Raw genomic sequence first — 72,089 nt, forward strand, 5'->3', positions numbered from 1 at the left:
GACTCAACCAATCATCTCGCGGAGGTTCATAAATCGGCCCCTATTTTCTGTCGTTCTTGCGGTCAAGGTCTCCGCTCAAGCAGCCCCGCTGATGTGCACGCTGCTGGCAGCAGCGCTGTTAGATGCGCGAGCTAATATTGCACCGCATTAATCATGTTTCAGGAGGTCATCTCCGTCAATTGCGCTGATGCCACCGCACATCGCCTTTGCTTCCTTCCTTCTGCCAGATCCAGCAGGCTGCTGCACACGTGGCACAATCTCCATCACTATCATCACCACCATCACCACCACCATCACCTCCTGTATACCAGGCGAGGTAGTTAACATCTCCTAGCCACGGCGACCCTTGCTTCACAGAGCGGTGCCTTTTCTCGCCATTCGTCAACGCAACGCAACGAGCAGGACAAAGCTGGGCACACGTGCGATGTAAATTGATTTGGGTTCGTGCATTCATTCATTAAAATCGAATCAAAGGCTCGCGCTGTTTACTTATGTATGTGCATTTTAATATATTGTTGGGGAGGAAGTGGTGGCGCGGTAGTTGGGAAAACTGCGCTCTGATATTCCTCTTTGTGTGGTTGATGTTGACGGAGAGCAACAGCTGCGCTGCTTACATCGAGGTGGCTGAGCCAGAATAATTGCGGCAGGAGTCGCGAAGTGGCGCAGCTGTGACGACGCCTCCTCCTCATCCTTCTCATTCTTCTTCTTCGTGTTCGTGAATCCGCGCCACTGAGTCGTCGGTGACGTTGGCCGCGCTGTGATGAGCGCCGGTGACTTGAACTCGATTCAGCAAGAGATCTCTGAACGGATTCTACGCCTCATCTCGGTCGACTCGGTCTTGAAAGACGCCTTATTATAAATGATAGCTAAACGATGTGGCTTATAACGTGGAAGTGTATAGCTGCCAAATTACTCTAAAGGCGTGATGTTGATTCTAAACGTGGAGGGAAATCCACGTGGCCACGGGGAGAGGAAGAGACCAGCAAACTCCAAATACGCAGCAGCAGGTGTCAGGGTCGGGATCGAGCCACCCACAAGATCCTGCCTGCCAGGCGAGGGAGTGGACATCTCGCCCATGTGGCGTCCGGAGTATGGGGAACAATTCCCATGATGGACACATGGTCATGAGCCATTTATCCAGTTGATGATTCACAAAGGGAATAATAATTATGATGTTTTCATTAATTAATTCAAGTCCTTTATTTGAAACCAGATAAGAGCTCATTGAAATGAGAACTCCGTTTTAAATGGACCCAAGTCCGTAGCAAGTACGGGATGAAAGTGAAACATCAAAGCCTAACACATTACGAAAACAATCGCTATTTAATTCTCAACACGAAATTTAATTTATGAATTAAATTTAAAGATCAACAGTAGGTTAGGTAAAGTCCAAACAGGTGCACATTTAAACAGCTTTCAAAAAGCTGCATTTCAATCGTTTGGCCTTTCCTCTTTAAGGTACAATTAGATTTATGAAATCGACTGAACTATGGTGAAACAACCCGAGCATGTTCACAAGAGAAGATGCACAACGTGCAGGCAACCTGCACACACACGGGTATTACACAGGGGGTTCTACACGCAGATTGGCCCTGCCATAGGAACGAGGAACTTTCATCATTAGCTCAGTCACCAATGGAAATGAGCGCCACTTTGTATAGACAAGATGACCATGAACGTTGTGAGTGTGTGAGTGGCTGGCTTGGTGAGTAGATGGGTGTGTGTGGCTGCGTGAGTGGCTGGGGGTGTGGGTGGCTGGGTGAGTGGGTGGCTGGGCGAGTGGCTGGATGTGTGGGTGGCTGGGGGTGTGAGTGGCTGGGTGTGTGGGTGCCTGGGTGAGTGGCTGGGGGTGTGGGTGGCTGGGTGATGGGGGGCTGGGTGAGTGGCTGGGTGTGTGGGTGCCTGGGTGAGTGGCTGGATGTGTGGGTGGCTGAGGGTGTGGGTGGCTTGGGGTGTGGGTGGCTGGCAGAGTGAGTGATCGGAGTAGCGCTGGATAGTTGACCCGGTTGGCTGGGTGAATGTATGGCTTGGTGTGCGAGTCAATGGTTGGCTTGGTGAACGGCTGAATGAGTGAGAGCAGAGAACAGCTGGGGCTTCTTCGCCTTGGAGCTCCTCCAAGGGATCTGAATCGAGGCGGCTGTTCTCGATTTAAATTGTCGTGGGTTCATCCGGGAGGGAGAGGCGGTGGATCTGGCCTCGCTCGCCACGGGACGCCCTCGCTCAGCGCTTTTCCACCGCACAGCCCCGCGTCCCGAGTCAATTAAGCGAGCGGTGGGGGGGGGGTTGGCATTCGTCCGCCTCTTATTTGTTAAGGACAGGATGGGGTAGTGTGGCCACAGCCACGCCGGGTCGCCTTTGTCTTCCTAGTCATTGCTGACGTGTAAAATATGTTGTTATTGTTGTTGTTGTACCAGGTACAGTGCTAGATAGAGAGGAGGGACCTGGGGGCACCCCACAAGAGGCCGGGACGCATCTCGCTGTTGTGCTCACCGTGGCTGGGGCTTAAACGCAGGTCGCGGGGTTCGGAGCGCAGTGCGAGAACCCGCGGCACCGCTCGCAAGCGCATGCACACCGAGTATTACATAACCCTCCTTACAAAGACAAAGATCCCCCGTATAGACATGACGGACTTTTGTGGGCATTATTAACGAGCACCTGTGAGGGTCGGCACGTTCACACGAGGGATTTGGTGGCCAGAGTCACGCCCGACTGCCTTTGTCTCCCCAGTGGCGATGTTTACACACCGCACCAGGTACTAATTTGAGGCTGAGTCGACCTAGGAGAGGCCCAGGACTGGTTCAGACAATCGTTATCACCGGTGTTGGCCGTCTTCGGGAATCCAATTCGGGCCGCCGGGTTCGCAACGCAGCGCGCGAACCGCTACAAAAGACAAAGATCCCCCGTGTAGCCTTAGCAGACTGTTGGTGATGTTTACACACCGCACCAGGTACTCATTTTATCATGGGTCGACCGAGGGGGACGCGCAGGAACAGGTCCGATATCACCCAGCACCGATGTAGACCGTGCCGGGGATCGAACTTCGGAGATCGGGTTCGCAGCGCAGCGCCTTCACCACCCCCCCACCGCTCCCCGCAATACGCCGGCAGACCCCGGCATCGAGAGCCACAGGCGCCCACTCTGCTGCTTGTCTGCACCTCCAAGCAACATCCCCCAACACATCCCTCTCACCCCCCACCCAACACCCATACGGCCATACCTACCGCCTTCCAACTCCCTCCCTCTCTAATCTCCCACCCTCCTCCCCTAGCCTCCCCACCCCTTCCCCTCCAATATCCCACCCTCTTTCCCCAACCTTCCTCTCCTCTCCACAAATCTTCCACCCTCCTCCAACCTCCCTCCGCTCTTCCCCTTCAATTCTCCAACCCTCCTTCGCCCCCCACCCCTAATTTCCCACCTTTATTCCCCAGCCTCCCCGCTGCCCCAATTCGCCCACCCTCTTTGCCCGCCAGCACCTCGCTGCTGCATCGGACCATTCAAGTTTATGCGCTGCCGATGAAGCGAGAGGGCGAGAGAGATGGGAACGGCGCGGTCTATCTGCGATCAACAGTAGCGAGGGCTGCATGTGACAGGCGGCAGACTTACTCCGCTAACTATAACAACACACAGCGGCCTCTGCGCCGGGACAGAAGACCCACACAGCAGCAGAGACACACAGCAGCAGAGACACACAGCAGCAGAGACACACAGCAGCAGAGACACAGCAGCAGACCCACACAGCAGCAGAGACACACACAGCAGAAACACACAGCAGCAGAGACACACAGCAGCAGAGACACACAGCAGCAGAGACACACACAGCAGAAACACACAGCAGCAGAGACACACAGCAGAGACACACAGCAGCAGAGACACACAGCAGCAGAGACACACAGCAGCAGAGACACAGCAGCAGAGACACACAGCAGCAGAGACACACAGCAGCAGAGACACACAGCAGCAGAGACACACAGCAGCAGAGACACAGCAGCAGAGACACACACAGCAGAGACACACAGCAGCAGAGACACGCAGCAGCAGAGACACACAGCAGCAGAGACACACAGCAGCAGAGACACACAGCAGACGCACAGAGAGACGAGACGCAGAGAGAGAGAGGAGACGCCTGGATTCTTATCCGCAGCAGTATCTCGTGCAAACATTCGAGGCTCGCACTCCCGACTAGATTGTGCACGCGCCCTCGTCATCGTCATCATCATCACCTGCACACACGACTTGTTACGCATTCACTCGAGGCACGCCACGTGTGTCTGCTGTCGTGTCGGCTCTCTTGTTCGCTGCAGAGCAGTGGCGGTGAAAGTAGCGGGCTGATTTGCAGCGAGTGGCACTGGCCGAGCGAGCAGGAGAACAGCGGGAACACGCGCGCCCACGTATAATAGATGCACACGAGGCCACACGCGCGTCGTCTGATGCACACCTAGCGCAGGTGTCGAGTTGGCGGTCGCTGAGTGATGCGTCGAAGGAAGCCCGCCACTGCATCACCATGGTCTTCAGCTTTGTCGCCTTCTGCTACATGCTGGCCCTCGTGCTCTGCTCCGCTCTGCTGTTCTTCGCCGTGTGGAGGGTGAGTTGATGTCTGTGCCTCGTACACCTGTGTAATCCTCCATCAGCATCACCATCATCACGATCACTATTCCTCTCCCAGCTAAATCACAATTTGATGTTAAAATGTCCGTCCATTCTTTATGGTAACTTCACTTGCAATTGCTTTTGACTGCATAGCGCATTGTCCGTTCACACACGAGCGTGTACTATACTCGCAGCTGTGCCTGTTAAATGTCTCACCTTGTGTCACTTGTGCTATGTTCCAATCTGGAGATAAATGTGCCCGAGCCGATTTGTGCTGCAGGTAATTATGCGTTGCAATATTTTAAATGTCTCAGCAAGTGACACATGCTGTTGTTTTGTACTGACTGTGTGTTGTTGCTTTTGTGATGTTGGTGCTCCAGGTCACTCTTTCAAATGAGACTCATCCTGGTCTCTTGACTTCTAACCTGGCTAAACAAATAACCTTGACACTATTATTGTTATTGTTGTTGTATGTATGTAGCCAACCGTGCTAACCTTGAGATGCAGTTTTCTATAGCCGAGCATATGCTCGGTATTTGCATGATGTTGTGAGATTTGTGATCGTGGTGGTATTTTATTGTCACTGAGATGTAGATGATCAGTGGGTAGAACAGAGGGCCGCTCGGTTGTAATGTAATGAGTTGGAGACCCAGCCAGGGTCAACTTAGCCTATCAATCAACGTCATTGCCAGCAGCAGCAACATCGGCAGCGTTATTGTCAAAATCATCATCAGCAGCAAGAGTATGGTCAACGTCATCATCAACAGGAGCAGCAGGAGCATCAGTAGGCGTAGCACCAACAACATCATCACTATCTTCGATATCAGGGTCATAATAATCCTCACACCACCATCATCAAAACAAAGTTCACAGCGAATAAAACGAGTGTCAGGTAGTGGAGGTGCGTCGCTTATGGAAACCCATCAAGTGGTTGTATAATGAGTGAACCGATCCCTTCCATAGGAACGTGGAATTTCTGCCACCGTCTTGGGGGGGGGGGTTGGAGGGGAGGCGGGGGAGGGGGAGAGCTCCAACAGAGATGACAATCGAATACGAACGCTCCCATGGGTGCATGTTGGCACCGTGGTGCGCGTGGCTTGATTAGTTCAGACGCAACTAATGAGTTATACAGTAATCTGTGGTGGTGATTGACATTTATACTGGGGCAGAAATGTAAAACCAACGTGGCTGATTGTGCCACGCGTTCGTGATTGGCGGCTCCAATATAATAACAATTCTACACGGATGCTCCTAAAGCGACAAGAGATTGGCGGATCCAATATATAAATATGGAGCGCTCTTACGTGAGATGCGTGAGAGACAGCGGGGCGCTCTATCACCACTCATCGTTTTTGCCAAAAAGACGACGTCTCTCTTCTCACACCTAGCACTGGGCAGCGCTCACCGATCTAACCCCGAGTCAGGGGTGTGGAAAGTTCCACGTTCCTGTGGCCGGTGGCGGGTATGTTTTTTATTAGCACGATCACTATGGACTGTTAGTTCTCGACCTTGGAGTGATGATGAGCTGAGTCAAATCCCCCTCTGACCGGGATTTTGAACTCTCACGCATTTGGCTCCAGTCGAGATGTCTGCCAACTGACAGCAGATTATCTGGTGATGCCGCTACGGAATAGCAGTGGTACACAACCGCAAATTACAACAAAAAACTCTCGTCACGAACACTGTAGCCTTAAAAGAAACAAATATGTCATGGTAGACGTTTCGGGCAATGGCCCGTCTTCAGAACACATAAACAGAGAGAGCAGAAATATTGAGGTAATACGGGTTAGAAACGACACTTAACGCCACGAGGGCCTGATGAGAATTACATTTAAAATATTTTTTCGATTACCATTTTATGAATGGCCATAGGAATAGTTGCACTAACAGGAGCTAATGAGTAGCAGACAGGCTCTTGAAGAACGCGTCATTAAAAACGTGGAATTCTCATCAGGCGCCATTGTGTTCACTCCACTCTACAACCCTTTCTGTCTCTCTGGCCTCTGGGGACGTGCTCTGAATAAGGGCCATGGCCCGAAACGTCAAAGATTATTTATATTAGTTTAAGGCTGTGTGTTGACACATAGCAGGGAGATGAAGGGCCATTCGAAAGCGCTCAATGGCCAAAATGTCACCGATTGTTATATATCGGTGTTTGTTTCTTTAAAGGCAGGCAGTGTGTTTGCCAAATCTCTCTTTACTTATTTAATTTTACCAGGTAAAGCCCACTGAGCTATGTGGCTCTTTTTCAGTAGCGACTTGGTCTCAAATGAGAGCCCAACGAAGTGGCTTAATACGTGAAAACGCACAGCAGCCAAACACTCTAAACGCGTGTTTCTAAATGTGGAGGAAAAACCCGGAGGACCCGGAGACAAATCCACACGACCACGTGGAGAGAGACGAAAACTCCAAATACACAGCAGCAGGCGTCAGGCTCGGGATCGAACCCACGACCCCCTGTATACCAGGCGAGGTAGTTAACATCTCCTCGCCACCGTGTCGTGTGTGGAGTTGTGTAGTTGGCGCGCGCTCCCACGCCGCCTGTGGAGCGGCTGTTTCACGACGAGCTCTGCTTGACCACAGCAGCGTCCCCTCCGCTCGTCATGCTCTCTGTCGGATTAGGCGGTGTTAGTTTTGTAGAGTTAACCACTTCTCAGCAGCAAGAGACTTATTCTCAACTGTCAAACAATAGCAACACGCTGCAGACACACACACAGGAGTGAACGCGCAGCGAACGTAAATGCTGTGGTGTTTCTTCGCCCGCGTGCACAATGGCGCGAGCGGTGGCGGTGCGCTGAGCGCGAGATGGCTGTGAGCGAGTCGGGTTCTGTAAATCGTGAGATGGCTGTGAGCGAGTCGGGTTCTGTAAATGGCCCGCTCTGTTGGCCGTGTCAACGGCACGCGCCAGGATCACAATCGGACGGTCGTGAGTTGAAACCTCGGCCTCGTCCCTGCGAGCAGATGATCCCCTCGGGTCGATAAAAAAGCTTTAACTTTTGTGACAAGTCAAGTTGTTGTTATGATAGACTGGCCCCCGACATGGGAATGTCGAATTTCCAACCACCAATGGCTTAAGGGACGTCCGTCCACAGCTCGTTATGAGGAGAGAGAGAGAGAAACGCCGTGAGCTCACCTCACGGCGTGAATACAGAACCTTGCGCCAGGAGATGGGGGGCATCGCCACCCTCACCGAATCGGAAGTTCAAACAACGTTGGCGGTCCACACGGAGGCCACACGTCACGAGCACGACTTCTGAAACTCGTTGAAAATATCCCCCCACCTCATCTAGTACCCGATTCGTGCAGATAAGATGCCCGCAGCGACGGGGTAGATGTTGTAGATGTTAGTGATAGATGTTGTAGATGCTGTAGATGTGGTAGATGTTGTAGATGTTAGTTATAGATGTTGTAGATGTTGTAGATGTTGCGTGGAGGCTTCTGTGGAAGTGGTCGGTGTCGCGGGCCACGTGGCGTGAAGTCGCGTCGTTAACCCTTGTGAGGGGGGACAGCTCTTCACACACAGCCTCGGCGGGGCACCTCCAATCTGCATCACGTCACCACACCTCGCGCGATGCCTCACACCGCTGTCTCCGTGGTGGTTGTGCACTCGAGCGAGCGTCCCCGCGGTCTTCGGGCCGACATTCCGTCAGCGCGCTCGTCCATCGGTCAACGCCTCATCATCCCCCACACAACGAGGCGCACGTCCCTAAACACCGCCCGTAGCTCGCAAAGCCACGTGATGTCTGTGATTGGCGTTTGTTCACTGATCCATCTGTTACAACTTTTAGTGCATATCCGAGCACACCTATCTCTCTCTGTCTGTCTCTCTGTCTGTCTCTCTCTGTCTCTCTGTCTGTCTCTCTGTCTATCGTGTTCGCTCATGTCTCTGATTCAAGGACAAAGATCCCCCGTGTAGCCCTAACAGACTGTTGGGGCAAGTGCTGTTGGCGAGTAGCACCTATGAAGTCCAGCACGGTACATGAGGGGGCGGGTGGCCAGCACCACGCCCGACTGCCTTTGTCTCCCCAGTGGCGATGTTTTTACACAACGCACCAGGTACTCATTTGAGGTTGAGTTGACCTAGGGCAGGCCCTGGGCCGGTTCAGATAATTATCGTCACTGGCGTTGGCCGTGAGTGGAAATCGAACTCGGACCTCCGGGTTCGTAGCGCAGCGCGCGAACGGTTATACCACCGCTCCTGACATCTGATCCACATCATGACACTCACACACACGTAGACACGTGTTGGGGGTGACAGGCACGTGGTCACATTCATTTGTCATCATAATCCACGCTCTCTCCGCTGCTGGATTGGCGCTACATTCACATGCGAGCGAGGCTCAGCTCGTGGCATCACGTCCACGATGATGATAATCATCTGTTGTGACGACCCTGCACGCTCTTTCCACCGCTGCAGCGCGGCGCTCCGTACCCAGAGAGGCGCGCCAGGAGTGAGAGGGCTTCACGCGTGGCGAGCATCACGCTTGCGTGCAGCAGCAGCAGCAGCAGCATCATCACACACCGCTACACACAGGGCGCGCTCCAGTGCCTCCGCAAGCCGGGCAGCCGGGGCACGACGAGGAGGATGAACGGGGGGCGGGGGGCGTTTGACGAGGGTAGCAGGCGAGGGGGGGAGAGGGATCGGTGGTGGCTGGGCACACAGAGGGTGCAGGGGAGGCGCGGTTCGTGCATTCCCCGTCGTAGATTCGTGATGTAAATCCGGAGCAGATGTCTTGGGTGTTAATTAGCATCGGAGAGGCCGTCTCACACGAAGAGAAATCACCCAACAAATAGGGCGATTTATGGATCGTCACGCTTGCAAATTGACAATGCAACGATTTGTGTCACTCGAATCGGATTAAACACACACACACATACAAACTCACACGTGCACTCACAGATAACGCCCCCACCGCCTCCGTTATAGATGTTCAGACTGTTGGGGGAAGTGCTGTTTGCGAGCACCCATGAAGGAGGGACGGCATGGCGGACAAGGAGGGGGGTGGTTGGCTTGCACCACACCCGGCCGCCTTTGTCTCTCCAGTGCTGTTGAAGTTGTACCCACCGTGCCAGGTGCTCACAGCTCCCCTGGAAGCCCACGTGCGTCTCACTGATCCTAGTGGGTCAGTGAGACGCACTAGGATCAGTGAGACGCACGTGGGCTTCCAGTGGAGCTCACTGATCCTAGTGGGTGGAGCTGGGCACTGGAATTGAACCCCGTCGGCATCCTGGCAGCAGCAGCGGCTTTCGGCTGTCATCGAAGAACGTCGGTCACTGCATCATCGCGCGCTTTCAGATGCGCTTCTGCGGCCGTCTGGAACGCTCTTCCTTTCCGATATTAGGAAGCCACTGGAGCTATTCACTTTGAAATCATATAGATTTAAAACTACATTTTTTAGACCTGATTTGTATTTTAGTGTGTTGTCCTTCCCCCGCCCCTGCAATAAGCACGGCTGGCTACCTACGGTGCAAAATAAGTTCAACATCCACACACACAGGTCGCCGGGTTCGTGTGGCGGTGTGCTAACCACTGCGACACCGCTCTCCACACACGCACACACACGCACACACGTGGATGTGGAATCCCTCACAATGAGATATTAATGACTTGACCAAATGCCGACAACCGCAAAAAAAGAACAGCTTGGAGTAATTAATAAGCTAATGATAATGACGCAGGATACAACAGTGATGGATAATTTTACTCGCTCTAATTTAAATGGCTCTTTAATGAGTCTGCTACAAAGGCCTTCACAGTCTTGTCCTTAATTCACACTGCTCTATAAACACGTATGCTAATATAATTAGCCCGTTCTGATCAGCAGGGTGAAGTATGGTAAAAAAAACATCTCCATTATGGACAAGGTTTAAAGTATTGGGGAATTGGGAATGACTGGAGTATCTGTGCACTGTATATATATGGTATATGTTATCAATGGCCCTTCATAGCACATCGATGTGATAAATAGATGTGCTATGAAGAAGAGCCATTGCCCGAAACGTCGCTTATTCATTACGTATTTATTTTCAAGGAAGCGTTATTGACGAATGTGTTGAGTCTCAGGACAAGTAGACACACTCGCTTTCAAACAAATCATTAACCATAGGTCACTGTTTGGTTGATTTCTGGCGACTGCCTGATGACGGTGGCTGTAACAGTGTAACTACCAGCGAAACGTCGCAACAAATTGTGAAACGTGTGCGGGATTGCTCTCGCGGCGCTGCCGGCGGTGCTGCTGAAGCGGTGAGCAAATTGGCCACGTGGCAACCTGAGGCATCTCTTGGCGAACGCGCCACGAGTCTCCTTCGCTGACCTCCGAACCCTGGCTGACTGGATCGCGGGCACGTGTCCGTCATCAGAGTCGCCAAGAGCTGCTTCCCGTCTGGGGGACTCGCCTCTGTGAAGTGGCCTTGAGCCCCTCCTTGTTGTGGCCGTGGACTCGTCCTGCTTTACACACACAGGCCGCATTGCCATTTACGGATGACATGTGGCCACTTTACAAATTGTAGATCATTGTTATTATCTGACATGTGTCCACTTGATCCCTCACTGGTGACGCGAGGGTAAATTGGTGAACAATCTTACACCCGGTGATGTGCAGCACGGTTAGCTACTTACGGGGCGAAAGCAGTTCAACTTGCATACATACAAGTGCAAACCATTATTTGCAAACGATAACACCAATAACTTGCAGTGAAATTTCGATTTAAAGCTTTCGTGACTGCAGGGATTCATCTTCTGTGAGAATGTTTTATTTGTATTATTTTATTATTTCCATTCTACGTGACTTTACCGAAAGAACCAAGAAGATGAACTTGCAGTAAGTTGTATTGGTCTCTGGATTTCGCTCCCGTTCGTGCGACGCCCTGCTGCTGCGGTAGAGGGGCAGCCCCTGACATGTGTTCGTCCACGCCGCTGCTGGCGGAAGTCCCTCCACGAGTCGAGGCAGCCCCTAGGGAGTGCTCTAATTCGGCCTACTCTTCTGTGCTGGCACGACGCCTTCAAAGAGGTTTGGTTGCCGACACGGCTACACTTGCGCCGCTGTTTCGACTGCCGCGCCGCAGATCGAAGTGTCGACTGTCTGCCAACGTCGCGGCACCCGGCATCTCAGCGCCCCGACCCACCACCCGTTGTCACGGCGCCTCCGGTGCGCGCGCGTGTGTGTCTCGATTTTATTTTGATATTGACAGAAGTGTTGAAGTTTGGTGTATTCACTGTGTACTGACAATGCAGTCCTTGGCATTCTGTTGCGTTCTGTTTCATGTATGCATCTCTCTCCTCCTCCTCACCCCCACCTCCTGTCTCTCTCGTCCCAACCCTCCTCCCGCGCAGATCGCTGCTTATGATGAGCTCTGGAGAGAGAGCAATGCAGCTTCCGACCAAACGGACTGCATCACCAAGGTAGTCGTCACTGAGTGAACCTTAGGGGACAGGGGGGACGGCTGCCCCCACCCACCCCCTGCTGCCAACTTGGCAGGACCCTCTTGTAAAAGAGGCGTGAGACTCTGAGAGGCTTTCCTGGGTAAACGATCGTGATGAGTCACCGTGCTAACTATGCGCCCGCTCCGTTATAAACTCCACGAGCCTCCTCGGCTACTCAACACGCGCCCCGTAATCAATACGCCTATAATGGGTTCGATTATCTGCGGGGTTATTTCAGAATTTACTCCTCGGCTTATTCACAGGAAATTCGCGGATAACTGGAGTACTCTAATTTTCCACGCGTCTCCTTGTAACCGCGAAAACAAATCACGAGAAATTGGAAGCCATTCTGCAACTACTTTTGGGCAAATGTACGGAGGGCGGCGGGTCACTGGGAGAAAAGTGCCGTGAGTAGTAGTAGGGGGTTTGTGCTGTTGCGGATAATGGGAGTCACGGTTAACAGAGTAAGGAACAAGAGGGGCTCTCCAATGTGTGTTGTGTGCGCGATGTGTGAGCGTCTCTGTGTTGGCCTGTGTGCTGATTGTGCCATTACGAGCGTGGGGGAGCGGTAATGTGGCGGTTAGCGCGACACGAGTTCAATTCCCGCTCGCGGCCAACATCCATTACGATTATCTGAACCGGGCATCCCCTAGATCGACACAGCCTTTAATGAACATCAACACTGGGGAGACAGGGGCGTCCGGGCGTGGTTATTTGTCACCACCCCCCGGCCGTCACATGTGCTGGCTCACAGCAATTGCCCCAACAGTCTGTGTCCATGGCTCTAAGAGGGAGCCATGTTTCTGCATGTTTCACTTGGACAGCAGAAGGAGAAGAAGGGCAATGTCTATCGGTTTCACTCGCATTGGGACTCCCACCACCACCACCACCAGGTGATCGCCGTCGTGGCCTGCTGCTTCTGCTGCTGCCACGTGTGCCTCTGTGGGCTAATGTGGTAGCTCCCCCCATACACTGGGGACTGGGCACTGCCTTTAGTGCGGCCCCCGACAAGACACAACGAGTGAACACACCCCCGTCGTCGTCGTCACCATCGTGCTGCTGTCAAACCCACAATGGCTTCAAATGCGTGGCGGCCCTCACACTGGTGATGTCTTATCGGCGAAAGTGGCCCCCTCCCCTCTGAAATGAGTGAAGAACGTTGCCTCACGCAGTCCCTCGGTGTTTGTGGAGGGGTGGGGGCTACAACGGGGGGTGGGGGGAGTGTGAGGGGTGGAGGGAGTGTGAGGGGTGGGGGGAGTGTGAGGGGTGGGGGGAGTGTGAGGGGTGGGGGGAGTGTGAGGGGTGGGGGGAGTGTGAGGGGTGGGGGGAGTGTGAGGGGTGGGGGGAGTGTGAGGGGTGGGGGAGTTTGAGGGGTGGGGGAGTTTGAGGGGTGGGGGAGTGTGAGGGGTGGGGGGAGTGTGAGGGGTGGGGGGAGTGTGAGGGGTGGGGGGAGTGTGAGGGGTGGGGGGAGTGTGAGGGGTGGGGGAGTTTGAGGGGTGGGGGAGTGTGAGGGGTGGGGGGAGTTTGAGGGGTGGGGGGCCCATGGGACATGCCAAGTTGGAGGCGTTCGATGTCTTCTTTAACCTCCATTAGCTCCTTTCCAGCTCAGTGCCTCAATAAAAAAACAACTCCGCGGCCCTGATCCGGCGCGTGTTTCGCAGAGACGCACAATTTCGCGAAACGTTTTTTGTTTTATTGTCCGGTGTTTTGTAAATGGCGGCACCTTGTGCGGAGGCCTTCATCCAGCAGTGGATTGGCCATGGCTGCTCAAGATCATTTAGAACCCCCCAGAAGCCAGAATTCAGGGGAAGTGTTTAAGACTCACAAAAACAAATGACAGCGCTTGTAGGAGGACTCTTCTGGCTCAGTATAAATGCTCAAAATTATCATTCTTACTAGTTTTTATTTTCTATACGATATTTACATTTTGCTCGCAGTGTCATGTGTTGACACGAATACATTATCACGTGGAATATCTCACAGTGAGCAGAGCATCACCTTGTGTCCTCAACAATGGTCTCCAGAAGATGATGTCAAGAGCTGAAAACTGAAGTCTCATCCACAGCTGCTTTTCCACACACCGCGTGGCACATCTTGAAGCACCACGCAAGGGGTGGGCATCACATGGCAACCAAACCAACATTTTCAATCCTTATTCAATGAAATCTGCTGAATGAAGCGAAATGTTACAATTGTATACGGTCATTGGCAAGTCGACTGAGATAAACAACTCAGTAAACCTGACGTCTCGGTTTCATCACGCATGGCTCGCACCTGGGTTTGAACCCCCGTGTACTGAGCCACATTTGTTCACAAAACTTACACTTCTTTGCATTCAGTGGAGAGTTGTTTTTAATGGTTCTTTAATAATAACAATGATAAATGGAGCATTGTTCATCGCTCGTACGCGTCGTGTTGATTACAAAAAACAAAACAATAAGATAGGAAGAGCACGATTGGGTGTAAAGTCGCAAGATGTAAATCCATACAAAGGCAACATATAAAGATATACTGAGAATTGCAACGGCAACTGTTCTAAGCTAACCCATGAGGCTGGCGTCTTATTTTTTTTTCACGGACCAACAAAACGCTCCGTCAAAACCCAGCATGCATTGTGCTTATCGATCTGCTGGCGAAATGATGTAACGCTTTTTGTACGAGCAACCTGGCACTGGATGTGAGGCTGCCCTCAAAGTGCGAAATTAATTCTATAAACACGTCAAGATTTTTAAATCTTCTCTGATAAAGGCCATTTTCAAGGGCCTTGCATATCCTACATCAATTATTTAATTCAACAGGCAGCTATGATTACTCAGTTACTTTCAATATGTTGCATACTGCCCCCCTCCCCCCCCCCAATCCCATGGGAATGATGAATTTCCATCACCGTTCTCAGGCACCGTCAACTGAGACGACCCCGCGATTCGCTTCCCATTCCACGGGAGAAAATACAAAAACACAATGTCCCATCGGAAGACAAACGAAAGTGAAGTTTCACTCCGTCGGGCGATGCCCGCACGGCTGCGAGTAGCTCGCAGCGTTTGGTTGACCGCGGCTCTTTGTTTTCGCAGCTGGAGCGGGAGAGGAAGATTGAAAAGCTCTGCCGAATGCTGATGAAGGTACGTCCGTCATCGCGATCGACTGGGGGAGGGGGGGGTGCAGGGCCGGCCAAGCGGCGGCGCCTTTAGCCGCTCGTTGCGTAACATCCTGGGAGCGGCATTTGTTGAACAAGGCCGACACTGCTGATGCCACCGAGAAGGTGGAAACCAAGTTGTCGTACTTAGATGTTGTTTCAAGTCCACTGGATCCTGAAGACCTCGAGGCTGGTGGACTCAGACATTGTGGTATTCATGTGGGGGACGCAGACAGGACTTCTGCTTATGGGTAGCTAATGTTCCTGATCATTATTGCATATTTAAATATAAACTTTACTACGTCGTTTTACAGACTTATAAAATACTTATTCTGGATTATGCTCATGTATAGCGTTTTTTTCAGCTTCACGTTCACTTCATATGCATATTAACGTAGTTAAAATAATGTATTAAAGAAATATGATTTAGTAGTAAACAATGCACATGCAGATCGCAAGAGAATTGTTTTAGAATGTTGAGTAGACTGTTTTTGATGCGTGACGATCATCAGCGGTGAATGTGTTGGTGTCACGGTGGCGATGACCGCGGCTGCCCCTAATCCAGCAGCGAGGGTTGCTGGATCACACAGAGAAGTCGTGAAACTCTTCCCGCAGCCGTCAACGTTGCCATACCCTAGCTTACCATGGGAATGCGGTAGAGCAATTGTGAACTAATCTCCATCTGTTCCATCTGTATAGGATAGAGCGTTGCCCCTCAACGGGGTGGGGTTTCTCCAGGGACAGTCATGCCTCGAGTTACGTCTCCCCCTTTCACGTCGTTTCGCAAACACGTCGCCACTTTATGAATAACACCACGACCTGGTCAGCGTCACCGCAACCCACACCTACGTCCTCTCGCTCTCTCTCTATCCGTCACATCTCTCAGCCTTCGCCTCCACCACCTCCACCACCACCACCCACTACTACCCTGCACATCGCTTCTTTGATTGACGTCGTTTTGATATTCGTCGTCGCACGCAAACCGGGGTTTCACTGCACTCCGGTTTCTTCCCACGTGTATAACCATTCATTAATTCGGATTTGTGTTATCGATTTAAAATGATTGTTGTCTTATTATAATTGGGGTAGGCAGATGACATACCTACACTGCCACTTTCCATAACCACACTCTTTACCTTCACCACTATCATCTAATGTACAATTGTATAATTGTTGTAAAGTGCTTTGGAATAAGGCTTTATATAAATCTATATAAAATAATATAAGATATAGCAGCTTTAACTGCAGTCATTGTGACTTGCCATACATTTTAATGGGCGCCATGGTGGTGAGATGTTAATTCCCTCGCCTAGTATACAGGAGGTCGTTGGTTCGATCCCGACTCTGACGCCTGCTGCTGTGTATTTGGTGTGTGCGTGTCTCTCTCCCCGTGGTCGTGTGGATTTCTCTCCGGGTCCTCCGGTTTTTCTCTCCACATTTAGAATCAGCATCACGCGTTTAAATTATGTGGCTGCTGCTATAAATGTCCACGTGATAAGCCACTTCATTGAGCTATCATTTGTGGCCAGGTCGCTTCTGAAAAGAGCTGTATAGCTCAGTGGGCCTCGCCTGGTGAAATATGAAATAGTTTAGAATGACGAGCGTGGTCGCAGTGGGTTCTCGCGAGGAGGCATCTCCACCAAGGTGTGCTGGCCAGCGTGGTGAAGTATGGTCAAGAACCCCCCAGGACTTTCATAAAACCACGCCCCCCCCCCCCCAATTCCCAATAGCTTGTGTAACACCAGCAATGGCTATCGCAGTGCACGGATGAAGGGACAGCCAATGCTAAGAATATCTGGCTTTCAAATACTTGCTGAGATTGATGAGACAGACACCCACAGATTACAAATTCAGTGATTAAAGGCGTCCATTATGACGGCTGGGATTTAGAGTTTATCTCAATTCAGACTTTCCCACAATTTCCAAGAGTTAAACAAGCAGGCAAAGATGTTGCACTATTTGGTTGGAATGCGTTTCATCGATGGACCCAATGGGTCTTATTCAAGACGAAATGTTTTCCCCAGTGGCAATTGTTTGGTAGACCAAGCAACCTTGGATCACGTTTCACTTCATTGCATCTAATTAGGTGGCAACCAACTCGCGGCCTCATAAACCAATGTCGCTCATTCTAATCAGTCTTCGCAGGCTCAGAATATGTCTTTGACCTTTTACTGTGAATGGACTCGCATATTTGTCACCGTGAGCAACACGCGCAGCGCTGGCAACTCTTCACGCTCGCAGATTGTCTCGTCACGCAGCCGAGTTAAAGGTCGCGACGCGTTCATGCTCTGAAAACAAACAAACCCGAAATTAAAACGTTTATCTCGTCAGGTCTAGTGCCCATCACCAAAAGGGCTCGTTCATTGCCCCCACAGTGAGTGGGCACGCATGCCCTGGGCGTGCCCTCGGGGTCTGCACCGCCGGTTGAGTAAATTCTGCGACTTGAATGCGCGCACTGAGAGCGATCGATCTTCGCTTCGCCGTGACGCTGCACATTACGGAGGGCGCCGAAAGCATATCACGTCTGTGACCTCGGGGCCAGTTTTAGGGTCACGGCACTCGCCACCAGCGGTCGCAACGCCTTGGGGCCTTGCGCACTGCGCCCAAAGTGAGACACCAAAGGCGAGAGCGCGTGGAGGTCTCGCGCCAATGGACGCGGGTGGGGGGACAGCTCTGCTCGGCGTCTCCTCCTCGATGAGGCTGCGTCACGCGTGGAGGCTCAACACCCCGGGGAGCTGCCTGCACGCCGCTCAGGAGAGTTCTGGGCGTTCCACGACCAATCACGCGCGGTGTCACAGCGGACAGAATTGCAAGGTCACGCCGCCTAAGGCAGCTGTGTTCATTACTCTTATAATGATACAAAATAATACGAAAACAATCATATCGATGATGCCCCTTCTTGGTTCTCCGATGAGTTTTTTCGCGGTTGACCGCGCGCGGCTCGGCACGGTGGCTGCGACCTTCTCGCTCCTCGTTGCTTCCGAATTGTTCGGCTCATACGAGAACCTGGGAGCGGAACGTCAGACATCGCCTGCCGAACAACAAACGCGCGGTTCAACCTGAAAACGGATCGGAGAGCCACACAGCACAACCACGGAAACCAACGCAGCACAACAACATCAACAACATCAACAACAACATCAACAACATCAATAACATCAACAACATCAACAACAGCCACAACAGCAACAACATCAACAACATCAACAACGACGACGACGCCTTGCGTGAATCTTTTTATAATTGGCCCGTGACGAAAGGAACGCCTCAGAAACACACCGAGGGGGTCGGGAGGCAATGGCAGGGAGCGAGCGATTCTCTGCCGAAGTCTCTACCCGGACAAATCCCACCGTGCGTCACGAGGGGAGAACACTCACAGCTCCGCACAAATTGATTTATGAAACCCACTTGCTGTATCGTCATCCACTGGCCACCTCGCAGCCCAGCGTCGCCCGCGAGCTCTGGATTGTCAACTTGTGCCGCAATGTCCGGCTGCGGCAGAGGGGACTAGCGGTTTAAGAGCGATTCCTTCTTGGGCATCCGTGAACACTGCGCGGTGTAGATGTGTCTCTGTTGCCAATTCGTGCACACGGGCGACTGCGTGAGATGGTGGCCAGGCCTGGTGGGTGCGATCGCCGTTATTATGCGGGGACACGAAGCAGAGCAAAATGCACGACAAGATCATAACGTCGCCAAAGACACGCGTTAGAGAGGCAAGCGAAGGATAATAAAATAAAGCGCGGCCCACTCACAAGCGCACAGGGCACAGATCTCCCAAATAGCTGTTGGGGAAATTGCTGTTCGTGGCATTGCAAACGTGCGGGTGGGTGACCAACACCCATGCCCAGCCACCTTCGTCTCCCCAATGCTGATGTTTACACACTGTACCAGATACTCATTTATGGCTGAGTATAGCTAGGGGAGGCCCAGGTCCGGTTCAGATGTTCATCAGCGTTGCTGGCTGCGAGCGGAAATCAAACTCGGGTAAGTGTGTTCGTAGCACAGTGCGCTAACCACTGCACTACCGGTCCCCACGATATATATATACACACACTACAAATACAAATACCCCTGTAGTCTAAACAGGCTGTTGGGGTAAGTTCTGTTAGCGAGCACCTATTAAGGCCGGCACGGCACACGAGCGGGTGGCTGGCCAACACCACGCCCGGCCGCCTTTGCCTCCCGAATGGCGATGTTGAAACACCGCACCAGGTACGGGAATCGAACTCGGGGGGGCGGCTTTGTAGCGCAGTGCGCTAACCACTACACACACACAACACACGCCACTACACACACACAACACACGCCACTACACACACACAACACACGCCACTACACACACACAACACACGCCACTACACACACAACACACACGTCACTACACACACAACACACGCCACTACACACACAACACACACGTCACTACACACACAACACACACGCCACTACACACACACAACACACGCCACTACACACACACAACACACGCCACTACACACACAACACACGCCACTACACACACACAACACACACGTCACTACACACACAACACACGCCACTACACACACAACACACACGTCACTACACACACAACACACACGCCACTACACACACACAACACACGCCACTACACACACAACACACACGTCACTACACACACAACACACGCCACTACACACACAACACACACGTCACTACACACACAACACACACGCCACTACACACACAACACACACGTCACTACACACACAACACACACGCCACTACACACACACAACACACGCCACTACACACACAACACACACGTCACTACACACACAACACACACGCCACTACACACACACAACACACGCCACTACACACACACAACACACGCCACTACACACACAACACACGCCACTACACACACACAACACACACGTCACTACACACACAACACACGCCACTACACACACAACACACACGTCACTACACACACAACACACACGCCACTACACACACACAACACACGCCACTACACACACAACACACACGTCACTACACACACAACACACGCCACTACACACACAACACACACGTCACTACACACACAACACACACGCCACTACACACACAACACACACGTCACTACACACACAACACACACGCCACTACACACACACAACACACGCCACTACACACACAACACACACGTCACTACACACACAACACACACGCCACTACACACACAACACACACGTCACTACACACACAACACACGCCACTACACACACACAACACACGCCACTACACACACAACACACACGTCACTACACACACAACACACGCCACTACACACACAACACACACGTCACTACACACACAACACACACGCCACTACACACACAACACACACGTCACTACACACACAACACACACGTCACTACACACACAACACACACGTCACTACACACACAACACACGCCACTACACACACACAACACACGCCACTACACACACAACACACACGTCACTACACACACAACACACGCCACTACACACACAACACACACGTCACTACACACACAACACACGCCACTACACACACAACACACACGTCACTACACACACAACACACACGCCACTACACACACAACACACACGTCACTACACACACAACACACACGCCACTACACACACACAACACACGCCACTACACACACAACACACACGTCACTACACACACAACACACACGCCACTACACACACACAACACACGCCACTACACACACACAACACACGCCACTACACACACAACACACGCCACTACACACACACAACACACACGTCACTACACACACAACACACGCCACTACACACACAACACACACGTCACTACACACACAACACACACGCCACTACACACACACAACACACGCCACTACACACACAACACACACGTCACTACACACACAACACACGCCACTACACACACAACACACACGTCACTACACACACAACACACACGCCACTACACACACAACACACACGTCACTACACACACAACACACACGCCACTACACACACACAACACACGCCACTACACACACAACACACACGTCACTACACACACAACACACACGCCACTACACACACAACACACACGTCACTACACACACAACACACGCCACTACACACACACAACACACGCCACTACACACACAACACACACGTCACTACACACACAACACACGCCACTACACACACAACACACACGTCACTACACACACAACACACACGCCACTACACACACAACACACACGTCACTACACACACAACACACACGTCACTACACACACAACACACACGTCACTACACACACAACACACGCCACTACACACACAACACACACGTCACTACACACACAACACACACGCCACTACACACACAACACACACGCCACTACACACACAACACACACGTCACTACACACACAACACACACGCCACTACACACACAACACACACGTCACTACACACACAACACACGCCACTACACACACAACACACACGTCACTACACACACAACACACACGCCACTACACACACAACACACACGCCACTACACACACAACACACACGTCACTACACACACAACACACACGCCACTACACACACAACACACACGTCACTACACACACAACACACGCCACTACACACACAACACACACGTCACTACACACACAACACACGCCACTACACACACAACACACACGTCACTACACACACAACACACACGTCACTACACACACAACACACGCCACTACACACACAACACACACGCCACTACACACACAACACACGCCACTACACACACAACACACACGTCACTACACACACAACACACACGTCACTACACACACAACACACGCCACTACACACACAACACACACGCCACTACACACACAACACACGCCACTACACACACAACACACACGCCACTACACACACAACACACGCCACTACACACACAACACACACGTCACTACACACACAACACACACGTACGCTCATGAGCGGACGTGATTATTACAAGCAACACACGGGGGCCATCTCGGTTCACTCTACTTTGGCATGAGCCACTGCGCTGTGCCTGGGTCTGCCGCTGCGAGCCTCCCGCACACAGAGCGAGCGAGCCAGGGAGCCAGGGAGCCGTGAGCCGCGCTGCTCGGCGTCAACGTGGCCCCGCGATGCTTGCGGGGGCCCATGGAGGGGGGGGGGCTATATTGGTTTTGTGCCCGCGGATGAGACGTCCGTGTGTATGGCGTGTGGCGCAATGTGCTGTGCTCCGTGGTGCCCGCGGCGGGCGCATGCGGCCGGAGCGCGCTGGGGTGGGCGGTCGAGGGGGACCCTCCGGCACTGGTTACATAAACCATCGCCATCCTTGTCGGCATCATCGTCGTGAACATCCTCGGCCATTCTCTATCGGCTGTTGGACGAAAGCTTCCCTCCCCGAGTCATTGCCGTCTTTCGCAGTGCACAATCGACCTCACGCCTGCTCCGTCTCCCTGCGGCGTGGCGGGCGATGCGAAGGGGTTGAGAATCGCCGAGGTGCATTCACATCACCCGAGAACGATCCACGTCGCTCCTTCACTCGTGTGGCCGACGTCGAAGCGTGCCCCCCCCCCCCCCCGCACATTTAGCCACCGAGCATGTTGATGGATTCCGTCAAGCGGGACCCGGCGCGGGTTTGGGGACGCGGGGAGGGGGAGACGCGCGGCCGATTCGTAAGTCGCCTCCGATGTTTTTCGCTTCGCGTCAGCGTCTCGCGACGGCGCCGTCTTAGGCGACCCGATCAGAGGAGGCGGCTTTCACCGTCTCAGATGAGTTTTTAAAGGATTTCATAATTAAATTATCCCCACCGCTGTGAGCGTTATCAAATTTGTAGCGCGCGCGCAAAACCTAATTTATATAAATATAATTTCCTGCCTCGCCAATATCGTCTCGGAATAGGGGTTAGTAGCCGAATAAATGTGTCTAAAGCGAGAGAGAGATGTCTTCATGCTCTGTCCACTGCTGAATGAGAGCTATCCCTGAAGAAGGTGACAGCAAACGGAAACCCATCTCACCACGTTCTTGAACAGCACTTACGTTAGCCACTCGAGTTATGCGTGCCGCTATACATCAGTCTTATCATTACTGTGTTAATAAGAAGATGTTTCAGGCAATGATCCTTCTCTAGAACATAGAGAGGGCTTACTTCATGGTCGGATAATAACATGTACAGTTTAAGGAAAATTGATTTCTGTGTTACCGCAAAATGTTTTAGTACATCGGCCTATCGGCTCTCCAACCCAATTTTAAGCGAGCAGCATTTGTTTAACAATGATATTAACTTGAACTTACAACGCACACAATATGCGCTCACTCTCCAAGAGAGACAATAACTCGGCAGGAACGCTCTTGACTCGGTTTCTAGCTACTGGCTCTCGTCTGCAGAGTGCGGCGCATTCAGCAATGAACTACTTTATTTACATTCTTATTTTATTTTACCAGGTTAGACCCACGGAGCCATGTAGCTCTGTTTCATAAGCGACCTGGCCACAAATGATAGCTCAACGAACTGGCGTATGTGGACATGTATAGCAGCCAAATACTCTAAACGCGTGTTTTCTAAACGTGGAGGGAAACCCCGGAAGACTTGGAGAAAACTCCATGGGACCACAGAGAGAGAGAGACACGGAAACTCCAAATAGACAGGCTCCAGGCTCCGGATCGAGCCCACGGCCTCCTCGGCACACCAGGCGAGGGAGCTGACGTCTCGCCACCACCACCACGGCAGCTGCTGCTGGTGGTGGTGGTGGTGAGATGCTGCTGGTGGTGAGATGCTGCTGGTGGTGGTGGTGAGATGCTGGTGGTGGTGCCGCTGGTGGTGGTGAGATGCTGCTGCTGGTGGTGAGATGCGGCTCTACTGCTGGTGGTGAGATGCTGCTGCTGGTGGTGAGATGCTGGTGGTGCTGGTAGTGAGATGCTGGTGGTAGTGAGATGCTGGTGGTGGTGAGATGCTGGTGGTGGTGAGATGTGGCTCTACTGCTGCCAGGTGTCGTGGGTTGCGCCGCATTGCACTGTGGGTGCGCCTGAGAAACCTGGGACATTCTCAATCAACTTTACAAACGACCCTTATTTATTAATTTATCTCCCGTTTAGAGTAGTAGTAGACGATATCGCGTACAAACAAGCCCATTTAAAGCCAAAACGATACGCCTAAACTCGTTGACATTAAAAGTAAAACCGATAAATGTTATTGCAAAATTACATTGTGGGACGTGTGACGCGATGCATATCCCATTATTATTATTATGCGCGATGAGCCGTTCCCTGCGTTAAACTGTGCCTATTGCAATAATTTGCATAGAGGTGTGAACGGGTGTGTTCATTGTGCAAACGCATCACGCATCGCTGCACAGAATTATGGATAAAAACACGTATTAGCATAAGGCCGTTCTCAATCTGCATAGTACAATAACATAAGGCCGTTCTCAATCTGAATAGTACAATAACACAGCATTTCTTTTGCCAGCAACCTGTCGGGATTTAATATTCTGGCTCTCATCAGTAGACGCTCATGTACGTAAATACTGTATAGTGTGGCCCAAAAGTCAGGACACAGGGTTGTTTAATTAATTTAACACTGGCATTAACATATCTTTATTGTTTATTCTTTAAGTTCATATTTAATCTATTATTAATATCTATTATTTGGGTCTTTCGGTAAAGTCACGTAGATAGAAAAATAATAACAATTAAATAATACAAAATTAAAATAAAGTGAATGCAAAATAATGAAAATGTCCCGACGTTTCGATCGCAACACAAGCAATCGTCATCCGGAGAAAAAGGAGGGGGGAAGCTGCTGAGGCAGGCCGTTTTAAAGTTTTGAAATGGGTGCAGCCCAAGGGTCATAAACCAAGTGGGCGGGGCTAGAGATGTTACAGGGGTACATTTGCATGTCAATGTAAGATCGCAGATTGACTTCCATGACGAGGGCGTGGAGGCAGCCATTGCATTGTGAGAGATTAGCAAGTCAATGTAAGATCGGAGAGCTTCCTCCACGACGAGGGCACAGAGGTGGCCATTGCATTGTGAGAGATTAGCAAGTCAATGTAAGATCGGAGAGCTTCCTCCACGACGAGGGCGTGGAGGCGGCCATTGCATTGTGAGAGATTAGCAAGTCAATGTAAGATCGGAGAGCTTCCTCCACGACGAGGGCACAGAGGTGGCCATTGCATTGTGAGAGATTAGCAAGTCAATGTAAGATCGGAGAGCTTCCTCCACGACGAGGGCGTGGAGGCGGCCATTGCATTGTGAGAGATGAGCATGTCAATGTAAGATCGCAGAGCCGCCGCCGCCACATCGAGGACACGAACGACAGGGGCTGTGTTCGTGTGAACCTGTTAGTGTAAAATCAGAGAGTCGAAAATAACTGCTAACATCGGAAGGTAGGATGGAAACATCACAGTCAGTTATGACTTAAACTGGTTAATAACGTCCTTACAATGATTGTTCAGTTTGTACCCATCTTCTCGGTTGAAATTGTGTCTGTGTCTATATATCTGGATGGCTTCATGAACGAATCTTTATTGATAGCCAGTGGGTTTGCAGAGTACCTTCGTCTTGGAGAAATCAATTCCGTGTGAGCCCACCGCATTAAAACAATGATCAGCCACGGCTGAGGTATTGGTCCTACCGTGTTTCAGATCTGCCTTGTGTTCACGAACACGGTCCGAGACATGTCGCTTAGTTTCCCCAATGTAACTACTGCCGCAGACACAGCTTAGTTTGTAGACGCCGGGGTATTGCATGTCAGGGATCACATCCTTCACAGATGGGATCAGATCACGAATTGTATGTACCGTGTTAAATTGAACCTGGATCTTGTGTTTGCTCATGATTTTTGGAAATCTTTTTGGTGTATGGTAAGGTGATGGTTTTGCTTGGGTCTTCATATGGTTCTTTCCCAACGGTTGGGGTGATAGCTTTACGGATTGTGTCGTCTGAATATCCATTCATTTTGAGGGCGTGGTGTACGTGCTCCAGTTCACTGGCTAGGTGTTGATGGTCGGAAATGCATCGAGCTCTATGGTGCAGAGTTTTAATGAGGAAATTCTTCTGGGATGGATACATTAATTTAAAAAGAGAATTCAAGAATTAATTAATGTTCATGGAAGTCAGTTTGAACATTTGCTAAAATAAATGCAACAACCCGATGTGATTTCAATAAACAAATATAATAACCATGTTCTGACATTTGGCCCACCCTGTATATAAAAAATGGGTTTTTGGTCATCAGCCAATTAGGTTTTGATATTTTGAGTCTCATCAGTAGATCGACTTCGACGTGGTGGTCACCCATCCACCCAGCGCTATCCAGGCTCAACCCTGCTTAGATTCCGAGAGCTGTCGAGGTCGGTCGCACTCTGCGTGATTTGGCCGAAGGCTTCAACGACTACCGTGTTGCAATCGGTCTGTGCAAGCCCTTGAAGTGTACGTGAGGTGGGTTAAGGAATTAGAGAATCTTGGTGCAAGGAATGAAACGGGCCCCTGTCTAATGTCTCTCCCTTCTTCGTAGCCTGGCGCCTTGGGCCTATCTGACGCAGTTGCACCGCCTGCACACTCGATGCGCTGCACCACTCTCTTTGCAGAGGAGTCGCTATTGAAGTTTGATAACACTTTACACAATTCTATTGGCCCCCGAAAATATTAAGATCCGAGTTGATCCCTGGCCCAGACGTGAACTCGTGTGGCATTGTGAGTGATCTTAGTGTCATCTGTTGCGACATTTTCAAAAATACATTACCCTACATTACATGTCTACAGAAAATCCACAATTATCATTACTATGCTCATACATTAAGAAAAATAATTGCACGCAAGTTTATGAGCCGCAGGCCACAGAAACTCCTTATTTCGGCAAAAATGTGTGAGTGTTTAGCTTCACGCATATGAACGGGAGTTGTGTAACAATCTCTAATGAGGGCCGTGTGTGCGTGTGTCTGTCACCTCCACCTGCGCCTCACAGTCCCTGCGTGAGTTGACACCTCTGAGCTCTGCACATGCCACGGGTGAACTTTAAAACAGCAGAGAGCGTTCATAAATGAGCTGCGCACTTACTTTTGTTGTTGTTGTTGTTGTTGCCACTGAAGATTAATTAGTCCTGCCATCGTTATCATCGTTATTATTATTATTCATGCCTCCGGGCTGACGCGCCCGGATCAACCCCGACTCGGTGATCGTCTCGTAGCGAGCGGGCAGGTGGCTCCAGCAGCAGCGCGAGCGGCTTCACGTCGTCACGGAATGTGACGGGTTGACTCAGCCTATCATCCATCCTGGGTCGGTAAAATAACGACCACTTTCCAGAGGAAGCCAACAGTGTCTTATGGATAAACTCGCCCCATGATGGGAAATGGCGCTGGGAATCCGAGTGGCTTTGGCGAATCCGCGCTGCGTCGTTCTTCATGGATGTGCCGTGTGACGCTGGAACACATGCTCGCTCCAAGTTCCGGGAGCTTCTTCCTCGAATCGAATTCGATTCAGCTCCACGTTATTGGCAGCTTCTGCGAGAAGTGACCAGAAGAAGCTGCCCAGCCAGCAGGTGAAACTAAAGAGTCACGGACACCGTGGCGAACACCACGTGGTGCATCCCCAAAACGCCCCAGAGAGTTGCAGTCGTACTCTTTGGTTCTTTCGGTAAAGTCGCGTAGTAGGTATAAAATAAAATAAATTACATCACGACGTTTCGGGCGCCACACAAGCGTCCGTCATCAGGTGTCGTGTTGACAAAAGTGGTCGAAACGCCCCGACTGGGAGGAGAGTTGAGGCGGTGGAGCAGTTAGCGGCCTGTGCTGCGCGCCCGCTAACCCGAGTTCGATTCCCACTCACGGTCAACACCAGTGACAATTATCTGAACCTCTCCTGGGCCTCCCCTAGGCCAATTCAACCTTAAATTACTTCCAGGAACAGTGTGTAAACAATCAGCATTGGGGAGGCGAAGACGGCCAGGTGTGGTGTTGGCCACCCACCCCCTCGTATGCCGTGCCGGCCTTTATAGGTGCTCGCTGATAGCACTTGCCCCTAAACTGTGCAACGGCTACACGGGGTATTTTTGCCTTTGTGTTAGAGAGGAGCGGTGGCACTCTTTGTCGCTGGGAATATTTAACTGGGAGGTTCGTGCTCCCAGGGGGAATCTAGGCCCGGAGCCAGATTGTCTAGGGAGCACGGGGTGGGAGGGAGGGCATTTGTTACACGTGAAGTTCCAATGTGCGGGGTAGCATGTTGTCGAGATCGGGTTTGTCATCTGCATGCATCGAGGGCGTTTTTGTTTTGTTTCACCGCTGGGAGATTGGGATTAAACCTGCAGGGGCTTGCTCTTCAAAACGTGGCTCTGGGAATGTAGAGGCATGCCGTGATGAGCGTGGCTGCAGGGCGCTGCGTTCGTGCTCCCGAGTTGTGCAAACTTGAGTTACATTCCAGGCGAGGGTTGATGCATCCCCATCTTAGTCTTTAAACATCATCATCATCATCATCGTTGTTATTATTGTCATCTAATCCTCATCATCATCATCCATTCATCATCATTACGAAGGTAATGATTATCACCATCATCATCCATTCATCATCATCGTTAGCATCGTCATCTCCGTCATCATCCCTCAGGAATCACTGCATGAACACCGCCTGGTGATGCTGCACCAGCAGCAGTGCCTCTCTGCACACATAACACCTCTTGAGCCAGGGCTCATCATGCTTAGCAGGCAAACATTCCATATTCCCACGGCAGTTGCTAGTCGCACCCATAGGGTGACCACTGTTAATATCGCACAAAGTGGTATCTACTTTATCAACCTTCTGATGGGTTAACCGATTGTGAGTCGAGGACTCTAAACACTGCGCCATCACTCGGCAGGAAATCAATGGTGGTTGTCGCAGGACTCATCCCCATCACAGGAATGTGGAATTTTCACCACAGGTTAAAAGCTGCCAAATGTAGGTGATCACTATCCACTGCTCGTTTGAGTGCGAATGCAGTTTTTGTTATTACAAACATTATTCGCACAGAGTTTGCAATTAAACGTTTAAGAAAAAGCTGAACGAATTTAAATAAAAACGGCCACTTTTTATTTACCATAAGTTGAGTAGCTTTAACTGTGCTCTGCATCGCAATTATTTCATTTTAACAGCCACCGCAGGTATCATGCGCCGTCGTCTACGCATGATTTCTGCAAACAGCACCCTGATTGTGACTGCGTGGAAATTGGATGGAATCCATCGCACGTAGCTTATGTAGACTAAAACCTTGTCCTATGTATTCTATCTGGAGTTCACGCGACAGTAACACGTGTTAAAGGAGTTACAGCCCGGGTACGTCTTGAACTTGGACTCTATTACGTCTTCAGCGGCAGTTCGTAATACGTCAGGGAAAGACTGCGCTCAGAACCCCCGAACCGCTTCGGCGACAAGCTCCTTCATCCCATTCTCCCTCCTTTCTGGAACGTCCCCGACCCTCCACAAATTCTCCTCCCCGACCCTCCACCCATTCGTTTGCTCCCCACGCTTTCTTAAACGACCCCTTCATTTATTTTTCTCGGGCCCTTTCAAATGTTCCCCGATGACCAATCGGACTGGAAGGGTTCTCCATCGTCCAACAATCAGACCATGTAAGTACGTTGAACTTCTTCCGCACCGTACGTAGCCAACCGTCCTCATCGAAGGTGCGGGCGTAAAGACAACACATTAAAGACAACAAGCAGTTCTAAAGAAACGGGTTTTCAATGTAGATTTAAAGTGCAGATAGCGAGCCCCTTCTCAGTCTGATGCAGCCCGGCACCACGCATGCCCGGCCACCTTTGTCTCCATTTGTTTGCTGTTTAATTGCAGCAACATACACGCAGTATATCTTCTTTGCTGTTTAATTGCAGCAACATACACGCAGTATGTCTTCTTTCAATACCGAGTAGGGTTGTTCAAATATTGTTTTTCATTTTCGGTAAACATATGAAAAATATATATGCTGAAATTAACATCTTACCGCTTTTGCCGCACAGGTATACAGTATATGTTCAGCAACAAATATAATATTTTAATCGAGAAACAGAGGTAAAATACCCAAGGGCTGCCGTGCCGTTTCAAGTTTAGCGGGCTCCGATTGCAGAGTTCATTATCACGGTCAACGAGGACACATTTGCCGGCTCCTGACTCTCTGAACCGGTGATCGATTCTGTGAATGGTTTTCGGTTTGACAACTCGAATACCGAGTCAATACCGAGGGTCAGATAACAAAAAAAATCACCAGCGCTGTGCAACTCAACCAGGAATGGAACCTGGGGTCACTGGGTGTGTGGCGTCTTGGTTTTTCAGTAAGCCGATGACACTGCTGCCAATAAGCACAGTGCAACGACGAGCACACACAGGACAAAGATGCCCCGTATAGCCTTAACTGGTTGTTGGGGCAAGTGCTGTTAGCGAGCACCTATGAAGGCCGGCATAGCACACAAGGGGATGGGTGGCCAGCACCACGCCTGGCCTTCTTTGTCTCTCCAGTGGCGATGTTTACACACCACCCCAGGTGATCATTTTAGGCCGAATTGATCTAGGGGAGGTTCAAATATTCGCCACTGTTAGAATTGGTCTTGAGCGGGTGGTCGGAGAGTAGTGCGCTATCCACCGCGCCACCGCTCCTCTCTAACACACACACACGCACGCGTACAACAAAGACACACACGGGCACACGCAATGAGTGATGGGGACACGCGCCCTGCACGAGCTAATAGCGACGGGCTTGGCTGTCTCATCAGAGACGGGAATCGCAGGAACAGCAGGCAGCCCATTCGCAAAATTGCATCGTTTTATTTCTACTCGTGAAAGTGAGAATATTTACTGGTATCCTCTGCTTTCGTAAATACATGTGTACAGTAGACGTCGCTGTGTATCTTTTGAAGTTCGCAAGGTCTCTTCTCGTGCTGGTCTCGTGGATATATTCTTCAGGATCCTCCGGCTTTCCCTCCACATTTCGAAACGTGCGGAAGAGAATATTTGTCTACGACTATAAATTCCCACGTGTGATGATGACGACGATGATGACGACGATGATGATGACGATGATGACGGTGATGATGACGATGATAATGATGACGATGATGATGATGACGATGATGATGGTGACGATGACGATGATGACGATGATGATGATGATGACGATGATGACGATGATGATGATGACGATGATGTTGATGTTGATGACGATGATGTTGATGACGATGAGCCACTGCGATGAGCTATCGTGTGTGGCCATATCGCCTCTGAATAAGAGGCAATAGCTCAGTGGCTTTACCTTGTAAAATGTTAATTTAGTATTGGCCCCTTCACTATGAGTCATATCGCTGTAAATGTAGGATCCAGTGATAAATAATGACATCTGGTTGTGTGTTGTGGAAAATGAAACTGCTACTTCCGTGTGTGTCTCTCTGTCAGTATGTTTCCTCTACGTGCCTTTACCCATTTGTCTCTCTGTCGCTGTCTCTTTCCATGTCTCTCTTCATTACTCTCCATCTGTCTCTCCGTTGTTTACTTTAATCCAACTCTATATCTGTATGTATCTTTAAACGTCTGTTTGTCTCTCTGTTCATCTCTATGTCTCACTCTGTGCCCAAGTCTCTCTGTGTCTTTGTATGGCTCTCTGTGTCTTTGTGTTTCTCTTCGTGTCTCTCCGTTTGAATTGTCTTTCGCTGAGTGATATAATTACCAAAGATATCCTCATCTAGATAGTCAGAGAACTACCTCTTGTGGGTACCTTCTTGTTGTGCTGGTGGGTGCCTCACAGAAACCCCGTATCTGTGTGACCTTGTCAAATTCGCTGGATTGCAGGCGCATCACTGCCAAGCAGCCTGGTATTGTAAACAGGGACTCCCGTTTAGTGGAATCACCATGGGCCCTAGGCCAGGCTGATAATGCATGCTGGGCTGCCCACCATCTGTCATTACTCACCCTGTGCTGCTCAGCCCAATTCCAACTGTCGGACAATTGCAAACTGGGCACCGAGTCCCTCAAGGGCAAGGCTTGCACGCGTCTTGGTCTGCCTCTTGAACGATCACTATCATCATCATCAGGCGCGGTGACAGAGTCAGTGGCAGATCTCACCATGGAGGCGTGAGCTTGCCCCCCCCCCATAACCTTGAGATCCCTAAAAATGCGACACCACGCCACACATAAGCACGCACACTAGCGACACCACGCACACTAGCGACACCACGCACACTAGCGACACCACGCACACTAGCGACACCACGCACACTAGCGACACCACGCACACTAGCGACACCACGCACACTAGCGACACCACGCACACTAGCGACACCACGCACACTAGCGACACCACGCACACTAGCGACACCACGCACACTAGCGACACCACGCACACTAGCGACACCACGCACACTAGCGACACCACGCACACTAGCGACACCACGCACACTAGCGACACCACGCACACTAGCGACACCACGCACTCTAGCGACACCACGCACTCTAGCGACACCACGCACACTAGCGACACCACGCACACTAGTGACACCACGCACACTAGTGACACCACGCACACTAGCGACACCACGCACACTAGCGACACCACGCACACTAGTGACACCACGCACACTAGCGACACCACGCACACTAGCGACACCACGCACACTAGCGACACCACGCACACTAGCGACACCACGCACACTAGCGACACCACGCACACTAGCGACACCACGCACACTAGCGACACCACGCACACTAGTGACACCACGCACACTAGCGACACCACGCACACTAGTGACACCACGCACACTAGTGACACCACGCACACTAGTGACACCACGCACACTAGCGACACCACGCACACTAGCGACACCACGCACACTAGCGACACCACGCACACTAGCGACACCACGCACACTAGCGACACCACGCACACTAGCGACACCACGCACACTAGTGACACCACGCACACTAGTGACACCACGCACACTAGCGACACCACGCACACTAGTGACACCACGCACACTAGCGACACCACGCACACTAGCGACACCACGCACACTAGTGACACCACGCACACTAGTGACACCACGCACACTAGTGACACCACGCACACTAGTGACACCACGCACACTAGTGACACCACGCACACTAGCGACACCACGCACACTAGCGACACCACGCACACTAGCGACACCACGCACACTAGTGACACCATGCACACTAGTGACACCACGCACACTAGTGACACCACGCACACTAGTGACACCACGCACACTAGCGACACCACGCACACTAGTGACACCATGCACACTAGGGCACACATCATTTGGTGTGCGTCGATATCCATTATTTATTTTTTCCATCCGTGCGGCACGTTATTTGAAACCTACCAGCGTTTTGTTGCAAATGAAAAAAAAGTAATCCAACTGGGAGCTCGTGTTTCCTGGAGCGAGCGAGGGAGGGAGCGAGGGAGGGAGCGAGGCAGGTGGCTGGCCGCTATGCATCTCACGCGATCTCACGAGAGGAGCGTCACTGAGCGGAGAGGCATATTGCAGACACGGTGCGTCTTACGCCGAGGCCCTCCTGGGAGGCAGTGGCCGGGGCAAAGGCCCCGTGTTTACACCCTTTTCTTCCCGGTCGTGAAATTGGGTTGTCACCTAAAGTTGTGGCGCTCATTCCCAGGCAAACACGTGTAGCGTGATTCACAGTGGAGAAGCAAAGACAAAAATTCCACCCCCCCCCCCAAACTCACCACAACCTTAATAGATGCTCCAACAGCCTTCAACGACTGTTGGTGCAAGTGCTGTTTGCGAGCATCTATTAAGGCTGTGTGGCCACTTCCACGCGTGGCCGCTTTTGTCTCCCCAGTGCTGATATTGACACACCGCAGCTGCAGGTACTAATTTAAGGCTGAGTAGACCTCGGGGAGACTCATGACCGGTTCAGATATCCGTCCCTGGTGTTGGCCGTGAGTGGAAATCGAATTCGGGTCCGGTGGCTTCGAAGTGCACTGCTCCTAACCGCTGCGCCACCGCTCTCCTACACACATGCATGTAAACACAAGCAGATACTCACAGCCATCTGCCCAATCGACAACTCGAGGGAGTAGGAGGACAGAATGTGCGACATCGGCGTGCATTTACCAACAACTTCATGTGCACATCCAGAGAGATTTGAAAAGTGCATTTGCTTCAGTTAAAACTGCTCACACACACACGTTAATCACGTGTAATTGTCGTGTTCATCTTTGCACTTAATTGTAAGAAAACATCTTATTATGTCGAAGGCCGCAGAGCTTGGGCCACTTGTTGGTGCCCGGCGACTACTCCCCACTTGTCTGTGGTTCCCCCTCGCGCCTCTCAGTCGTCCTCTCTCTAGTGACTGTCGTGCAGTGCGCTACAAGTTATTGATTTTTACTATTAAGTAGCTCGACAGCTCAAAGTGCCCAGCCGGTGGGCACGGTTGCTGCCAAACTTGACATCGGATCTGAGAACACCAATACCCAAAACTGAGAGCTCAAATAGAACATCTGTTGTCTTTGTTTAAGCGCATGTTTGCAAGTTGACTCTGAATATGAAAAGTAAAGAATTAAATTAAACTTATGTATCCAGGAGAACAAGACTGGGTCTCAAGATACCCCTTTAGTGGGGCCCTGCGCTGGGATTTGATGCCCAATTATTTTTTGGGATGAATAAACGGCAATGTTGGAATTCCGCTTTGCCAATGCTCAAATATAGAATTGCGTTGTGTATTCACCAATTACCTAATTGGGTTGGTAGAGCCACGTCGGAATATCGTCCCCAATTGTGAAACTCAATGTCGAAGTCAAAGTGATGTCTTGCTCCAATGAGGGGTTTTTCCTGTTTCCAGCCCCAAGCCAGTGGTGTAAATTCCTCATTACCTTGGCAGGGGCGAGTATATTGATAAGTCAATTGCTGTGGGCTTTCTCACAAAGTAGCATTCGCTTCATCGGCCCCAGCGGGACGATCGGGCTCAGTGAACCCCCAACCAGGATTTGAACTCGCAACCTTCCGACTGCGACTCGCTCATTCTGCCGGCTGAGGTAGCAGTGAGAGCCGCGCAGGCTGCCGCCGTCGTCTGCGAAGCGCAGCAGCGGCCTGGCGACAGCCTCACGCGACGTGGCCGTGGCGCGAATACGTTGCCGACGACACGATGCTTCGGCTTTCCGCCTGGCAACACGTTCATCGCGCAGCACAGACGTTGCGTCCCGAGTTCACCGCTTACGCTGATGTTGCTGGGAAATGTTGCGTCTACAAGGCACGTACGCCGATTGACCGAAATATAAAACGGACCTTTTATATTCAGATATTGTAAAACAAAACTTGGTATTTTTTTCTCGTAAATGTTTTCCTTGGTACCAAAGTACGTCCACAATTCTCAGCCACACGTAGCCGTTTTTATTGCGCGATTTAAACTTAAACTTTCCACTCAATTCATTGACCAGCACAATAATCGGTCACCACCTAAAGCTGGCAAAGGGCGATGAGCACATTGCCCGGAATGTGCTTGATCGCATCCGAGTTTGGAAGCTGAGCAGGGTTGAGCCTGCATAGTGCTTCAATGGGCGATCTATAGGTTATTGTTGTTGTGTTTCTTATAGCAAATATCCAGGAAAGCCTCATCGAGTCTCAGTGACGACCCTGCATTGAGACGTCTGTCCACTTGGTAGTCAATACGTTTTTTTGCTGTTGTGAGTGGAAGGAAATCCGACTACCCGGGGAGAAAGCCGCGCACACACACAGGGGCAGAGCGCTCCTGCACAGACGCGCCCATGACGCACTTGGCCACCTTGCGGACTCGCGGGTCCAGGAGTTTCATCGATTTAGGCGATCCTCCAAGATTTGCCTTCAAAGCACTGGATGGGAGCGCACGGCTGAGGCGTATCACATTGCTCAGCTGGTACTAATGATGTCCAGGCATCCGCCAGTGATGTAATCGTGTTCTTAGGTCGCGTGCGTTGATGATGTCAGCCCGCTCACCGGTGAATGCACACCCACACAACAACACGTGATGTTACATTTCCTTATGCAATTAATGTCGCTCAATTCGAGCTACGAGAACTAAACATTGATTTGAGTGCCATGCGACGCCCATTACTCTCATGCAGCAGAGGTTGGGACGCTGCTTCCATTTACTGTGCGGGCCAGAGTTCGGTCGACAAGTGATCTCCACGACTTTTGTCTCCGTGGGACCTTCACCAACACGACGACACGTGCTGCTCTGAGAGCTTCGAGTAGAGTTTTCATCCTCAGCTTAACACGTAGTAGTCGTAGTAGGCTTTCGCGAACAATATTATACATAATAGAGGTTTTTGTTGGGTTATATCGTGTAAATATAAATGTGTCGGTAAACCCACCACCACCCGACACAGCCAATTAGTAAGGTGTGTCACGTGAACAGAACGGGCCAATGAGAGTAAACCCACCACCACCCGACACAGCCAATTAGTAAGGTGTGTCACGTGAACAGAACGGGCCAATGAGAGTAAACCCACCACATGAACAATTCGAGAACCGTGATGTTTTAGCCGGTAATCACAACCAACCTCATCAGGCGACAGCCAGAGTTGTGGAGGAATCCTCATCCTGTCTCGCTCTTCATCTATTCATCCGGCGTGCCACGACTGCAAGAGCACTATGGGGGTACAATTGAGAAATGTCGACTTGTAAAACAACAGAAAGTTCCGGATCACTGCCGTGCACCACGACGCTCGGCTGAGCCCTGCGCCCTCGTGCCGCCCTCTCGTTCCGAGCAGCTGGCGCTGCCCGAGTACTTCATCCACTGCCTCTTCTGCGTGATGTTCCTGTGCGCTCTGGAGTGGCTGGCCCTTGCTGTCAACCTCCCCTTGTTCTGCTACCACAGCTGGAGGTGAAGTCTTCGTGCCCGCGCGTGGGCGTGTGTGGGTGTGCATGTATGGGTGTGTGTGTGGGCATGTATGGGTGTGTGTGTGTGCATGTATGGGTGTTTGTGGGCATGTATTGGTGTGTGTGTGGGCATGTATGGGTGTGTGTGTGGGCATGTAAGGGTGTGTGTGTGGGCATGTATTGGTGTGTGTGTGGGCATGTAAGGGTGTGTGTGTGGGCATGTATGGGTGTGTGTGTGGGCATGTATGGGTGTGTGTGGGCATGTATAGGTGTGTGTGTGGGCATGTATGGGTGTGTATGTGGGCATGTATGGGTGTGTGTGGGCATGTATGTGTGTGTGTGGGCATGTATGGGTGTTTGTGTGGGCATGTATGGGTGTGTATGTGTGGGCATGTATGGGTGTGTGTGTGTGGGCATGTATGGGTGTGTGTATGGGCATTTATGTGTGTGTGTGGGCATGTATGGGTGTGTGTGGGCATGTATGGGTGTGTGTGTGGGCATGTATGGGTGTGTGTGGGCATGTATGGGTGTGTGTGTGGGCATGTATGGGTGTGTGTGTGGGCATGTATGGGTGTGTATGTGTGGGCATGTATGGGTGTGTGTGTGGGCATGTATGTGTGTGTGTGTGGGGGCATGTATGGGTGTTAATTCTAGATTTGAAGCTTTCGTGACTGCAAGGATTCATACTCTTAGTTTTTTCGGTAAAGTCACGTAGGTAAAAAATTAAATAAAATTTATACAAATAAATAATAATAAAATCACGACGTTTCGGAGGCAACACAAGTCTCCGTCATCAGGTGGAACAGCCACAGCAAAATTACTGTAATGAATAGTGAATAATTTTGCTGTGGCTGTTCGACCTGATGACGGAAGCTTGTGTTGCCTCCGAAACGTCGTGATTTAATTGAGTTATTTTCATTTTATTATTTTTATTTTTTCATCTCGTGTGCCGTGTCGGTTTTCATCGGTGCTAATCGCAAACAGCACTTGCTCCAACAGTCTGTTAAGTACTACACGGGGGATCTCAATTGTCTTTTGTGTGGACAACAACACCCAGGTTCATGCAGAGCCCGGGCAAGCAGTCGGCGGCGGACGCCACGCACGACCCCGGCACGGCGACGCAAGCCGAGGTGCTGGCCTACTGCCGCCGAGAGGGCTGGTGCAAGCTGGGCTTCTACCTGCTCTCCTACTTCTACTACCTGTACAAGTGAGCGGGGCGCACAGGCGTCCAGTGGGTCTGGGGAGAGAGATAAATGGATATTAAAATTGACATTCAAAAACTCGGCATACAAAGCAGATTCCGAAGAGGGTGAGACAAGCAGGAACTCGCGTGTGTATCTATGTTTTACTTCTTTCGCACCGTACGTAACCCACCGTGCTAGTAGGAGGTGCGGAGCAATACACCCTCAAAATTAGGGACCGACTGCATGGGGCCGTCTGAGATCGCTGCCCTACCGCGGCGGGGATAACGATCGGGAGCAAAATATTGATTGCAGGACGGTGATTTTGTTGCAACTAATTGATTCCTTCAGGAGATTGGGCTCAGACTGTCCACACGCCGAGTGCGGGATCCGTGCAGCTGCACGGCTGTGGTGCAGCTGTGGTGCAGTTGTGGTGCAGCTGTGGTGCAGTTGTGGTGCAGCTGTGGTGCAGCTGTGGTGCAGTTGTGGTGCAGCTGTGGTGCAGCTGTGGTGCAGTTGTGGTGCAGCTGTGGTGCAGCTGTACAGTAGCTGTGGTGCAGCAGAAGCCTCCTTTAGCCAATGGGGCACGACGCTTAACGTCCTGAAAGAAATCAAAACAAGCATACGAATATCCGAGTCAGTGGCTGTATTTATACTGGAGGAATCTGATGAACTATAAAGCTCTTTTTCGCAGATGTTAAGTTATATAACTCAACATTCACAGACTACAACTCAATACAACCCGATATGAATAGACTAAAAAACTCAATGCTAATGGAGTAGCAAAAGCAATGCTAACGGATGAATATAATTCAATAGAAATGTAATCATGGAATTGAACACTAATAGACTAAACGGACCCAACATTTCTACACTCAAACCAATACCAATAGAGTTGAAAACAAACAAACCTAATACACGCGAACACAGAGACACATAGAACCTAATGGAGACGAATGGAACTCAGCGATATACTCATTGACCCCGGTACAAATACGTCAGATAGACTAATAGAATCCAAAAATAATATCGATAAACTAAAATCACGAAATATTACCAGACATATACGAACGCAATAGACTCCATCAATTGTGAGGATCCAATAGAAGCTAAACACGATGGGGCAGAAGCTCGCTCGCCAGTCGGTGGATTGAAGCAAATCACGAAATTCGCTTTTCTCTGCGGTGGCCAAACATCCAGACACGCGCCGTTCGTCTGCGTCAGGCAGCTGTGATGACATCCGCCTCTTCTCCCCTCCCGTGTCCCCTGTGCAGCATGGTCTACAACATGATGAGTCCCGCGTAGAGGACTCGCTCATGGGCCGTGCTCCGGCTCCGTCGATGGCTCGACAAAGACTCACAGGGACGGTGCAACGTCAGAAGAAGACGTGGAGCAAGAGAGAGAGGGGGAGAGAGGGGGGGAGAGGAAGCGGCGTCTTCCTGTGGCGAACATCCTTCAGACTCCTCCCGCTCGCACACACCGGGCCAGCGGTGACGACTACCCTGTCAGCTCCTCCACCCGCACCTCGCTCGTCCATGTCCGAGTCTTCCAACGTGGCTTGAGGGATGACGCCAAAGTTGTCGGTGGACTCGCGGGACTTCCACGCGGCGTTTTCCACCGCCTGTGTGGACGACGGCACGGGGTGGAGCGCTTCCTCGCCACGCGTGTCGACCCGCAGCCTGGCGTCTTGTCCGTGAGTGGCCCCCGCCTGCGACAGACAGCTCGTGCCAGCTTGGAGCCGAGTGCCGTCTCGGCTGGGAGCACTTGAAGGCCGACGCGCGACTTCGATTCACAGGGGTCCCCTTGAGCTGCTTGGATCCATTCGACTTTGCCTACATCTGCGTAGTCCTGGTGCCGCCACCACGTGCATAGTGACAGCGCACACGAAACAACTTCTTATTTAAGCAGCTGACGGCCTGCAGAGATTCATTATCTCACGGGTGGGGACCCGATGGGCCATGGCCATGTCACTCCACACGGCCCACGGTCAGGCGAAGATGCCTACAACTTGTAAACAGCCCGCAAACAATACTCACAAACATTACTCACAAACAATACTCACACACAATACTCACAAACATTACTCACAAACAATACTTACTTAATTGGGTACTCGGGCGGGTGGGGTCAATGTTTTGAACCTGCTACTAACACCGTGTCTCTAATGTTAGCGCGCTCATTCACCTGTAAAGTTCACCCAGAATCGTTTTGCACATTATTATTGGATAGCTCTAAGCTGTGTGTGTGTCGATGTGTGGTTCCACGGTGTTGTGTCTCAAAGTCCGATGTTGTCCACAGTCAGGAAAGGATTCCCCGCCCCCGGTGTGAGTTCATCTACCCTGGGGACATTTTTCCGCAGACCAAACCTGGACACGTTTCTCATCGATACCAAACCGATGCATTCATTGTGACCGCAATAAAGTTGAACGCTATACCGGCAGATCTCGGTCACAAACGATCCTTGCCACCTTAACACAGACGCCAGTTCGCAGGCTGTCAGGGTCCAAGCTGGACAGGTGGCAACCTTCGCGTGTGCCCGTGTGAGCCGTCAACCTCTCCGTGTGAGCTCACAGTACAAAGTGAACGGCTCGGCGAGTGATTCAAGACATATCCCTCCTTCAGAGCAGAAAGGGGGCACAGGAGGGCTATCTTGTGTGAAGTTGCATATTGCACATCATGTCAACTGCATCGCTCTCCGAGTCCACTTCATAGACAATGTCCAAGGCACCTTCAAGCTGTGTGAGCCGTCACTCGTTCTGGATGGGTCGTTAGCAGCGTTGTGAACCTGACGAACCAAGTTCAATTCCTGGCCTTGGCTAATATCCGTGGCATGAACTGGGCCTGGCCCACCACCCCCGCCCCACCGTTCACCAACCAACATTGACGAGTATGGTGAAGTATGGTCAAACAACCCTACGATGGACACAGTTCTGGGAGGCCTTCATCGAACAGTTGATTGAGAAATGGCTAAAAATATTTTTTAGTTGGTTAGGAAAAAAACTGTCAATTTCATTAAAAATAAATTCGTGTGACGTTTCTGCAAATGTTTTAAGACAACACAGGGTAAATAAAGTGTTATCCCCAACTATAAGTCAATCTCTTTGCCCTCTCTGAACTATGAAAAGGTACGTCGGCCGAAACGTTAACCTACTGTATATTTCTCTGTTGTAAGGCGTTGTTAGGGCGCCGCGGTGGCTAGCTAGGAGATGTTAACTCCCTCGCCTGGTACATAGGAGGTCGTGGGTTCAATCCCGACCCTGACGCCTGCTGCTGTATACTTGGAGTCTGCGTCTCTCTCTCTCTCCCCGTGGTCGCGGGGAGTATTTCTCCGGCTGCTCCAGTTTTCCCCTCCACGTTGATAATCAACATTGAGAATGAACATTGAGAATGAACATTCAGAGTCTTTGGCTGCGATACGTGTCCACTTGTGATGAGAATCCGCTTCGTCGAGCTTTCACTTGTCATGGCCACGTCGCTTCTGAGAAGGCGCTATTCAGCTCAGTGGGCCTTACCTGGCCAAATAAAAATAGTTTATAGTTTTTAATGCGGAAGGCGGTGAGTTTTATTTGTGTTAAAACTTGTGCTTGCAGACTTCATTGCCATAGCCGGTACCTCTGCTTTGTTTTGATTTTTCTGCGTACAACCGCCCTGTCTGCTCTGTCTCTTACGGGATGGGTTTTACTTTGACTAAATGAAGTGAAACTAATCTTCGACCGGTCACAAAGTGTAAGCACACAAGACGTCGCGCGACGCTGCATGGCGCCACTGAGCGCCACACGTGGCGTGGACTGCACCGAGGTTGGCACAGCGAGTGGCAGCACCGTCAGTGCGCCTTCGAGTCAGCTCAGTCAGTCGACGCTTGGCACCTGCTGGGTCTGCTCCGTCACCTTCTGCTGGCGGGTCTTCGACACTTTGACACGTGGCCTCAAAGTGCACCTAGCCTGGCACAAGCGCCGTGGTGACGTCACCGTCACTTTGTGGTGAACGACGGTTGTTGTTGTTGTGTACCGGGGTGGCTTTCCCGTTTAGCAACACGTTGCTGTGCACATTTATATTCGGGCTGCAACTAATGAGTAATTGCATACATCACTCACATTCCTCCGTAGTCGATCGTGAATCGAGCAGAAGTTAACGACGCTTGTGTTCATTTTGACAGTCCGGTGCCGTGTTGAACAGAGCATCTTGGGAATGTCGTCATTGTCTGATGATCCCTGAGCCACAAAGCGGCACCCGAATGAGAAGGGGCAGGGGTGGCAGAGTGGTTTGCTCATTGTCCTTAACGGAACCCGCCCACCTGAGTTCAACTCCCGGCCATGGTTGACGTCCGCGGCGAGTGGCATCTGAACCGCTCTTCACCCCCTCCCCCCCTCCCCGACTTCACCAACCCACGCAGACCAGCCTGGCGAAGCATGGTTATAACAACCCAATGACTAACACACACACACCCACCTGGGGAGGAGGCATTCATCCAGCAGTGGATTGACAAAGGGCTGTGAATTATTTATGATGAGAGAGACTAGGGTTTCGTATTGTATGAGACAAGGGCTTTATTAACAGATGCGGTGAGGGTTCTGTATTAATTGGGGCGTGGGGTTTGTGTCAGATTTGACACGCGCTAAGTAATATCATTCATGTGCTGCAATTTGAGGAGTACTGTAGAAACTAAACAAACATTAAAAGTGAATTTTTACCCTATGGGAACCTCATTTGCCAGTAAAAATATGATAATTGGTTCTTTACCCTTCTATCTGGCAACACAACTGACACCTTTTCACAAGGAGTCATGTTTGCATAGACCGCAATACCTGCAGTCATAATACAAACAAAAGAACATAACTCTGATAATGTGCACTGTCCTTAAAGTTGGTAAAAAGGTGTCAGTTGTGTTGCCAGATAGAAGGGTAAAGAACCAATTATCATATTTTACTGGCAAATGAGGTTCCCATAGTGTAGATGCTTGCCCCGAGCTCTCATACTCTGATGGTGCATTGTCTTTGAGTTGTGCGCCTTTTGGCGTCATCTGGTCCAACCCACATGAGACTAGGCTCTAAGGAAAGCTGTCTCGGGTGTGGATCAATCAACTTTAAGGACAGTGCACATTATCAGAGTTATGTTCTTTTGTTTGTATTATGACTGCAGGTATTGCGGTCTATGCAAACATGACTCCTTGTAAAAAGGTGTCAGTTGTGTTGCCAGATAGAAGGGTAAAGAACCAATTATCATGAATTTTTACCGTTTGCAGTGTGGCAATTCCACATTCCTGCAGCAGGGCTGATTCTACTCAAATGACTTCGTCCACGAGAGAGTCGTAGTCATCCACCGTCCACTAGATGGCGATTAGTCCACTTGCTGTACTCCACAGTGCTGGATTACAGGCCACGTATGTATGTTCAACTTCTTTCGCACCGTACGTAGCCAACTTTGCTAATCGGAGGTGCGGGGGAAGGACATCAAACTAAACACGAAACGCAACCCTAAAGGAATGAGTTTTCAACTTAGATTAACACGTGCACAGCTCCCAGTGGCTTTCTATTATCGGACGGAAGAGCGTTCCAGACGGCCGCAGAAGCCCATTGCAAGTGCGCGATGATGCAGTGACCGCGTGCAGCACAGCTGGAGAGGACGATATCGCTGTGTATTGAGGGATGGATGACCACAACCGCATGTGTCGATGTGAGAATACCCATTTTTAAAAGTAGATTTGATCATGGACGCGGTGATGTCCCCTTAGGAACCCCTCAGTACACTTCGTCTGTGTATAGCGCGTTTATAGCTCCACGCATCTCTATCCCTTCACATGTCTGTCAATTACAGCGGTGATGCCTTTTAATCATGCAGCCGTGTACCAGGCAATTAATGTATCCTTAAGTTACTCGTGAAATACCAGGCATCCATCAATAAGTGTGCGGTCAACCTATCGTTCCTTTACTAATGCTTCATTAATCTCAACGGACATGTATATGGATGTATATATATAATTAATGAATTGCTTTTAAAACCTACAACAAAATTGCAGGGTGGTCTAAGTGTGCTTTGTACAACATTTGTATTAAAACCAATGTATTCACAAATAACTTGTAAACAAAAGAAACCCAGACACGTTTAATTTGTCTTTGTGTTTAACCTGCGTGACAGAATGTCTGTCGGCACATTTTGTCAATAGAAATCACAGCGACTTGATGATTTGTGCTGAAACTCAACATTTCTACGGTGAGGAACAGTCGATCCATAGGGACGTCACTCCCTGCTAATGTTTGCAGATTCTTAAGGTGAGACTCAATTTGAAAGTGTGATGGCCACGTGACATTTAGCTCAATTCCCAACCATCAACAGCAGCACCGCACCGTGTGGGGTGCTGAGGCCGGTGGTGACATCCGGTGTCGTCACGGGGAGGTCGCCCGAGGTCGGGGTGGCAGTTCGTGTTACGCCACGAGCTTCCAGAGCCACGGTGACATTTCGCTCACACGCGAACACACGAAAAAACCTCTCAACCGACCAATCACCCAACTCATTACGCGTCGCCTTCATTAAGGCCGAGTGCCACTGCCCCACGTGCGCCCATCAATACCGAGGCTCCCGCTGGGAGGCGAGGGCCATGGAGACGCGGCGTGGGTCACTGCCCCCGGCACCCCGGGTCGGTCCCTGTCTCCGTACGGACTTGGAGAAGTGACTTTCTCCGTCGCGGGTCTCGCTCGCCTTCCGCGCGGTGGCTTGCCTGCTCCCCCACCTCTGCCCGTCAGAAGTTTTGGCCGAATGTTTGTTTCGCGCAGCAGGAGGCGAAGCGGCAGGTGACAGGTGAAAAGAAAGCACCGGCTGCACGAGACGGTGCCTCCGTGTGCTCTCTTCGGGACATTATTTATAATCTCTCGCTCATGAAAGCGAGGACAAAATGTACGATAACATGAAAGTTAAATGTCAAAAGTATTTGGCTCAAATGAGCATCGGAGTGTGTCGGGACCTAGCACGAGTGAGTATTACCCAAAACCACTGCTTTCCTCCCACAACAAGTGACGTCCATTAATGCATGGATGAGCTCAACTTGCAGCACTGAACCTCCCGTGCAAGGAATCCCTGAGACCCGTTGGGGCTCTCCTGGCTCAACCACAAATTCACGTCGGGGCCCGTTGACTTCCTACTCGTCTCCATTGATAGCCCTGAGCCATCGGTGGAAATTCCACATTCTTATGGCGGGGGAAAGTCTTTATGACAATCAATGCTGACTTCTCAAAAAGCGGTGCTCAATTAACATCGCGATGTGGTTTTCGAGATCCTTTGCCCCTCCACCAGTGGCGGAGTAGCGACATTGTCAGCTCAGCCGTGCAGGTGGGGCCTCAAGACTACTAGAATTCAATCAAAATAAAACGCGGAACGTAAATGAAATCATTTTCATTAACGTTAATTTAAACCGCGTTTTAAATGCGTGTTGTTGTTATTGAAGACAAATCTCACGGTGTTTGTCAAGGAGGCCCCAATTCGTAGCCCCGCCCACCGGGGGGTGTGGGCAACCCCCCCCCCCCCCCAGGCTCGCTCCGCTGCTGCCCTCCACGCGCACGAGCAGCGACGAGCCCCAAGGCGAGAGGGCGGCTCCACTAGCCCCGGCGGCGTCTCCCCTTGCTCCCGTGGGCAGGTGGCGGCCACCGCCACCCTCCTCGGCTGGCGACCGAGGGAAGGGTCGTGAGTAACCGCCAGCCGGGACGAGACGGCGTCCTGGAGCTGCGCCACTCGCTTTCCTTTCTCAAAGGGGCAATGTCGAGGCTTTCTCTGGGCTCACAGTCACGTGCGTGCACACTTAAGGACGCCTCGTACGCGTGTGGAACTTCTTTCGCACCGCACCTAGCCGCCGGACGAGGGTCTCGCCGCGCGCGTCGCTGGGGGTTACTTGACCATACTTCGCCATGCCGGTCGGTGCGGGGCAGGTGAACGTGGGAGACATATTGACACTGGCTCATAATACGGCACGATGATGGATGTCGCCGCAACACTTTGTGGCATCCGCACGGGATTGTGATTCCGCTATTGGTTTTGTCACGAGACCAAAACAAGTTTCACTCGGAGCTGAGCTGCGAGGTGGCCGGGACATAGCAGGAGAGGCAGCAGGTGGGACCTTGAATCCATTTGTGGGGACCTTTGAGTCGTGTCGTAGCGATGTTTTGTTTGTTCCCCTCAGGTGCTCTGGCGTCCTCCCACGTGGCTTAACGCTCATCAATGGAATTGACCAAAACACAACAAAACACAACCAATACAGTTTGACACGTAGCATGCTATCGCGACCAACATCATCCATAATAGAGGTTCCTTTCGGGGTTATATCGCGTAAATATATAAATGTGTTATATCTTGACTTAAAGCTTTCGTGACTGCAGGAATTCATAATATGTGGGTCTCTCGGTAAAGTCACGTAGATAGGTTTAAATTAATACAAATAAAATAAACAAAAAATTACGACGTTTCGATCACAACACAAGCGATCGTCATCAGGAGGAAACAAGAGGCCCCCTGCGTGACTTTAGCGAAAGACCCAAAGAATATAAATGTGTCGTTAAAACCCGCCATCACCCGATTTTAATAATGTTGAAGTTCTGTGCAAAACTAGCTACTACTGGCCAAGACTAATTGGAGAATCTATCGAAATTGAAAGAAATTTAAAGAATTTTAACCGTTCGGATAGCTACCGCCTTAGTGCTGCGTGGAAGCGAATAATCAGATAATAGATTATTTAAATGCATGCCTATAAAGGCCACCATACTTCAATAGGGATTACCATTGGCACGGCTATTTTAGTACACACAATGGACAGGAAGGACAAGATCAAAGGGCTCGCATGATGCACATGCATAATGTACGTTGACTCAGTAATCCCCCCCACCACTTTGCGCAAGAGTGCAGAAGCGAGGTCACCACATCTACGCCTCTATATAAGGAACGAAACAAGTGGACTTCTCCACAAATCTGGCTGTCGCCTGATGAAGCTGGTTGTAATTACCGGCGAAACGTCGTACTCAGATTGCAAATGCTGTGGCTTGGCTCTCCAACACACCGGTGTGCTGTACTGGTGACGAATTGGCACGTTCTGTTTACGTGACAACCCTTACCAGTTGGCTGTGTCGGGTGGTGGCGAGTTTAACGACACATTTATTTACGTGATCTAACCCCCCCAATTATACCTCTATTACGGGCAACAAACACAACCAAATGCAGGACCCTCCTAAAAAATATATAGTCTCGAGACTCAGAAGAGACACACAGACTCACACGGACACCCCCAGATTCATAACCGACACTCAAAGACTCACACAGACACCCACAGACTCATACAGACACGCACAGCCTCCTACAGACACTCACAGACACACCGACACTCACAGACTCACACGGACAGCCACAGACTCACACGAAAACCCACAGACTCACACCAACACCCACAGAATCACGCCGACACCCACAGACTCATACAGACACTCACAGACTCACACGGACACCCACAGACTCACGATGCCTCCCACTGACATTTGTGATGGTGTTAATTTCTATTTGCGGACTGGCCACGGCCAATCCGATTGAAGGCGGTGCACATCTCATGCACGATGCCGTCTATACATGCAGCGAGTCATGTTTTAATTTTAAATGCAATTTGCCTTACGCTCGCGATCGATTGCGCGCCCAATTATTTCTTACATTTCCTGACCAATCGCTAAATCGATTCCTATTGTACGTGACGATACACAAAAGCGCGCCGATACGCAAAGACGTCCTTTGGTCAGCTCGCAAGCTGTCAGGGCGTGGTGGTTATCGAGCACACTTTCAGTGCGGGGCGGCGTCCGATGGCTGTCGCTGTAGAGATTGGAGCAACCGAATGCCCAGATCACCCGGAACGCCGTAGATCTCTCATCAAACCTCGGAAGGTAAAAGTTGCGCTAATTCAGGACAGACTTTGGTCCCTGCCATAGGAAGGTGGCAATTTCCATTTTTTGACTGTTAACGATTTACTGAGCTACATAGCGCGTTTTCAGAAGCGGCATGGCCACAAATGACAGCTCAACGAAGTGGCCTACGGTGTGTAAATGTATAACAGCCACATACAGAACTCTAAACGCGTGTTCCCATCGCTGGCTCAGGAGTGACAACGGAGATGAGCAATGCCCGGCACTCGTTAAGGCACAGGAAAGACTTTGACTCACCGACTACAAGTACATCCATAATGGAAATGTTGTTGGGTTAGTCGCGTAAATATGAATGTCTCGTTATCCCATGGTGGTGGGTTAACGACATATTCATATTTACGTGATCTGACCCCCCCAAGAGAACAATTATGAATGATATTGTTCACGAAAGCCTCCGTGTTAAACCACAATATCTCGGTGAGCAGACGAAGAAAGCGAGCAGCCTCCCTTGAGAGCTGGGTGGGCACGCGCAGTGGCGGTGCTCCACTCACTGCCCACGTCTGGCTTTGTGAAGAAACAACAGGGTTGTCCACTGCACATCCATCTCGCAGAGGTTGAGAGTTGTTATATATATATATATAAAAAACATTATTGAGAGTTATTATTGAAATATGTGCAGTTTTTGTTCTGTTAATTTGGTCAGGACCCGTTTATGACACCCAACAGCTTCCACGGTCATCTCCCGATTGTCCGGCGTAATGACGGGAGGAGGGGTCGTGGCCTGGGCTGAGCACACAAAGTCTCCAGGGCATTACCACGGCGCACGTCACTCAGACAACGGAGCACGTCTCGTGTACCGACGTAGAATGGGAGTGGAGACATCGAATGTGGGGTGTTGTTATTGTTTCTTAAAGCAATCGGTTTTACTCGCCAACGTGTTTGCTGCCAAGCGTGGAGTCGTTGACCCACGACGAGTAGAGGCGCAGCCGATTAAACCCGGGTGCATGTGCAAAATTTTATATTTTATTTTTATTTTTCGTGTGCACGGTTCATCCCAGGTAAATCCGCCCATGAGCAACCCCGAGAATGAAACGGAGAGCGAGGGTCAGGTTCTTGTTTTTGAACGTTTCAATAAATTATTTTTTGTGACTTCGAAGTCAAAGCTCAAGTCTAAATAAAGATTCTGGTTTTTTTTAAATATCTCATTTCCGGCCCTGAGGCAGTGGGGGAAATTCTACATTTCTATGGCAGCTTACCAGGCACGCAGGTCAGCTGCTTTGGTGGACTTGCCAAACAGCAGTCCCCATATCATCTAATCCGCAAGAATGCCATCACTTTGTCGTCACTCTATTGGCACCGAGTGTGAATGTTTTGAAGGTGTACTTGTGAACATTCGGGCGCAAGGGAATTCATAGCAATAAGCGTGACTTGCTGAATAATGTTAATGCACAATTTTAATACCAATCCTGTCATTTCATATCGAGGTATTCATTACTAAAGAAACATTTCACTCTCAGAAATTGCTCCGGAATAAATGACGCAATTGATCCGTTGACTGCTCCGCCGCGATTGCATTACGAGGGGCAATTAGATATTTTACGGCTCCCAGTGCGCCGCAACGGCTCACCTGGATCACACCGGGCGTGCACGGCGCCCCCCCCCCCCCCGCTAAATGCTGAAGCAATGTCAATTTGGGACATATGGATTATGTTCCTGCAGGGGTGCAGAGAGGTGACCGGGGAGGTGGGGCGGGGGGGGTGAGAGATTTATGGCTGAGTCAGACTCTCTCTGCTCTCCGCTGGGGGTCTCACCGCACGAGCTCTGCCCACCGCCGGTCTCAGCGCGGTGAGTTGTGAGGCCGTCAGGCGGCGGGCGGCAGGCCACGTGGGCGCAGTGGCGGGGTGGGCCGCACCTGTCCCCACGACCTCTCTCAATGACGACCCGCGTCGCGATCCCTCGTAAGCGCCACGCGACGAACCCCGGCGAGCCGAGTTCGATTCCCGCATTATCTGAACCGGTCCTGGGCCCCCCTCCTAGGTCGACTCAGCCTCGAATGAGTACCTGGTGCGGTGTGTAAACGTCGCCACTGGGGAGACAAAGTCGACCGCGCGTGGTGCTGGCCACCCACCCACCCCCCTCGTGCGCCGTGCCGGCCTTCACAGGCACTCGTGAGCAGCACTTGCCCCAACAGTCTGGTAAAGATTCCCAGAGAGGGTAACAGCTATTCTTATGGTCTGTTAAAGACGGGAGATCTTTGTCTTCTTTGTTATGTTGAACTTCTTTCGCACCGTACGTAACCAACTGAGTCGGGCAAGCGCTTTGAGGGCATCTTGTGAGGCCACTTCCCATCGGTCCGGGCCGAGCCTCCTCGAGGCGGGGTGGGTGGGGGGTGGGGGTGTGGGGGGTGGGGGGGTGACCCAACTCATCGGCACGCGCCAACCCTCACCAACTGCTCGTGTCGGGTGGTGGTGGGTTAACGGCACATTTCTATGTACGCGATCTAACCCAAATTACCTGCATTATGGAGGTCACACAGTGTTCCCCAGGACTCCCATTAGCATAAAACGGTGACCCAGGTAAACAAATTATTTTGCAGCCTTTGAAATCCATCCTGTGGTAAAAGCCCTGTCATTTGTTGTTATCACGTGATAACTGTCACCCGCGGTCACGCTTGGCGAATCATGTGCGCACGTCGCGTGAGACCGCACATGTTGAGACAGACTGCATCATCGCGCGCTGCATTCACGAATCTTGGTCACCCCTCACGGCTTTGACTGCGCGCCCTGAAGGCTGGGCGGAATTTCACCTCCATGCACACTCTGTATCTATGTTGAACTATGTATGTATGTTGAACCATGTATGTATGTTGAACCATGTATGCATGTTGAACTATGTATGTATGTTGAACTATGTATGTATGTTGAACTTCTTTCGCACCGTAGGTAGCCAACCGTGCGAATGGGAGGTGCGTGCAAGGACAACAAACTAAACTACGGTGGCGGTATAATACACTGCAACTCCGATTGGCACGGTTGGCTACGGATGGTGGCAATGAAGTGCAACATGAATATATGCAGTGTGGATAGAGGCCTTCAAACCAACACGTTATTCTCCCCAGAGCTGCAATTTGGCAGCTGCAGTGAATATGCTGCATTCTTTTAAAACATACGTTTCGTGATATCCCTCCCCAAGTTTATCCCAATTTGCGTGATTTGGCGTGCCACCATTTGTGTTCGAGAACGGCCCGAGGAGGAACCACAGACAAGCCTGAAGGCAGCCACGCGGTCAACAATCGCCCAAGCTCTGCGGCCCTCTACATATCAAGTATTTTTGGCCAATTAACAAGTGTTTACATGTGGGAGGAAACCGGATCACGCGGAGGAAACTCACTCGTGCGAGGGAGAAACACTTGATCCCATACTGATGGAACAGGTGGAGTGTCGCATGTTCGCGGTGCTGCCGTCTCCTGGCGGGCAGGGCTACGGGACCTCCTCTACGACGCCCACAGGATGCGGGAGTTTCACGACATTCGTGCGGTGACCCACCAACCCTCGCCGCTGCCGCCACGGCGCGGCGAGACGAGGATTCAAGCCCCGGGGTTGTGAGCGGTGCCGGGTCAGCGCTCTGACCTCTTGAGCCTCCCGGACCTCCTTGGCCCTCCTCTCGATGAGTTTTCTTTTGTTGTTGTGAAACTAGCCCCCCAATACAATCACAAGTCAATGAATACAGTCACATTCGTTGAACATCGCAACGTATAAATAAAGCACGTTTTAGTCTCGAGTCTATGGCTTTCCTGGTTTGGACTCTGCTTGGATAACATTGGTTTGGGTAGCCCATAGGCTGAGACTAGTGAGTGTTGAGATACAGAACAGAGGTCAATTTAGTTATGAACCACCCATCTTGCTCCACATATTTGTCCATTTCCAATATCACCCCATAATTGTCTAACATCGCAGATGGTGGCCAGAACCCCCTTTCTAACCCAGGATCTCAGCCACCACAATGAGACCACTCGCACGCGAGCGACAGACGCGATGTGACAATCGCGATATAAGTGTATCAATTGAAATAACGGCAGTGACACGAGGAGGTCGGCCTTACTCACTCGGGAGCATCAATTTGGCTCTCCTCAATTCCTTGGCCTCAACTAAGTCTTGAGCCTGATTTGCATGAGAGTCCTACCAATGGGATACTTGGCAAACGTCGAAATAAATTGCGGCACAGGATAGCAGTCCACCATCACGTGGCAAACAACCCAGTTTATTCTAGATTTGAAGCTGTCGCGACTGCAAGGATTCATACTCTTAGTTTTTTCTGCTAAAGTCACGTACTGTCCTTGATTAGCTGCCTCGGAGACGCAGCGAGTGAGGAGTCGCCTATGATTGATCCACCAGCCCCCACCTCCAGAGTGCTGGATTACAAAGCCACTTAATGGTAATTACGTTGGAAACTATTTTGTTTCAGTGGAATTTTATCTGCTTTAAATTGCTTGCACACACTAAGCCATTACCAGGTAATTGCGAATTAAGGGCGAAACAAAGTAAAAAAAAACACAACTGTTTTACATAGAGTGGTTAGAAAAAAAAGTTTTGGGTTCCCTGATATGTCTAAATAAAATAATGTTACGTTAAGTTTCTGTTTACCTTCACCGGCGAGAACTCAAGAGAGGTGTATGTTTGCTTGTTATTTCACCAGGTGAGGCCCACTGAGCTATGCGGTTCTTTTCAGAAACGACCTGGCCACAAATTATAGTTAAACGAAGTGGATTGTCATGTGAACATGTTTCGTAACCAAATACTCTAAACGCGTGTTTCTAAATGTGGAGGGACAACCCGGAGGACGCGGAGAAAAGTCCACGGGGAGAGAGACGAAAACTCCAAATATACAGCAGGCGTCAGGGTCATGATCGGACCCTCGACCTCCTGCCTACCAACCGAGGGAGACATCATCTCCTAGCCAGCCTAGCACCCTTGCAGTTTGCATGTCAAGAGTTCGCATGCTTGCACGTTGCCCGCACCTTTATCTTTGATGACGTGGCTGCTGGACCTGTAAACATAAACATGGTTACAACATGCCTTCACACATCCCATCAGCCACGAGGCCTTCTGGGATCCACTTATTTGAGCAGCATTAGTTCAACACAAGCCTGCACCGGTTATGACATTCATTGAGTCAGGCTTGCGTGGACCAATTCTGGTGAACTGCCAGAGACGTTTAAAGGCAAGGATTCTCTCTGTGGTCCTTCCCCTGCAGCTCCGATGAGCACGGTTGGCTACGTACGGTGCAAGAGAAGTTGAACATATATAGCTACAACATACATACAACATACATCTCAACTGTGTCAGCGAGCCCTGGGTCGCCAACAGTGACGAAACACAGCGAGGAAAATAAAACAACATCATAGCCGTGTGGGGGATAAACAAACCGGCAAGAATTCACGCGAATATATTTCAATAAAACTGCCTTGAACATAACTTGACTCGCTCAAATTGCCTTTGACACATTCACAGTGCGATGACGTCAGCGACAACATGGCGCAGAGTGAAGGCGATTGTCTTGTTGTTGTTGTTGTATCGCTATCGGCTTTAGCATTACACCCCCCTGGGGCAAAGCACCCGGTTAACTTTGTGACTCGCTTATTACTCGCAGGGGTTTGGCAGTCGGGCTTGCTTGAATCCAGTGCTGGTAAACTGCAACTCGACGTGGCGTCAAACGCGAGTCCATGTCGTGTCCAGAGCGGCCTTGCTTGCACTGAAGCAATGCCGCTGTAACGATTCACTCCCAGAAGGCCGTTGCAGCTGATAGGTTGTGTAAAATATATATTTCAGTTTAACACGTCGGCTTTCGCGACTAGTATTATTCATAATAAAGGCTTTTGGGTTATATCGCGTAAGTATAAATGTGTGCGCAACCCTCCACCACCCGACACGGCCAATCAGTAAAAAATGTGTCACGTTAACAAAACGCCAATTAGTCACTTCTTCAGCCCAGCGGTGTGTTGAGTGAATCCACAACATTTAGAATTTGAGTTGTACGACGTTTCGCTGGTAATTACATCCAGCATCTTCGGGCGATTTGCCAGAATAGTGAAGGCATCCACCTACTTTCGGTCTTAAATAGAGCAGGACGACGTCAACTTTGTTGAACCCCATAGCTACAGACTTAGTGCAGCCTGGAAGCGTATTATTAAGTAATACACAATACATAATACATTTCCTTATAGAGGAATCACATACTAATTAACTGATTACTAATCTATTATATAATAACAATACCACCCACCTCCGCCTCTGATCTCGAAACCTGATGATACTATAACACAACAATCGGCTGATAATGTAGGCAATCTAACTAAAACTAAGAAAATTAAGACATTCTCCAGACTTCATAACAAACGATTACCAAATAATAACGAACAATTTTAAAACAAAACTTTAATGAACTTATCTAACACTGATTTAACCAGCGACATGCGTTCCGCACTTCGAAAGGCCTCAACTTTGCCGTTGCCCCACGCACAATTCCAGTAGATGAGATCATTGCCGAGGTAGAATCAGCGGTAAGACATCTTCCACATAACGAGGCAGAGATGACTAGACACGAGGTTGCCAAAATAATTGAGAATAGCAAAGTACCAAAAGTAAATATTAGCTTTGGCGAAGCAAAAGCCTTAATATTAAATAAATATATTCAAAACCTGGCAGCTGATAAAGGCCGCACTACTGTAGTGATGTCACGAACAGATTATGATAATTAAATTAAAGATTTATTGGAGGAAGATCCCTATATTACAATTAAACGAGATACAACCAATACTTTAGAACGCAAGACTTCTGCAATCATTGCAAATCCATTGATCCCCAAGACTGAGCAATACCAAATTAAGCCACGGGCCTGAACACCACCGAGATTGTATGGGCTACCAAAGATTCATGAAATCGGTATCCCATTACGACCCATCGTAAGTGCAATAGGCTCTGCCACATATAAGTGAGCAAAATATGTAACTAAACAAATACAGTCCTACATCGGTAGGACATCTTCATTTATAAGAAATTCAGAACATCTTGTGAATGTGATTAAGGATATTAAACTTACCCTAATGATATTCTGGTGAGTTTTGATGTGATTTCTTTATTCACTCACGTTCCAGTTAACAAGTTACTTAAATTATTTGATGCACTGGTAAAAAAGACAGGTTTACCAGAAGATATTCCAAAACTAGCTGACCATTGTCTAAATAACACTTCTTATGGAGAGGTGACTTCCTTAAACAAAAGGAAGGAGCAGCAATGGGCTCTCCTGTGCCTCCTGCTATAGCAAATCTGTACATGGGAAACTTTGAAACACGAGCACTTGCCTCAAGTATATTTAAACCATATTTTTGGTTTAGATATGTCGATTACACTTTGGTTGTCTGGCCACATGGTAAAATATACACTTGATGAATGTTTAAATCATCTCAATGCACAAAACCCGGCCATCCAGTTCACCATGAAAATGGAGGTGAACAACACGCTCCCCTTGCTAGAGATTTTGTTTGGACGCGGCCTAAACGGTAAAATAACAGACAGCGTCTACCGAAAGGGAACGCACACCAATGCCTATCTGAATGCAGCGCCGCATCATCACCCCGCACAGAAATCCTATCTCATCAAGACGCTCATACATCGGGCAAAAACCGTGTCAGATGGTGAAAGTCTAAGGAGAGAGATTAAACATGTTAAAGAAGCATTACGACTGAATGGTTGCAATAATGCTCAAATTAACAGAGCATTGAATGTCAAACCAAGAACGAACAACAATACGTCTGAAGTGATCAGATTATCAAAACAATTAAAATACCATACATCTCGGGAGTTACTGACAAATTAGCCCATGTTTACAAAAGCAAAACATCAAAGTAAGATTTGGTACGGTACACAAAATTCAAAAACTAGTGTCTTGTACTACAGATGAATTACTTAGGTTATCAGCAGAAGGTGGATATTGGATCAATTGTTGTATTGCACAGACGGGACGAAACATTAGCGAAAGACTAAACGAACAACAAAGGAACATTAAATTCTCCCAAACACAGTTGTCAGCAGTGGCAGAGCATGCTTGTCAACAAGGACTTCAATTGATTTTGCTAACGTTGAAGTGTTATGCAGAACTAATTATTACTGGCCAAGACTAATTAGAGAATCAATCGAAATTTAGAAAAATATAAATAATTTCAACCGCTGTGATAGCTACAGACTCAGCGTAGCCTGGAAGCGTATTATTTAGTAATACGCAACATATTGCAATTCCTTACAGGTGAGTCACATGCTAAGTGGCTGATTGCTGATCTATTACATAATGACAATAACCCCCCCCCACCTCCGCCTCTGATCTCGAAACGTGATGGGGTTCAACAACGATGACGTCATCCTGCTGCACTTTTTAAGACCGGACGCAGGTGGATGTGATTACCAGCGAGACGTCGTACAACTCAAATTCTAAATGTTGTGAATTCACTTTTCAAACACACCGGTGGGCTGAAGAAGTCACCAATTGACGTTTTGTTAACGTGACACATGTTTTACTGATTGGCCGTGTCGGGTGGTGGACGATTGCGCACACATTTATACTTGCGCGATCTAAACCCAAATCCTTTATTATGACTATATATATGTTTTAATGTAGATAAACAGATATATGAAGGAAACATTGTCTGCTTATCATCGTTACGTGTGTATGTGTTGTTTTGGCCGCGTCGTGGTTAATGAGATCACTCGGAGGAAGCCACCTACGGGATGAGTCCGTGCTGCGAAGCAACTCGAGGGGTGCGGGAGACACGCGCGCGCGCTCCGTGGTGCCGATTGATGATGCCAGATTCCGTGCGCTTCGAGACGCAGGAGGAACATCGGAGGGCAGATAATCACTCACTCTGCCCACATCACACCACCCACACCATCGTCACTCACTCTGCCCACATCACACCACCCACACCACACCATCGTCACTCACTCTGCCCACATCACACCATCGTCACTCACTCTGCCCACATCACACCACCCACACCACACCATCGTCACTCACTCTGCCCACATCACACCACCCACACCATCGTCACTCCCTGCCCACATCACACCACTCGCAGCACACGCAGCATAACGCACCACCGCATCATCATATTGCCGCTTACGGCACACCATGACAAATCCGCAATCACCACTCATCACACCACATCACCACTCATTGGTAACCACTCGCCACACATCACTCACAGAACCACAACCATCATTGCACCACCACATCACCATATCACCAATCTGACCATTCACCAAATAACTGATCACTCGCCGCGCTGCATCAGCCGTTCACCACAACACATCACCACTTACCTTGCGACATCACCAATCATCACATCGCTTAAGAACACACTCCCACACCACATCACCGCATCCCCATGTCACCACAAGAAACAGACAAAGGTCCCCGTGTAGCCCTAACAGACTGCTGGGGCGAGTGCTGTTAGCAAGCACCGATGAAGGCCGGAATGGCACACGCCCGGCTGCTTTTGCCTTCCCAGTGGCGATGTTGACACACCGCACCAACTACTAATTTGAGGCCGAGTCGACCTAGAGGAGGCCCAGGACCGATTCAGAGAATCGTCACCGATGTTGGCCGTGAGCGGGATCGAACTCAGGTCGCGGGTTCGTAGCGCAGCGCGCCAACGGTTGCACGACCGCACCCCACTCATCATGCCAGACCACCACTCACGCAGCACAACATCGCTAGATGGGATGATGGGTGGGATGATGCAAGAGATGGTGAGTGGGATGAAGGATGGTATGATGGATGGGATGATGGATGGTATGATGGGTGGGATGATGGGTGTGATGATAGATGAGATGATACAAGGGATGGTGAGTGGGATGAAGGATGGTATGATGGATGGGATGATGGATGGTATGATGAATTGTATGATGGATGGTATGATGGGTGGGATGATGGGGATGATGGACGAGACGATAGACTGGCTGATGGATGATGGGTGGTATGATGGGTGGGATGATGGATGGTATGATGAATTGTATGATGGATGGTATGATGGGTGGGATGATGGGGATGATGGACGAGACGATAGACTGGCTGATGGAGGGGATGATGGATGGGATGATGGATGGTATGATGGGTGGGATGATGGGGGGATGATGGACGAGACGATAGACGGGCTGATGAATGGTATGATGGATGGGATGATTGGTGGGATGATAGGTGGGATGATGGGTGAGATGATGGGTGGGATGATGGGTGGTATGATGGGCGGGATGATGGGTGGGGTGATGGACGGGTTGATGGACGAGATGATAGACTGGGTGATGGATGGGATGATGGGTGGGATGATGGGTGGGGTGATGGGCGGGATGATGGACGGGGATGGGACGCGTCCGAGAGAGGACGTCCACCAAGGGGAGCGAGCGGGCAGGTGCCAGGTGGAGGATGGTGAGAGATGGCGACAGATTGGGTAGGCGTTCATCCAGCAGTGGATTGACCACGGCGTGGCGATGATGACACGTGTTGTTGCGGTGTAAAACAGGTTGCGCAAGTGGCATCACATCATCGCGTCTCGTCGCCTAAAGCAGAGGCACACGCGAACAACAACAATCAGTTGATGCACAGCTTATCCCAGAGCGTAACGGTACAGAAAATGAGCGGACTGCAGACAGCTTTATTGCAGCTGCAGCTGCAGCAGAGATATATGTGGAACACTGTATGACGTAGTCATTACATTTGTCACCTAAACCACAGACATTCGGACAATTAACTTAAGCCTGAGCTAATGGACATCGGAACGATGTTTATATTATAGTCATGAGATATAAAATAAATCACATTAAGGCCCTCCCCACAGCGTGTCGGTCATGGGGGGGGGTTGTTTGACCATACTTCACCACGATTCTCAGTTGGTGAAAGAGGGGGGGAGGCACAGAAAGGGTTCGAATGGAACTCGCCACCGATGTTGGCCACCGATGTTGGCCACTGATGTTGGCCACCGATGTTGGCCACCGATGTTGGCCACCGATGTTGGCCGTGGCCACGATGAGAACTTTGTGTCGCTAGCGACTGCTAATTGGCGTGACTCCCACGTGACCCCACGCGGTCTTCTGGCCGTGCATCGTCTCACCCGCGCGGCTGTCGACCCCGCGGCTCCAGAGCCGCCACAGGCGGCGCCTCTTCACGGAGCGCCTCGCGCTGCGTTGTTTAGCGAGGACCCGCGCCGTCTCGCGCTCACCATCGCGCCTCTTGGATGTTGAGGGGTTTTTTTTACCGAATTCGAACAAAAAAGCCTCTGCTTGTTATTTTGTTTGCTGACCCCTGGTGTAGAGCAGCAGCAGCAGCTTGGGATATGACATCGAGGTGGTTGAGCCAAACGATTGCGTCCAGTGTAGCGGAATGTATCATGGCTGTGATGATGCCTCTTCCTCCTCCTCCATCATCGTCGTCGTCCTATTCGTGAACCCGGCATGGAGTCGTCATTCTACTTTCCACGGGTCTCGTCTGCGTGGTGACCGCAGTGGCCGCACGCTGACAGCAGAAAGTTCTTAATTTTCCATTTGTGCATTTGTGCAGCATCATCAACATCACCCTCAAGCACGCGCCTCGGCTGATACGGCTTGTGCTGATGCGGTTTCGGGTCGCCCATTGATTCCATTACTCAGCGGGTTCCCTCCATAAAAAAAACAACCCCCTCCCAGGGACAAACATTAAACAGTCGTGAAATACACAACTGAGTTTATAGCGGAGACAACCGGTCACACGACCTATCTGAGAGATGCCATCCACCCATGTCTGTGCCGTCACGAAACCCACGGGTTGTCCATCGTTTGCCTCCTGCTGCTGCCGCTGGCTGTGGGACATCCACTCGGCTAAGGACAGACAGCAGGCCGGAGCTGGAGCCGACTGAAGTGCGCTCAGCCGTGAAAATCGTTGCTTTTAAGACCAGGCTCACAACATTTGTCTTTTGTTTCATTTTCTCAGCCCCATCCGCGCTTCCGTCTCAGATTTCTTTTCCGAATTTGACGCGTTACAAATCTTGGATTGATTGAGGACACAAATCAATCATTAGCGGCGTTGCAGAGAATATAAGTGACAATACAGAGAAGCAGGCGATTCAAATGATTGACCGCTGCTGGGTCAATGCTGCTGAACTGACGCACTCTCACAAGGCCATGGAGCCCCTGGGTTTGCGTAAAAACGAAATCACTTTGTTGATGTGCAGAGACAGACTGTGGAGGAGACGCATTGCCTCGTCGTTCCTTGTTCGTTACTTTTATATTCTCAACATCAACGCCAATGCTGACGATGTTATGTTGTGCAATTCGGGAGTGACTGTTCAATGCTGATTATGTTGTGTTCAGCAAGGCAAACTCCACGCAGACGAGGGGACAATAGTACAAACATAAGGACGTAAAAGTCAGCATCCCACTTGCTGTACTGCCATGTGCCGGGCACTTCCACAGGCCACGAGGTGTCCCAGTTGCACGACGCTCTCTGCTCCCAGTGGACGAGCACTGCCCTCGCGTGGCCACCAATGGGACTGCTGCAACCGCCTGCACGCGCCAGGATGGCGTGGCAGTGGTGTTCATCCTGGGCGACAACTTCATCATCACTGGAGTCGTTGTGGAGAAGCAACACAATCACACAATTCGCCTCCTTAACATATCTATCCACCCACTTGTATTCTCCACAACGGTGTCAATGCGTATTCTGTGTTATGCATATTACAGAGTTTTGCCTCGAACGAGTCGGACCCATGTCTATGTGTTTATGTTGAACTTCTTTCGCACCGTACCTAGCCAACCGTGCCCATGGGGAGTGCGGGGGAAGGACCACAGAGAGGGTCCTTGCCGTTAAACGTCTCTGGAAGTTCGCCAGCCTCGGCCCGCGCAAGCTTGACTCAATGAATGTCTAAACCGGCTCAGGGTTCTACTTGTGTTGAACCAATGCTGCTGAAATCATTAACTCCCAGTAGGTCTTGTCGCTGATGGAATGTGTAGAAACTCCGTTAAAATAGATATATTTACATGGTAAAAGGTGCAGTAGCCATGCAATAAAAGATAAAGGTGCAGCCCTGAAATTGCCTGATCAATCCAATCCTGGCACAAGGGCCTGGACAAGAGGGCCTATCGCGGAGGTCCATTCCCATGGCCGATGAACTCAATATCGAGCTGCTTAGAAAAGGTTCAGACAAGACGAGTAACATCATTGTATTATGGATAGCAGGTACAACAATATAATTTATACGAATAATTAGAGAAAGGCAGGTTCAGAATCATAATCAAAATCGGAATCTTTATCACAATCTGTATTTAGACTGGAGGAATCCGATGAGCTATGAAGCTCTTCTTCACAAATGTCCAGTATGGGGGAATCAGCGACACTTCGTGGGAATGCAATGAGATTGAGTGTCCATGTGCTGTTGACTGGGGGACATTATAGGTACCACAGGAATCCGGGAAAGACCGCAAAATAAGTGACATAAGCAATGTAAACAATTGGATGCGACTGGAGGAGTGTCTAATGCGAAATTCGTGAGTAACATCAAAAGGCCAGAGCTCATAGGAAGGAAAGCCGTGACTGGCGACGTCTCTGAGAAAGGTCCCGGCAGGTTGAGAAAGCATCTCGCCGTGTCCCTGTGAGAGGTCTGGCCTCGGCCAGCGAGTCAACAATGAGGAGGCTGAGAGTGTAGAGAGCGGAGACTCGAAGTTCCATTCCAGGTAAAAAACGTTCAAGCAGCTAAAGCGGACCGTAGATTTGGCAATTGTCTCCAACTTAACACTCATCTGCTCAAATACTAAAAAGTGACAATGAAATCAGTTTTGCAAACAAATTATTTGAAATACGTACCGACTTCATCTCGACATGACCGCATAATGCAATCGGAATACATTCCAGTAAAGTCGAACTCAAATCCCACCCCTCATTAATCAACAATGGGGTGGCACTCATCTCCATTGGCAACCCTGAGCTAGCAGTGGAAATTCCACATTCCCATGACAGGAGCCAATAAATACGACGCAATGAAAATGTATAAGATGCATTGATTGGTGGGTGATGCACACGTAGGAATCAATAGCACTGTGCCTCACGTGGTTTGTCACTATAATGTCCCTGTAACAGACACACGTGCAATATTCACGATTTGACTGTATTGGGGCATGACTGCGCGCGTGACTCCTTACCACCATCCAGCTGTTGCTCAAGCGATGGAGTCATCACACACCACGCAGTCACACCACGTCGAGTCTGTAAATGTTCATCAGGGCTGCAGATGGAGGCGGATCTCGGAGCATCCCAAGGGGGACTGGCGGTCAGTGACATTTCACGCTTTTTAAATCGCGTCCTACATTAACAATAATCATTACCACGCAAAAAATGTCAGCGTGTCTCCTATGCGGATATCAATACCAATGTTCCTGGTCTCTAGGGGAGGACAATCCCCTACATTGCCCACTCCACCTCCTCGCCCCCCCTACTCTGGATCAGCCACTGGCCGCAGAAACCTCAATCCCAGAGACACGTGTAGTGAGTGACACGTGTAGTGAGTGACACGTGTAACAGGGCACGGGTGGCAGGGGTGGCACGGGTGGCAGGGGTGGCACGGGTGGCTCGGCACGTGTGGCACGGCACGTGTGGCAGGGCACGGGTGGCAGGGCACGGGTGGCACGTGTGGCAGGGCACGCTGCTGGCATCTTGAGCGCGAGTGTCACGCGCACACACGCGACGCTCTCGCTGGGTGGGGCGCAGATTTCCGCGCAAACATCCGAGGCCACCGACGGGGGCCGTGGCTTCTGCGGACAGCGGCTCGGCTCCGTCAAGCTCCTTGCCGCCCGCGGCCGCCTCGTCCGCGAGATGAAGGGGCACGCTCGCTCATCCAGCAACGTCGCGGCTGTCGCTGCCGGCTGCGCGCTCGTGCTGTGGAGCTCCGTGGCCCGGCTTGGCGGAGCGCACAGGGACGGGGGTTTGACGCGGGTGAGACAGCACGTCCAGCACGGAGGGGTGGCTGCGCGAGCCGCCTGCTGCAACCACTCCCAGACAACGACTGGCAACGCAGCTCCAGTTGGGGCCATCAGTCGGTTTGATGAACTCACATTCTTGTATTCATTCTTGCGCGTGTGGTCGACTCATAGTGGTCGACTCATAGTGGTCGACTCATAGTGGCCCCTTTACAAACGGCGACGATTGTCGATGCAGACCACGGCCGGGTTGGTGCGGCTGGTGGTGTCATCAAGCCCCGCTCATCACCTCCCGTCCAGCGGCACACGTGAAAGAGACTCTACCCTCCCCCCTCTAAACTGTGTTCGTGGTATCTAATATAGTCCATGAATTGAATGGTCAATGAGTAGAGCGAGCGATGTATCTTGGCCAGCCCTGAAACGAACCGCGAATTGGTGATCGAGTTCGCAGCTTGAAGCTTTGCGAGCGTTGGGAAGGGGCGACTCGTGAAGACGAGGGGTGTCCTGGGGAGGAAGTCGGAGAGCGCTGCGATTCCTGCACTTGTCGCGATGGGCGAAGCCGAACTAAACGATCCTGCAGGCACGATGATTATCTTCCAATCAATTATTTTGAAAACAAAATAAAAATGAAACCTTTCTCCAGGCGCGGTTGCCCTCCGCGCTTCTCGGCCACAGGACGGGGCTCCATCTGTCGCGACGGGTGGCACGATCGTCGTGATCAACACCGGATTGAGCTGCTCGCTTGCTGATGGGGATGAGTCCGTGGACATCTGATTGTGTCGTTTCATGAATTGTGTTTGGTTCTAACCACCGGGATCATTCCAAGAAGACGTCGCTCGATTTAGGAAATGCCTTCGTGAAGCTCGGTCCTGACTTTGGTTACCGTGCAGAGTCGCCTTTTCATTCCCGACAAATACACACAGACACGCGCACACACAAATACACACAGACACACACACACACAAATACACACACACACAAATACACACAGACACACACACACAAATACACACACACAAATATACACAGACAAGCACACACACACAAATACACACAGACACACACACACACAAATACACACACACACAAATACACACAGACACACACACACAAATACACACACGCACACACAAATACACACACACACAAATACACACACACAAATATACACAGACAAGCACACACACACAAATACACACAGACACACACAGACACAAATACACACACAGACACAAATACACACACACAAATACACACAGACACACACACACAAATACACACAGAAACACACACACACAAATACACAGACACACAAATACACACACAAATACACACAGACACACAAATACACACACACAAATACACACAGACACGCAGACACACACAATTACACACAGACACGCGCGCACACACACACAGAGATCTCCAGTCAAGCCTTATATATACACACTCGGGGCATGTGCTGGTAGCCAGTGGCTATTTAGGCGAGTATCGTCGCACGCGGACATAACCACACCATCATCATACGCAAAGCCCTCCCTGCCCGGGCCCCGTGCCTTGGGGGGCCCCACGCTTTGACGTCGCGGTGTCAGACGACGACTGCCGGTTTAGTTTGAAGGCGTTGGAGGGCCCATGGCTGCTATGGACGACCATGATCATACATCACCTTTGTTTGACTAGCGTCCCACCACTGACTGCATTATGGACTACAAGTATTCATTTCAGGTTGAGTTAACCTCGGGGAGCCCAGAGCACAGAATCAGATTCCACTTGCCACCAAACAATATTGTCCAATGGCTGGGTAATTCAACATCTGCGGCTGGTGTGTTGTGAGTACATTTTGCGAAGATCCACTGCACCAATGCTTCCCACAACTATGTATGAATATTCAATTTACAAATATATATATATCTTCAGTTTCGCCTCGTAGGCTGTTAGATGTTTAAGGGGGCAAAGAAGAAGTGTGCTACTTGGGTGAGATTGGTGGACTTGCTCAAATGACCCACACGCGACACAATGCTGGTGAGTGGCGGGGACGCGTCGAGTTTGTCGAGCGCTTGTCGAGTCCGGGGCGGCATCGCGGCCGGTCGCCGTCTCCCCGATGTCTTCCGCTCACCAATCGAAGAGTGGCGTTCGTCCCATTCCTCTCGAATTGAAAAAGTCAAGCTCGGAATCGTGACCTTCGGAATCGGTCGTCGGTGCTGAAAATGGTTACCGGTTAACCCATAATCGTTTAACAAACATTTTTTTTTTAACAAAAAGTAGTTGTAGGTTTTGATGCTCTCCGTGTCTGTGCAGATCATCGCCGGACTTTGGTCTTTGGTGGACGTGACTGGCGCATCAGACGCCGGTCTGATGTTGACCACAACGCGCACCCATCGTGTTTTATAAGTTCTGGGTTAAACTAAGGCGACATGCGCAGACTGTTCACAGTTTCATGGAGAAGTGGTGGGGGAATGTTGGGGAGTGAAGCAGAACGACATTGACGCCTACACACTGCGTTACAGATGAGATTTTTAAATAGAAAAATCAGCATGGGTAGTTGTGGGGATGGTCTGGGGGAGGGAGCTCCAGACAACGATCCTGGGAAAACCAGGACTGGAGTGCACCTTAAAGGGAGCAGCTGCAGAGAGGGGCGCGGTTAGGTGGACATGAGCTAGACCTTCAAGGATCTTGAAGGCATTGAGGGTTTTATAATTATTGAACAACATTAATATACCCAGGAAAGCCTCACTGAGTCTCGAGACTCTTTTTCAGGAGGGTCCTGCCAAGTTTCGATTGCCATGTTCTTCCCAAATTGAGTGATTTGCGAGCAATTTGAGTTACTTTGGCAAATCTGGATTGCCGTGACGCACACACACATTGCCTATGCGTTTGTTGTTTTACTTCACATGACGTCACAATATCTTTAACGTCCGCTGTGAAGGAGTGCAAACCGCAGTATTTACCGGGGCGGCCAGGGGGAGCGAACTACGAACCTCGACAACGCGCGTTGGCATCTGCCAACTCAGAGGTCTTTATTCATGCTGGAGGAACCCGATGTCCAGGAGGGGCGGGTCAGAACCTTACAACAACAAACGTTACAAAAACACGACAGCAGTGCAAAGTATTGGAAAGGTAAACAAATACAACTACGTTTCGATTTAAAGCTTTCGTGACTGCAGGGATTGTCTTTCCGACAGCCCTGTTCTTCACCTGAGGACGGCTGCTTGCGTTGTGGCCGAAACGTCGTGATAATTTTATTTTGTTGAAATTGTATTATTTTATTATTTCCCTTCTACGTGACTTTACCGAAAGAACCAAGAAGAGAAATACAACTTCATTTGCTTTTTATCTTACCAGGTAAAGCCCACTGGGGTATTAACTTATATTTCAGAAGCGACTTGGCCACAAACGGGAGCTCAACAAATTGGTTTATGGCGTGGAATTCAACAGCGGCCAAAGCGACCCTCACCTGCGCATGCTGCGGTAGCACCTGGTGGCAGCCACCAGCAGCAGCAGCAGTAGCAGCAGCAGCAGTAGCCTCCCCAGGGCCCCCGAGAGGCAGGCGGGAGCCACCCCCGTGGCCTCCCGGCCTGGGACCGAGGGCCGCGCGCCGGCCACGTCCATCGCAGGCACCCGAGGAGCTGCACCCCAAGATTGGAGGTTGAGGGGCAAAGACAAAGATGTTCCCTGTAGCCTTAACAGACTGTTAGGGCAAGTGCTGTTCGCGAGTAGCACTTATGAAGGCCAGCATGGTACATGAGGGGCTGGGTGGCCAGCACCACGCCCGACCGCCTTTGTCTCCCGATCGACAATGTTTTTACACACCGTACCAGGTACTTATTTGAGGCTGAGTCGACCTAGGAGAGGCCCAGGACCGGTTCAGATAATCGTCATTGGTGTTGGCCGTGAGCGGGAATCGAACTCGGGTGGGAGGGGGCACACACACGGGTAGCAACAGCATAAACTACAATTATATATATAGACATGCAATATGTACAAAAACAACGGCTGTTGAACGATCATGCGTAGACCCATAACCATTTTGAGAATCCACGACCTGAATGCAGGAATCGGCACTCGATACGAGTGGGACGGTACAAACCGCACGGCGCGCGTGACTGACGGTCAGCGGCAGGCCCAAGTGGCCGCGTGGCGCATTTGGCCGACAGCTCGAAGGCAAAGGCACAGCGCTGCAGTGGCCTGCTCACGCCACTGCTGGCGAAGGAGCCTCCTCCCCTCGAGGGAGCTCCAGAGGGTATTTGTACTAATCTCCCACATGGACAAGCGTCGATATTATTGACACGATATTATTGACATTATATTGACTTTATATTGACACGATATTATTGACACGGTATTATTGACACGATATTATTGACATTAAATTGACTTTATATTGACACGTTATTATTGACACGGTATTATTGACACGATATTATTGACATTAAATTGACTTTATATTGACACGTTATTATTGACACGATATTATTGACACGATATTATTGACATTATACTCTTTGGTTCTTTCGGTAAAGCCACCGCAACTTCTACCCCACGTGTTACCCCACCACAACTTGTACTCCACTGCTGTACTGTTGCTGTTCTCGGTGTCGTCACGCCGTGAGACGAAGCATCCGTTGAGGATCTCCCAACGAGCTGTGCGTCCCCCGGCGCAAGCAGAGAGAGTGTCTCAGTTCACACGCGGAGAGGACGCACTCTGCTGGTCGTCGCACGGTAGTCAAAGTGACGTAATTCTCAACAGAAGAATTGAGCAGATTCAAGTTTGAAAGCCCGAATTGAAAGTGATGGTTTATTTTGCGCAATTACTGATGACTGCACCGAGCCCATCACCGGCCCACGTGTGCTGAGGCAGCTCCTTCCACTATTTTTAGAATGCTGGGCATGGTGCCGGACAACTCCCACACAGATTACTTGTAGCAAAGAAAATAAAATCTGCGTTTTTTTATTATGGGAATACAATCTTCGGTGATATAATTTTCCAAGGTTAGATGTTATATATCGTAGTTTCAATCACGTTTTTTTCATCTACAAAACACAAAGATAGCATTGTTGTCACTCCATTATTATTTTCGGGTAAATACAATGAATGCCACTTGGGGAAAGTAAACAGAGGTTGAGATGGGTGCCTGCCACAATAATGTGGCATTTCCACATTTGAAGGAGAGTGCATTCGTTGTTGAAGATGAGTGAGACTTGACTTTCACTTTCGATAGTTTGTTTTGCGATAATAAAAAAAATATTTGTTTTGAAAGCCAATCAATAAAACGACTCAGATCTAATTTCCATGTGGGGTGGGTGCATATGACACAGAGGGGGCAGATGCCCTCTCTGACTTTTGGATGGAGGTGGGGAGAGCGATATATTGTGCCCTCGGAACCCTTGATAGTAGTGCGAGATGTTAACTCCCTTGCCTGGCATGTAGTGTCGTGGGTTAGATCCCGACCCTGACGCTTGTATATTTAGAGTTTGCATATTCTCCCCGTGGTCGCGTGGATTTTTCACCGGGTCCTCCGTTTTTTGTCTCTACATTTGAAAACATGCGTTTAGACTTTAGAGTATTTATCTGCTATACATTTCCACATAAGCCACTTCGTTGAGCTATCATGTCGGTCCAGGTCGCTTCTGAAAATGCGCTTTATAGCTCAGTGGACTTTATCTGGTCAAAACATAGTTTAGTTTTATATTTATATTAGTTTGTGAGACTCCTCGGCTATCCAACAAGGATTCCCCCATCGTGGCTGCTTTCTGTCTCAACTTCGAAATCCTTATTGTGCTTCCACAGCATTCACAACCACCGCCGTTACCTCATCAACCACCACCACCACAATTGCTACCATTGTCTTCATGGTCCCCACGAACAACATCCGACACCAACAGCCATAGCGGCAAGGCTTGAGGCCCTGTTGTCAGTTACTAAGCCCTCTCGACAGCTTTCATTTCATGGGTCCCCTTGACCATGAGCGCTGCCGACACATTTCAATTGGGGGTCTAAATGTCATTGTGATGGTGTTGAGGGGGGGGGGGGCACGAGGTGGATTGGGCAGTGTCGACTGGGGTGGCTTTGGGGCGACACGACAAGTGTTGTGGAGGAGCGAAGCGGCATCTTGTGTGTGGAGGAGCTGCAGCCGATGGGATGTGATGCAAGCAGCCAGCTTGCTTTAACATTCCAACCGCTTGGGTTCCAATCTTTTTGGTGCCAAAATCAAGTCACATGGCGTCTACCTTCCTGAGTACAGGGATTGTTTTATTGGGGGCTGAAGTCTCTCACCTACAGCTCCCTTCCCAGCCCCTGTGGCAAAGCCCCTGAATACTCGACATGGGTCCCCATGGGTCCTTAGCCTCCATTTCAAAATCATTGCCCCCCCCCATATGATCCTCTGACACCCATACACTCGTTGTACCTCCAACCAACCTTCGCTCCATGGGTGATAAGGCTTTCTCCTTAGTTGCTCCGAGGCTATGCAGCACACAGCCCTTGGAGATCAGATCTGCTGAGTCAATCTCCACCTTCAAATCTCAATTAAAAACAAATCCGTTCAAAAGGTCTTACAATCTGGCTTGAATTCCCTCCTCTCATCTCCCACCTTGTTATATTACCTCCCTTGAATGTTCTCTATGCTGCTCTTACGTTTTATACATGTCATTGTTTTCTTCTTGTACGTGTTTTTGTATGTATAATATTGAATATTTTTTTTCCGTTTAGTACTTTGAGCGTAGGAAAAGCGCTCTGTAAATAAAATGCATCATTATTATAATACTAGGCATTTGTTTAAAGTTGAGTTGATTCGGTTATCTCAGGCCAGTTGGAGATACCGCTCTCACCGGACTGTGTTCGTTGTCAGTAACAAGAAACTGGACCATCGAGAATACAGCGACTTGTGCTGACAAGTTCCATCTCCCTCTGTAATCACACACACACACACACCAATCAATGTAATCACACACACACCAATCAATGTAATCACACACACACACACCAATCAATGCTCTGACAAAGTTTTGAATGCAACTCCAAATTGGATTTTGCAAAAGCTTTACCACTTCCAAAAACACAAAACTTTAAACGTCACAATATACCGTAATATGCCTCTAAAACAAGTACAAGGAACATAGCAGGTCTTTAACACTCTGTGCTGACTTAAACAGCCCACCGTGTACAAGTTTCGCATAATTGGCGTGGCTTCATCTCAATTCCGACCGCAAATACTTTGTACGATAATTTTGTTGTTGCTGTGAATAAATAATGTATCATGTTTACAGGTCAATGACCGTATCACCCGGAATATGCCCCGAGGAAGTCAGATCCCGGAAGCTAAGCAGGGCAGAGTCTAGATGGCGTTCGGATGGGTGACCACGTATTGTTGTACGCAGCCAACCGTGATCCTTCAAGGTGCGGGGAAGGACAGCAAATTAAATACGAAAAGCAGTTCTACAGTTTTCAATCTAGATGATTTAAAAGTGCATAGCTCCAGTGGCTTCCTAACATCCGAAGGAAGAGCGTTCCAGACGGCCGCAGAAGCGCAAGGTGACTACGGGACTTTGCCACGCGGTGGGCAGCAACATCCACTTGTGTACCGTACTTCTATGCTCCCAATGCCACAATGACCAGCGTGGTGAAGTATGATCAAATAACCCCCACGAGCCGCACGCGTTTGGGGAGACCTAAATCCAGCAGTTGATTAACAAAAGGTCTGTTCAACGTACTTGGACGATGTCTATAGAGGCATATTTAAACAAGCATATTCATAGAAAAACAACCTTTTACATTCACCAACGGGGGGCCATGCTGTCACAGTTTACATCAGCAAAACAAACTATATCACTTCCTCCTAAAATGGCAGTCGAGGTAACTTGGCATTTTAAAAGCATCAAACGCAAATTGACAACTTAAAAAAAACATATCGCCAAAACACACTTTGTTGTAATATACCAAAGCCCCAGACTTTTGATTTTTCTTACAAGCGAGAGCGTCGGTTTAGTCAGCCGGTCGTGACAGCCACTCAATGTTTACTACAAAAAACAACAACAATGCGGTTCTGTGATCAATGTACATTGGATTATGGCTGCATTGCACGACTTCTTGTGTTGTGGTGCGTTTTTAAAATTGTCATTGTGTTTAGATAGCACAGATGAACTTTAATAATCCGCCCTCCAATTTGTTTGGAGGGGGCGACTCAATGTTAATCCGTGATTTTTCGTGGCGGGGATAATTATTCCTGAAATTCGCGAGGCACCGTCAAGGGGACATTGCTTCACGCGTCAGGCCTGAGGCTTGCCACGTGGATTTGTGGGGTCACATGGCAACACGAGTTCAGTCTGCACCTCCATACCGCCAGAAGGCCTTCACTCAGGAATACTCCAATAGGATTATGAGGCCTCGAAGAGAATGTTTCAGTGCCCCTTCAAGAGATCGAGATTTCCAAAAGACACCGAAAATGGTGTTTATACGTATGCTGTTTGCAGACAATAATACTTTGGTGATAAAATGTGTGTCGTAAACCGTCCTCCACCCGACACGGCCAATTAATAAAATTGTCACGTGAATCAAATGGGCCAAAAGTCTCACTGCTTCAGCACACCAGCGCGTTCGCGAGTAATCTCGGTGCACTGGAGATGAATTCCATCCAGCTTGATGTGGTCGTTAACAGGATCTCAATAATATCGCTAATTTATACAGGCACGCTTCTTTCAGGATGGTCTACATGAGGCCATGTGGCTGTTTTGCCGTTGTTGTCGAATTACCATCACCCAATTAAAGCCTCAGATTCAGGCTTGGCCAAACACATTGTCAAACACAAACAATTACAGAGCACGGAGCAATGGTGGGCAACCGAGACGAGTCAGTGGGCCACGTGAAGCAGACCTCCTCCACCCCAGCGGTCCGCACGCTTGACATCACGCATCGCCCCAGACACACCGGGACCAGGCCACCACGAGGAGGGGCC

The 72,089-nt window shown here is 50.1% G+C and overlaps 2 protein-coding genes across 5 annotated transcripts in view; one reads left to right on the top strand and one right to left on the bottom strand.

Moving 5' to 3' along the window:
• The first annotated feature begins 3,364 nt into the window (after positions 1-3,364).
• On the top strand, positions 3,365-41,869 carry LOC144943098 (protein cornichon homolog 3-like). The gene is made up of 6 exons (XM_078870265.1): positions 3,365-4,582; positions 11,921-11,989; positions 15,082-15,129; positions 36,978-37,090; positions 38,144-38,293; positions 39,542-41,869. The coding sequence occupies exons 1-6, from the start codon at positions 4,502-4,504 to the stop codon at positions 39,570-39,572; spliced, it is 492 nt and encodes a 163-aa protein (XP_078726391.1). The 5' UTR covers positions 3,365-4,501; the 3' UTR covers positions 39,573-41,869.
• Positions 41,870-70,147: 28,278 nt separating this feature from the next.
• LOC144943099 (osmosensitive cation channel TMEM63C-like) overlaps positions 70,148-72,089 on the bottom strand; it is a 37,156-nt gene continuing 35,214 nt past the window's right edge. For all 4 annotated transcript variants that reach the window (XM_078870267.1, XM_078870268.1, XM_078870269.1 and 1 more), the window contains one exon: positions 70,148-72,089. This exon is cut by the window's right edge and continues 4,651 nt beyond it. The gene's annotated coding sequence lies outside the window, so the exon portion shown is untranslated.

The sequence above is a fragment of the Lampetra fluviatilis genome, chromosome 30 (genome assembly GCF_964198595.1).
Source record: "Lampetra fluviatilis chromosome 30, kcLamFluv1.1, whole genome shotgun sequence".
Taxonomy (NCBI): Eukaryota; Metazoa; Chordata; class Hyperoartia; order Petromyzontiformes; family Petromyzontidae; genus Lampetra; species Lampetra fluviatilis.

What these genes read in the sequence shown, in the direction of transcription:
- LOC144943098 (XM_078870265.1), top strand. Translation starts at nt 4,502, where the DNA reads ATGGTCTTCAGCTTTGTCGCCTTCTGCTACATGCTGGCCCTCGTGCTC. An exon ending in AAACGGACTGCATCACCAAG is followed by an intron (nt 11,990 to 15,081) that starts GTAGTCGTCACT and finishes TTGTTTTCGCAG; the next exon opens with CTGGAGCGGGAGAGGAAGAT. An exon ending in TACTTCTACTACCTGTACAA is followed by an intron (nt 38,294 to 39,541) that starts GTGAGCGGGGCG and finishes TCCCCTGTGCAG; the next exon opens with CATGGTCTACAACATGATGA.